At 38.7% G+C, this 72,089-nt stretch overlaps 1 protein-coding gene across 1 annotated transcript; it reads left to right on the forward strand.

Moving 5' to 3' along the window:
• Positions 1-26,858: 26,858 nt before the first annotated feature.
• Etaa1 (ETAA1 activator of ATR kinase) lies at positions 26,859-43,168 on the forward strand. The gene is given in 7 exon segments (XM_028884547.2): positions 26,859-27,189; positions 28,189-28,317; positions 28,557-28,633; positions 32,728-32,840; positions 33,069-34,155; positions 34,158-35,019; positions 42,903-43,168. Coding segments are annotated over 7 exon segments (2,631 nt in total). The 5' UTR covers positions 26,859-26,957; the 3' UTR covers positions 43,034-43,168.
• Positions 43,169-72,089: the final 28,921 nt, after the last annotated feature.

Consider the following 72,089-nt stretch of genomic DNA (forward strand, 5'->3'; position numbering starts at 1 on the left):
AAGCCCAGAGCAGGCATCTCCATGATGGGTAAGGTGACCTGCTGACGTACCACGCAACCCAAGTCAGAAGCTCATTTTTTAGTAAAAGGGGGACCTGCAGGCCCTGGCCCCCGTTTTGGGTAACTGTTGCCTTGCTTGCGGACCTTGACCTTGATATCCTCCTTATGCTAATTCCCTGTCAGGTTCCGCCCTCCTGAATGCTTAAGGGAAGTTCCTTGTCTGTGTATCCTGAATAATGGGCGTTAACAGCTTAGATGCAAGATTGTAAAACATCAGTAGCGAACTTCTGCCCTCCGGGGTCCTCCCATTGTGCTGTAAGCCTGTATTTAAGACCTCCTACCCCCTTCAAGAAATGACATTTGACATTTAAATTAAAATATATATATATATATATATATATATATATATATATATATATATAATTGAATGAAAAAAAAAAAGAAAAGCCCAGAGGCAAAAGGTAGATGGGATAATTTAAAGTTAAGAAAAGATGGCAAGAAACAAGCCGAGCTAAGGCCGGGCATTTATAATTAAGAATAAGCATCTGTGTGTGCTTTATTTGGAAGCTGGGTGGTAGCCTCCCCTAAAAACACCAAAAAAATAAGATCATAAGACCATATTGATGAGCTCTATTGATAACTCCCTTGTATTGTAAGACATTGAGAAATTATGGGCCAGGCGGTGGTGGCGCACGCCTTTAATCCCAGCACTCGGGAGGCAGAGCCAGTCGGATCTCTGTGAGTTCGAGGCCAGCCTGGGCTACCAAGTGAGTTCCAGGAAAGGCGCAAAGCTACACAGAGAAACCCTGTCTCGAAAAACCAAAAAAAAAAAAAAAAAAGAGAGAGAGAGAAATTAAGCTGTATCTGAGTGGAAGTTTCCTCCATGTTGTCAACCTTTGATAGTTCTGGAAGGTACTATACAAGCTGTTGGGAGAGAAAAACCATCAGTGATCCTGTCCATCTGTAGGCCCCACAGGCTACAATAATGACCAGCAAGGCAAAATATGTCCACTGATGCAATAGTTGCATGGTTATTATGGAAATAACAAAATGTTTTATTGGATTTGAGACCTATTTCATAGGAGTGAATTAATACTGGCATTGTAATTTTAGTCATGAACCCATGGCTGGGAAGCTACAGGCTCCAGAGGAAAACTCACTAATGTTGCCTTATTGAATGGAAACAGTTTAAAACAGCTTTCTGAATGTTTATTTTTATACTCAAAGATCAGTGCTTTCAGCAGTCATTAGAGAAGCTTCTTTTTGCACTAGGCAGTGGTCAGTGCCGACACTCATGACTAATCACAGTGCAAAGACTAGTGCTCAACCCTAATGGGACATCTGTATCTCCTCTCCTGAGCTCAGTTACCAGAAGAGTGAGTAGAAATTTCAGAGCCATGGGTTGGGAAGAGTGCTACAAAACAGTGTCTTCTGAATGTGACATGGCCATTGTACTCATGAACCCACTGCACTATGGCCACCTATACAGGACCTGTACATTCTTGTATCCGTTTCATCATGTGTGGATGAAGAGCTCATGAGGCCCTCCACTGAGGGACTATGGGCAACGAATATGTGCAGAATATGGTGTGATTTTTTTTTTCTCGTTGAGTAGCTACTGATAAATTGCCCACATTTCAGTAAATAATTCATTACTTATGCTCATGAAATCAGCCATAATTAAAGTCAGTGGATCCACCAAAACTGTTTTAAAAGACATCAGACAAGGAGGCTTGTTGTGAGGACAAAGGAGAGAAGTTAACAGCCGGAAGAGAGAGGGAATGAAAGAGAATAGGGGTTATAAGCTCAGTATCTACACGTATAAAATTGTCAATGAATAATAATAAAACAAAAAATAATTTTAAACATTACGTTGGAGGTCACCTCTAAGGATATGTTAACGGTTTCTAATTCATTTTTAAGACTAGCCTAAGACATTCAAACATACATATAATATTTATCACAATGTGTGTTACTTTTTCACTGCTTTAACATTTTAAATACCTGACATGAGGCAATTTAAGGAAATATATTTATTTAGGATCATGGTTAGACAGGAGATGCCCATCATGGTGGGAAAATTATGGTGATTGGAACACTTCACTGAAAGACCTTACATCTCAACAAGAAGCAGAAAGCATACAAGATCTGTGACTAGAATATGAAACCTCAAAGGATCTGGAGCCTTAAAACTTGCCCCCAATGACCCATGTCCTTCAGCAAGGTTGTATGTTCCACAACCTCCCCAAATAGTGCCACCAGCTAGGAACCAAATGTTCAAACATCTGAACCTGTGGAAAATACTTTTTTCTCCAAGTCACCACTACTGAAAGAACTTAGAGGAAGAATTATTAAACAGATTTAAATACTTGGTTCCTAGTTGGTGGAACTGTTTGGGAAGAATTAAAAGGTGGATTTATTGGAGGAGGTGTGTTACTGGGGTGGACTTCAAACTTTCAAAACTTCTGCTGTTCACAGTGTCTCTCCCTCTGCCTCATGGTTGTATCTCAAGATGTGAGCTCTCAGCTACTGTTCCAATGTTATATATATATACCTGTCTGCTGCCATGCTCCCAACCATGATGGTCAAGAACTCCAATCCTCTAAAACCATGAGCACCAAATTAAAACACGTCTTTTGCAAGTGGTCTTGATCATGATGTTTTATCACAGTGGCAGAAAAGTAGCTAAGACAGAAGTTGGCACCAGGGAGTGTGTTATTGTTGTAACAGGCTTAACCATGTGAGTTTTTCTTTTCTTTTTTATTTAACAAAGGTTTTATCCATTTTACATACCAACCACAGATCCCTCTCTCATCCATCCTCCTGCTCCCCCCATCCTCTCCCCCAAAAGTGTAAGGGCTACCATGGGGAGTCAGCAAAGCTTTTTGGTACATTCATTTGAGGCAGGACCAAGCCCCTCCCTCCACATCAAGGCTGAGAAAGGTGTTCCATCATAGGTAATGGGCTCCAGAAAGCCAGCTCGTGCACCAGAAATAGATACTGATCCCACTGCCAGAGGTCCCTCAAACAGACTAAGCTACACAATTGTCTCCCACGTGCAGAGGGCCTAGTCTGGTCCCATGCAGGCTCCACAGCTGTCAGTCTAAAGTTCATGAGTTCGTACGAGCTTGGTTCAGTTGTCTCTGTAGATTTTTCCCATCATGATCTTGACTCCCCTTCTTCATGTAATCGCTATTCCCTCTCTTCGACTGGAATCCCGGAGCTTGGCCTGGTGCTTGGCTATGGATCTCTGCATCTGCTTCCATCAGTTACTGAATGAAGGCTCTATGATGACAGTTAGGGTATTCACCAATCTGTTTACCAGGGTAGGCCAGTTCAGGCACACTCTCCACTATTGCTAGTAGTCTAAGCTTGGATCATCCTTGTGGATTCCTGAAGATTTTCCTAGCACCACATTTCTCCCTTACCCCATAATGTCTCCCTCTATCAAGATATCTCTTTCATTGCTCTCCCACTCTATCCCTCCCCCAGCTTGAACATCCCATTACCTAATGTTCTCATCCCCCATGCCCTCCGCTCTATTGCCACTCCCATCCCCAGTTTACTCATGGAGATCTGATCTGTTTCCCCTTCCCAAGATGATCCATGTGTCCCTCTTAGGGCCCTCCTTGTTTCTAGCTTCTCTGGCGCTGTGGTTTGCAGTCTGGTTATCCTTTGCTTTATATCTAGTATCCACTTATGAGTGAGTACATATCATGTTTGTCTTTCTGAGTCTGGGTTATCTCACTCACGATGATATTTTCTAGTTTCATCCATTTGACCACAAATTTCATGATGTCATTGTTTTTTTTACTGCTGAGTAATACTCATTGTGTATATGTACCACATTTTCATTATCCATTCTTTGGTTGAGGGGCAACTAGGTTGTTTCTAGGTTCTGATTATTACAAATAATGCTGCTATGAACATAGTTGAGTAAGTGTCCTTGTGGTATGTCCCATGGGTATATGCCTGGTATCGTTAGGTCTTGAGGCAGATTGATTCCCAATTTTCTGAGAAGTCGCCACACTGATTTCCAAAGTGGCTGTACAAGTTTGCATACCCACCAACAGTGGAGGAGTGTTCCTCTTGCTCCATGTCCTCTCCAACAAAAGCTGTCTGTAATACAAATCTTAAAAGATCTTATTAAAAGAAAAAACAGGAGCAAGATTTTGGGGTGAAAGCTGAAAGATCAGAGAAGCAGAACAAGCCACAGCCAACCTCACTTCAACAACTCCTCAGCCGATCCTGTTTGCACAAATCCTCAGACTGAAAGCCTCTGAGTCCTCACCTCTGAGGGTCTCAGTTGGACTGCTTAAAAGCCTCTAGTTCCTGGTCCTCACACCCTATATACCTTTCTGTGTCCTGCCATATTACTTCCTGGAATTAAAGGCATGTATCCTCCCCAAGAAAAGACATGAGATCTCAAGTGCTGGGATTAAGATGTGTTGCCACCATGACTGGCTCTGTTCCCAGTGTGGCCTTGAACTCACAGAGATCCAGACAGATCTCTGCCTCCCAAATGCGAGGATTAAGGGCATGTGCTACCACTTCCTAACCTCTATGTTTAATGTAGTGGCTGTTCTGTTCTCTGACCCCTATAAGGATTATATCCTTAATTATGTCACTAGCGTCCCAGCCTAAAAAGCGGGCATGCCCTCTGTGCCCTTCTTTTCCACATTCTCTCCTTCCGTACTCCCCCCCTTCTGCTCGGTCCCTCTCCCTCTCCCTCTCCCTCTCCCTCTCCCTCTCCCTCTCCCTCTCCCTCTCCCTCTCCCTCTCCCTCTCCCTCTCCCTCTCCCTCTCTCCTCTCCCTCTCCCTCTCTCCTCTCCCTCTCCCTCTCTCTCCCAATAAAGCTCTAGAAAGGTAACCATGGCTCGTGACTCTTCCAGTCACCAATACATCCAGCACTCTCCTCCGTCAGCATGGCCGCCATGGGTGCTGGCCAGCCACGAGCAACGCTGCTTAACCAACAAGCCCCAGATAAGTTTATTGGGGTGCACGATATGTCAACCACAGTTGTCATCAGTCTTTTTTATCTTAGCTGTACTGACAGATGTAAGATGGTATCTCAGTGTCGCTTTAATTTGCATTTCCCTGATGACTAAGGATGTTGAGCAATTCCTTAGATATCTTTCAGCCATTTGAGATTCTTCTGTTGAGAATTCTCTGTTTAGATCTGTACCCCATTTTTTAATTGGATTGTTTGGCATTTTGATGTCTAGTTTCTTGAATTTTTTATATATTTTTGAGACGAGCCCTCTATCAAGTGTGGGGTTTGACTTTTTCCCTTCCAATTTGTATCCCCTTGATCTCCTTTTGTTGTCTTATTGCTCTAGCTAGAACTTTGAATAATATAATGAATGAATATAGGGAGAGTGAACAGCCTTGATTTGTTCCTATTTTTAGTGGAATCACCTTGAATTTCTCTCCATTTAATTTGATGTTGGCTGTTGACTTGCTGTAAATTGCCTTTATTATGTTTAAGTATGTTCCTTGTAGTTCTGATCTCTCCAAGACCTTTATCATGAAAGGGTGTTAGATTTTGTTGAAGGCTTTTTCAGCATCTGAACATTTATGCCCCAAATACAAGGGTACCCACAAATGTAAAAGAAACTTTACTAAAGCTTGAATCACACATCAAACACCACACATTAAGAGTGGGAGACTTCAACACCCACTCACACCAATGGACAGGTCTGCCAGACAGAAACTTAACAGAGAAATAAGGGAACTAACAGATGTTATGACTCAAATGGACTTACTAGACATCTACAGAACATTCCACCCAAATACACAAGAATATACCTTTTTCTCAACACCTTATGGAATTCTCTCTAAAATTGGCCACATACTCAGTCACAAAGCAAATCTCAAAAGACACACAAAATTAGAATAACCTCCTGTACTATATTGGATCATTGTGGCTTAAAGTTAGAATTCAACAACACAAATTACAGAAATTCTACAAACTCATAGGAACTGAATAATGCTCAACTAAATCACCACTGGGTTAAGGAAGAAATAAAGAAATTAAAGACTTCCTAGGATTCAATGAAAATGAATGTACAACATGCCCCCACTTATGGGACACTATGAAAGCAGTACTAAGAAGAAAGTTCATAGCACTAAATGCCTACATAAAGAAGTTGGAGAAATCTCACACTAATGACTTAATAGCACACCTGAAAGTAATAGAACAAAAAGAAGCAAATTCACCCAGGAGGAATAGACACTAGGAAATAATCAAATTGAGAGCTGAAATCAATATAATAGAAACAAAGAGAACAACACAAAGAATCAATGAAACCAAGAGTTGGTCCTTAGAGAAAACCAACAAAATAGACAAACCTCTATCCAAACTAACCAAAAGGCAGAGAAAGAATATCCAAATTAACAAAATCTGAAATGAAAAGGGAGACAGAACAACAGACAATGAGGAAATCCAGAGAAACATCAGTTTATACTTCAAAAACGTGTACTCCACAAAATTTAAAAATCTAAAAGAAATGGACAATTTTCTGGATAAGTATCACATACCCAAATTAAGTCAAGACCATGTGAGTTTTCAAAGGGATGTGGAAGACTTTGGGAGTTTGGATGAGAAAAGTGGTTGAATTCTGTAAGTGGGCCATTCTAGTAGGAGCTTGGACAACAGTGCTAAGAGCAGTGTGGACTATGGAAGTCCAGTTCCAGATGTTTTAGAGGGGACAGCGCTAACCACTGAGCTAGAGGCCATTCTTATGATATTTTGGCAAAACATGTGGCTGCTTTTTGCCCTGGTCCTAAAGATTTTGTTTTCCCAGGGCTAAATTTAAAAACTGTAGAAATTTTTAAATTTCTTTGGCAGAAGAGATTTCAAGACAGACAGGGATCTGATGCCTTCTTCTGACCTCCACAGGCACCTACACATACACATGCAGTACAGAGACAGACATGCAGGTAGAACACTCAAACATATAAAATAAAATAAGACAAATGTATTAGCTACAATGTTCCTACCTCAAGAGGATAGAAGCTATGTATATGGCACAACATAATCCACATTATACTGAAGGTTAAAGAGTAAACTTTTTTAAATAAAAATAGGAATAAGACCAGAGTGTTCACTATTGACATTGTTAGGTCAATAAAATACTTGGAGTATAAGCCAGAGCCACAAACCAAGTCAAAGCAACAGAAGGCATACAAATAATAAAGAAGTCAAATTAAAACTATTAGTAAATTATATGATCCTATATCCTAAAGATCCTGAGGAGTCCACCAAAATCTCTCATTACTCATTAACCATTTTAGCAAAGTAACAAGATACAAACTCAAAATGGCATGCTAAATTGTCTGCTTTTCTATATCAACCACAAATTCATTGAAAAAAACAACAGGAAAACAATGTCATTCACAGGAGCCTCTCTCTCCAAACTCATCTTTCTTCAGAATTTTAAAGATTTAGTGTAGAGGTCTTTCTAACCCTTGGTTAGGTTTATTCCAAGGTATTTAATTGTTTAATGCTACCATGAATGGAATAGTTTACCTGACTTCTTTCCCAGAATGATTGTGTCTGTTTTATAAGGAAGCTACTGATTTTATATGCTAATTTTGTATCTTGACACTTTGTTAAAAGTGTTTACCCATTTGAGACTTTTTGGGTGGAGCATTTAGGATGTTAGGCAAGGACAAGGAAAAAAAGTGATATAGGTCAAGAACAGAGCAGAACTGAGTTGTCCTAATAAATTGACATTACATATTAAATAAAGTAGGATTAAATATAGAAGGGATATAAAAACAGATTTCTAGATCCATCTGAGGCATCTCAGAGTTCTCTCCTCAGTTTCTAGACACTTATTTCATTCCTGGGAGTCCCTCTGTGATGGAAGGTCCCATTCTTTGCTCTGAGTCTTTGTTTAAATGTTCACATTACAGGTGCTGGTCATACATCTGTAGCATCTTCTGGTTTCTAGTTGAAGATATTGATCCTACCCCCATGCTGCTTTTCCTGATGTCTGAATGCTCCTTGGAGTCTTTATGAAAGTTTCCCTGTAGACTTTGGTTCTTGTGTGGCTTTTAGCTTGCTGAATGCTACAAGGATCTGATGTAAACTTTCCATTCTGCAGTATTCTGTTGGTCAGGTTTCAGCAGACAGCCCTGCTACTCTTGGATTTCAACAAGGTTTGGTGCACAGAAGGTCTAGGACTGCCAAGCAGCTGACACAACATAAGTCTTTTTAAAATGAGTTACTAACAATAATTGTTTAAATTAAAGCCCTCTGCTTAGGAACATATAAAATAAAACTTCAGCTTAAAAATGTAAGAACTTAGAAGTAGGGCACGTGGCACTTCTATGAGTCTAATACTTGAGGACAGAGGAAGGAGAATCAAGAGTTCAATGTCATCCTTGTCCTCATCCAGTTCCTGGCCAGCCTGGGCTATGTGAGACTATCTCAATACAACAACTACAAAATTATATATCTGAGACTTTTTCTGGCTTTCTTTTATTGAATGCTTTAAGGGTCAATGAAGAACTGTGACAGATGATCATAATATACATTACATAAATGGTTAGCAATTCAGCTCTAAAGACTGGCCAACATATTTCTGTAGTTGATGAGAATGCCACTCAGATTATTATTTACAAACTGTATGGCCTATGGCAGGCCTCTTGCTGTCTGGCTCTTATATCTTAAATCAAGCCATTTCTAGTAATCTATGTTTTCCCACGGTCTGCTGGCATCTTGTTCTTTGGGCAGCAGGCTGGCATCCCATCCTTTTTCTTTCCTGTCTTTTCCAAGTCTACGCATATTTTTACACATAATATAAAATATTTAGATATTTGTTCCATATGAATCTATATTTGTGTATCTATAATCTTTTTCTGATAATTGAAAACTGCAGCTTGGCTAAGACTGAAGTGGCAGCCTTGGCTGCTGACTCCACCTAATTCAGCTTTCCAACATGGTGGAGGTACCCAGGAGAGTCACGCTTACTGACAACTTGGGGGTCCACACTCACCAGGTAGCTTGCAGCTGGCCCATAAACCTTTTTTTTTTTTTTGCATGAGTAAATGCTAAATCCACCATGCAGCACACTATGCAGCTTGGAGACACCTCTGTGTACAGAGGCAGGAATCCGCCATGTTGAGCTCAAGTCCAAATGTTGCAGCATCTTGTGGCCTGCATGAGACATGAAGCAAGAACCTGTGTTTGGCTCCCTTTTAGAATCTCTTATTAAGTTCTGTCAGGTTCCAGGTGAAAACTTGAGCCAACACGTTGGGCAGCCAAATGTAGCTGAAAATTTCTCTGGTCCCACCCAGCCCCACAGTCCCTCAGCCACTTATAAAATGATCATTCAGAGGCTTAATATTGTTTACAAATTGTATGGCCTATGGCAGGCTTCTTGCTAGCTAGCTCTTATAACTTAATTCAACCCATGACTATTAATCTATGTATCACCAAGTGTTCTGTAGCTTTACCTGTGTCCCATTACATGTTGCTCCTTTGGAGGCCAGCTTGTGTCTCCCCAGACTCTGCCTTTCTCTTTCCTGTCTCTCTCCTTAGATTTCCCACCTGCCTGTAAGCTGCCTTGCCATAGGCCAAAGCAGCTTGTTTATTAACCAATGGGAACAACATATATTCACGGCATTCAGAGGGACATCCTCCAGCAACCACATGATCCAGCTTAGGCATACATTGAATGAGTCTACATCCTATTCTAGAGATACCCAATCATCCATGTTCATTGCTGCTCTACTTAAAATAGCCAGGATAAACATTAAGAGCATAGTCATAAAAAAAATCCTTATTTTTTTTCATTAAGGTCATAGTGTAAAGAAATACTGACATTGATAAAAGCCCAATTTGAGTACTACATAGCAAAGTGATCAAAAGTAATATTTTCTAATAGTAGTTTATTGTACAATAGTAGTTTAAAACATTTGACAATGTTTTGTAATTGTAGTTTTGGTGTTATTGTTTTGTTGTTTTTGTTTTTGAGAAAGGGTTTTTCTGTTTAGCCTTGGCTGTCTTGGAACTCACTCTGTAGAGCAAGCTGGCCTCCAACTCACAGAGACCAGTCAGCTTGCCTCTGCCTTTCAAGTGCTGAGGTTAAAGGCCTGCACCTTTGTAGCTAGAGTTTTCCTGCCTTGCCCACAGTCAGGACAAATCTCTATCACCCGCCAGTCCCACAGCCGCTCAGACCCAACCAAGTAAACACAGAGACTTATATTGCTTACAAACCATATGGCCATGGCAGGCTTCTTGCTAACTGTTCTTATATCTTAAGTTAATCCATTTCCATAAATCTATACCTTGCCACGTGGCTCATGGCTTATCGGCATCTTCACATGCTGCTTGTCATGGCGGCGGCTGGCATTGTTTCCCTTTCCCTTCCTGTTCCCTTAATTCTCCTCTCTGTTAGTGCCGCCTATACTTCCTACCTGGCCATTGGCCAATCAGTGTTTTTATTTATTGACCAATCAGAGCAACAGATTTGACATACAGACCATCAGACAGCACTTCCCCTTTTCTTTTTTTAAAAAGGAAGGTTTTAACTTTTACACATCTCCAAAGCCAGCTTGGTATATTTGGGTTTGGGCATAGTTTCTCTTACTACTTCCTGCTGGAGGGGGGGCGCTGTATCTTATGGGGACACAAAGAAAATTTTAGGATCATGGACTAGTCCGTGAGACAGTATCGTCTGAGCCAGTTGCCTTGAAATGGTTCTGGATGTTAGATCATCTGGGCCATGGTGTCATCGGAGACCTTTCAGGGGGTCTTGCCTGGTCAAACCTGATGTATCTTAATCTGGAACAAATCCATAGCCTCTGGCTCTCTGCGGAAACAAAAGCAGAGCCTCTTTTTCAAAGCAACATATCCTTACATCCAAATTTTGAAGTCAAGGTACCTTTAAAATATACATTTTGGCATAACTCAACAGCTTTTACAATCAAATGTTTTTCTTCAGTTACAAATATCAAAGACAACATAATCCAGATTCTCTATGTGGTAGCCATCTTTACGTGCCTTATTTTTTATATTACCTTGAGCCTATTGCTTTAAACTGAAGCCTTCTGAGCCTGAAACAGTGCTGTGGCTGCTGGCTCCACCCACTTCAGCTTCCCAACATGGCCGTGGTACATTTTCCACCAGCTCTGGGAGCCATCAATTCTCAGAAATAGTGGGTCTATGCTTCTTATTAAAGCAGAGTGTAGCCCAGAAACCTCTTTTTTTGTTTTGTACTAGCAAAGGCTAAATCTACCACACAACTTAATGTGCCATTGCAGAGGCCTCATTCCCGCCATACTGCAGATCAAGCATGCACGTCAGGAACCCGCCATAGTAGCTCAAACACGCAGGCTGCCGCTAGCTTGAAAGAGACAACTAGGAACTGTTTTTAGCTCCATTTTAGAATCTTTTTTTCTCAGGTTTTAGGTGGAAACTCTTGCCAACACTTTGGGCACCACACCACCACTGTCTGGCTATAGTATTAATCTTTAATCTCTACATTCTGGTAGCATCACAGTCTAATATCATCATGAGATAGCCCTTTTGTTTATAACATCAATGGACCAGAATTTGTTCTTAGGTTGCATTAATACTTAAAGCATTAAAACACATTAGCAAAAGAGGAATGAAAATTCTAATTAAAAAAGAACAATATGACAAAAAAAAACTGTTTAGAAACACATACACATGCATGTTTTCACCTGTCTTATTGCCCCAGTGACCTTAACAATAAAAATGAGCTTTCTGTTTAAGCCAATGTTTTGTGGATTTGTTTATCTTCCTTCCTTTTTTTGTCTAATTTAACCACCACCCCCATGGGTTCTTTTGTAGTCCAGGCTGGCCTAAAATGAGAATGACCTTGAATTGCTGATCCCCCTGAGTTCTGTGATTACAGGAACCAGGCCTGGTTTTAGGCAGTACTGCTGATTATACCCAGGGCCTGTGCATGCTAGGCAAGCTCCCTACTAACTGAACTACACCTCCAACCCAAGGTTCTGCATTTCTGACAAGCTCTCAGGTGGTGTCCATGTTGCTACACTGAATATTTGAGATTTTAGAGGACAGGAAAGGGTGGAGATGGTGAAGAGTAACAGGTAGAGTAGTCTGCCTGGTGATACCCTTAGAAATCACAAGTCTTAGAAAAACTGTCCAACAGTAAAATAAATAAACCTCTATTTTCCATGTGTGGTTTTGGTTTTCATCAACGAGATAACTACTCCCAGGCCTACCTTTCCACAGTGCTACCATCTTGATTTATTTTGAAGATTATTTTGAGAACATGGAAGGATGCCGTAGTGATTGAGTCCTCTTGCAGAGGACCCAACTTTGATTGCCAGTACCCATATCAGGCAGCTCGTAACGGCCTTGAACTCCAGCTCCAGGGGTATCTGATGGCTCTGGCTTCCATGGACACTCACGTGCATACATCCCCATACAGACACATACACTAATCAAAAACAATTTTTAAAAAAATAAAGACTCCTTTGTATTTAGGTGTTTAGATGTGTCACATGTGTATGTACCTGAAGAGGCCAGAAGAGAGTGTTGGTGTTGGATTCCCTGGAGCTAAAGTTACAGGCGGTTGTGACATGGGTGCTGAGAACTGAACCATGGTCCTCTGGAAAAGCAGAAGGGTTCTTAACTGCTGAGCCACGTCTCCAGCCCTTGTACTCTAGATTATTTATACTAGAATAAAGCCAAAAGAAGCCTTCACAGTTTGTGTGAAGTGAAACACTCGTTTTCCCCAGAAGTTTTAAAGATAGGAAAAACACTGATAAAAGGAACCTTTTATTAAGACTGGAAGGCAATTGAAATAAGTAGGGTCAGTTTTCATATAAATATATGCTTTGCAATTTAACTGACTTCTTTTCTATGCAGTATTTTACACTCAAATCACTCTAAGGTGTTATTTAAATCTTTAATGCATTTTAATGCTGTGATTTTATTTCTAAACAATCAAAATCCATTTTCATCACTTGCCAGACATTCAGTGGAAATAACTGCTCACCAAAAGAACTGTTCACATATAGAACATTTCAGTTGTTTCTCTGTGTGCCTTTTGATTGGCTAACAAAAATACTGCTAAAGAGTTGAAAGAAATTTAAATTTTGTTTTTTATTAAGAAATAAAGAAATTTGTGATAGTCTTGGGGATAGTTTAGGACTGTTTTAAGTTAAAGTTATGGTGACCAAATGAATGATCGAATTCTGCTGTTTGAAGTATCAGGGACAAACTTCAAAATCAGGCCATATTTCTGGTATCCATAAGGACAAAAAAACTCTCAAATGATAACTAAATTTTATTGTTTATTTACCTACAGTAAGATATTTGGGGCTGGTAAATTTTAACACTTTTTCTCTACAATTCCCAGTTGCTTCCACAGCACCCCAGCTACTACTCATAGGTGCGTGTAGGCCAGGTAGTTTGGTATCAGAAATGACCAGTGAGTTTAAATGTTACTGTTGAGTAATATCTGCAGAAAGTACCATCTTCAAAATACCCCTTCACACTTTAGAACTGGGTACCCTGTTCTCCCTCTGTCCTCCTCTTGACAGTCACAACCTGAACTCCAAAGGGTGACAACAGGCAAGCCCCTCACCACTGGTATCTAGGCTCTTGCCTACTGCCCCCAGACTTTCTTTTCCTTCAACCCCACTGCTCGGCTTCACTTGTACAGGTACCCCACAGCATAGGCTTCTCTCAGTTCAAATATAAGTTCATCCGCAGAATTGGGAGGCTTAGAACAAATGGAAGGCTTGCAAATCAGCTAAGAGGAGGAAATGTCCAAGAAACTGAAGTTACTTAAACTGGAGAGAGGAGAATGAGCACTAACAGACAGTAGCTCCCTGGGTGTCCACTCACTGCTAGCTCCTGAGAGATAGCCACTGCAGTTTTATGAAGTTTGAGAGCTGCTGCTAAGCATGGCCATTAATAAGAAGTCGGTTTTATGAACGTCCATATTGCAAACAAAACTAATACCAGAGCATGAGAAAATTTGAAGGGGAGGGTGGATGAGTGAAACCTTCAGAGAATACAATCGTTATTGTAGACTGATTGCTAACACACCATAAGTCTTTTTCATTCATATATGAAATTTCATGTAAAACTTCTTATACACCCATTTTAGTATTAGAATTCTTTATTTCTCACAGTGGAGTATTATTCTGATGATTTGCAAATGTACTACATAATACTTTGGATGTATTCTTTCTAGTATTAAGGGCAATGCATCTTCATTGTAGATAACTTATTAGCAACATTTAAAAAATAAGCATTAGTACACTTTCATAACTCAAAGAAAAATATAGCTAATTTTGGATTATTTCCTTTAAAATGTGTATGAATGAAGCATGTGCAAAGTATATAACTGCTAACTTGCTTTCTCCTCTATCAAGATACATTTTTAACAGTTCACTTTGTTACACAAAAGTATTTTACATTCTAGCTGTTCACATATAAGAATAAGAATGTCACATGTTTTAAAGGTTAGCCCAGTGTCTCAGCAAGACATCTGCATAAAAACACATTTGAAAAATTTGTACATGGCTTTTAGGAAACCTGAGAAGATCATGTTTTAGATACTACAGAATCATAAAAATTAGCTGGAGGCTTATCAAAGCACAAATATCTAGCTCTACACTGAGTCTCTCCCTAGTGACTATAGAAAGGTATCAGAATGAGGATTTCCTATCAGTTAATACTGATACTGATGCTGCTAGTCTTGGGAACCACAATCAGAAATATTGCCCATCAAAGAACAATGGATGGATAGTCCTGAGGCAGGGTACCCAGGCTGGGTCCCATGCTATTCGACATTTTTGGAATCTAGGTTCCTTGAATTTTCCTGTTTACTGTCTCAGAAACTGGCTTTAGGATTCCATGATGGGGTCTGTGCCTTCATCTGTCCCTCAGGAAGAAGCACCAAATGAGCAATCCGTTACCTTCTAAAGGTTTTCTCCCTAAGCTGCACCTATGGATTGCTAATTTGACTTAAGGCTAGGACTTTGTCACATTAGACCCCATAAACCGTTAGAAAGGTGAGAAAAGTATTTGTTTTGTGGTTGCATGATTTCAGACAGAGGACTTAAAAGACAGATTATACATATGCGCTTACATTTGTATATTTCTTTCATGGCACCCTACTGGCTACAAGTGAATGGCTTCACAGATTCAAACTGTTAAGTTGACCTAAATTCTTTTCAGTTTATAGCTGGAACTATAGGACAGAAGTCTTGGTCCTGCCAGCCTCCATAGGTTAAGCTTGCCCATCAGAATATGCCAGTGAAGGAGACGGTAATGGTGAAGAACACAGATTTAATCAATGTGGCCATTTTAGAGGAAGCAAGTGGAGAGGTCTGATGAACTCAGGTCCATCTGAGGTACAGACATGTGTTTTACACTTAAACAGAAAAAGGAAAAGGTATACATAATCAGCAGGCTCGGTCAGGGTGTTATCTAGGTGATTGATGTCTCAGTTCTGGTTCTGTAAGAAGTCCCAAATACTTGAGGGGATGGACTGGCTCTCAGGAGATCACTGTCCCAGCTCCAGAGTGTAGCCTTGCCCTCATCAGGAGGGTGGTGCCTCTCAGCTTGGCTATTCCTGGATTCCAAGAACTGAGACCATGACTTGTTTCTGTATATTAAGTTACTTACATATGGAAGTACACAGTTAAAACCAAGAAAATGAGACATGTACAAAATGAAGGCAGAGATGCCAGACTTCTTCTTTCCTGTTTTCAATTGTCTTATAGGCCAAAGTGAGAAAAGAGTACCTTTTTTTCTTTTAACAAAATCGTTTTCAGGGGTCTGTTACAATAGAACCTAGTCTGTGACAAATTGGTCATTTTGAATTTGTTGAAGAAAAAAAGCAAAAATTTCTCTGGGATTCTTAACATGTCTTGCCTGTATTTCAAATACAGTTTCATGGGTATTCACTAAAATATATCATTTTACTAAGAGGTAAATACTTGGGTTAAGACATTGCTCAACAGTTAAGAGCACTTTTTGTTCTTGCAGAGGACCCAGGGTTCAATTCCCAGCATCCACATGATAGCTCACAACCATCCAAAACTCCAGCTCCAGGGATTCAATGCCCTCTTCTGACCTTTGCAGGCACCAAGCATGAATGTGGTACATGTAGGCAAAACACCCACACTCAAAATAAAATGAGTAAGTCTAGTAATAAATTTTAAAATAAAAGAAACTCTGGTGGTTCATGTTGTAGAATATTATTTTAAGGTGTGTTACTTTTGTTTATATTGTATTTGTTTAACACTGAAGCTGTTACTTTGCCTGTCTAACACACCTGATGGTCTAATAAAGAGCTGAACTGAATGGCCAATAGTGAGACAGGAGAGACAAATAGGTCAGGCTGGTAGGCAGAGAGGATAAATAGAAGGAGAAATCTAGGAGAGAGAAGAAGTAGCCAGAGAAGGAGGAGGACCGCAAGGGCCAGCAATCTAGCCACACAGCAAGCCATGGAGCAAGAGTAAGATTTACAGAAGTAAGAGAAGGGGAAAAGCCCAGAGGCAAAGGCTGGGCATTCATAAGTAAGAATAAACAAGCTGGGCAGCAATAGCACATGCCTTTAATTCCAGCACTCAGGAGGCAGAGCCAGGTGAATCTCTGTGAGTTTGAGGCCAGCCAGGTCTACAGAGTGAGATCCAGGACAGGCACCAAAACTACACAGAGAAACCCTATCTCAAAAAACAAAACAACAACAACAAAAAAAAAAGAATAAATTTCTGTGTGTGATTTATTTGGGAGCTAGGTTGCAGCTCCCCCAAGGGAAAAGACCCAAACTAACAATAGGTTTGAATAAAAATGGCCCCATAGGCCCATAGAGAGTGGCACTATGAGGAGGTGTGGCCCTGTTTGAGTAGGTGTGGCTTTGTTGGAGGAAGTGTGTCACTGGGGGTGGGCTTTAAGGTTTCAGAAGCTCAAGCCAGCCCCAATGGCTCACTCACTTTTCTTCCTGCTGCCTGTAGATCCAGATGTAGAACTCCTGGCTCCTTCTCCAGCACCATGTCTGCTTGCATGCTGCTTTACTTCTCACCATGATGATAGTGAACTAAACTTCTGAACCTGTAAGCCAGCCCCAAGTAAATGCTTTCCTGTATAAAAGGTGCTTTGGTCACAAAATTACTTCACAGCAATAGGACGCTGATGAAGACAAAAACACTTTCTAAACAAGACAGAAAGGAACTGTCAAATAAAACAGACCTGTGACAAGTTATAGTTATAAAATACATTTTCATACACTTTTGGTTGAGATGGGATTTTAGATAGTAGTTTTGTTCAGAAATGAAGGTTTGCTTAAAAATGGAAATAGAGGTTCAAGGAAGACACAACATATTTTTGTGAAAGCTAATACTTGAAGATACTGTGGATGTGATTAAGTTTACTATAATTAAAGGTTGTTAACTTCTCTAAGGTTAGATGTTGTTCAGTGCTTGTTGCTTCTGTACAAAAAGAGGCACTGGACCCCAAACACTTCAAAGTTAACTTTAGGAATAAAATAGAGGCTGTCCAGAAGGCCCATAGAAGTTATTACAGGTGATGAACAAGACCAATACACCTTAGCCTCAGGATAATGTTTGTACAGATATATAATGTCCTGCCACCTCAAAGAAAACCCAGGCTAAAGAGGATTCTAAAGGGGCAATACTGCCTATGGGACACCCGACACCAGAAAGGAACTGCCCTCTGGTGAGTTATAAGAAATAGAGCTTTGTCTCCTATGTTAAGAGCAATACCGCTGTAAGGGACAAAGTCCCACTTCCTGAAGTAAGGATAGCCCTTTAACAACCTGATGGCTGCCCTTAAAGACTAAAGCTGCCCAAAGCCCTCCAATAAAGCCTTGACTCAAGCAACTGAAGACAAACACTGCAATACCTTAGGCAATGCTTGATGTAACAGGTTACATGTTACCCCTCCTTCTAATATTGGTACTTCATTCTCAGCCTTAATAATACAGGGTCACTTACTAAATAAAGTTGTGTAATGGCAAGTGTCAGTAAAAATTCCCCAAAGCTAAAGAAATTACTGTCATCCCCAGCCTCAGGGAATGCACCCAATAACAAGGTTGAGAGTTCTCACCTAAAAGCAAAGGAACTTTAGATGACTTCTCCAGTTACTTTGTAACATTTGAATACCTAGAACACTTATAAGTTACAGAAGTTACCACACTGCTCTAGATGAGCACTGTCAATGATATAAATGTCTTCTTATTTGCTGACACCACAGCACAGGTAAAGACCCCTCAGCCATCCTGACAAACTTAAGAGATTATTCTCTATACTAAAATTTCTTTCATCTGAGTCTCTACCACCTCAAAATTATCTTAAAGAAGGGCTACTTACGCTTGCGAACTGTCAAAGTTTCTGTGTTCTGTTTCAAACACAGAAACAAAGCAGATGCCTTACCTTCTTAGACAGTGATATGGACTACTATCAAGTCTGTAATTTGTTGAAACCTTTGTTTATATTTTTGGTTTTCTTCAGACACTGTTGCTATAATATTTATTCATCATTTACAACCTCATACTATTTTCCTTTCAAAGCATCAGATTCCTTCTTGGAACTGCTTTGGCACCTTCTTAATGTATAAGCACACACATAAACACACACACATACACACACACACACACACACACACATATATATATATATATATATATATATATACATATGTATATATGTATGTTTTTTTCAGATCAAAGGATGATACCTAGAAGCAAGGTATACCAATCTACCATGCTTTCTTGGGGCAGTCGCGGTCATGTCTTTCCTGTGTCTTGCACTGTTTGAAACCATGGGTTGTTGTAATCATGTTACTCTTATTTGGACCCTATTTTTTTTGAGACAGGGTTTCTTTGTATAACAGCCCTGGCTGTCCTGGAACTCACTTTGTAGACCATGCTGGCCTCAAACTCAGTGAGACCCACCTGCCTCTGCCTCCCAAGTGCTGGGATTAAAGATGTAGACTACCACTACCCAGCTGGACCCTATATTTTTAACTTTCATATAAAATTTGTATCTTCTAGGATACATAAGTTTCATATTAAACTCCTTTTATAGCTGGAATTCCTGACAATTCCTAATCATAGGAAATCCAGCTCATCCTTCCCAATTGATAGATGTCTAGGGAGAGTTTTGTAGATCCTCATAAGCAAGGGTCATGCTCCTCAGCAACAGGAAGTAGTTACAAGAAAACAAACCATCATCCTTCTGCTCCTCCACAAAATGTCAGGGGATGTTTCTCTGTGTCCCAGTAGCAGCTCCCAAATAACCACACAGTAGTTTAATATTAATTATAAATGCTCAGCCAATAGCTCGGGCTTGTTACCAGTTAACTCTTAGATTTTAAATTAACCCATATCTTTTCCTTTACTTGCTGCCACATCGTTTGTGGCTTGTTACGTCATTTTGTACAAGTCCTGCTTCCTCTCTGTTTGGCTCTCAACTCCCCAGATTCTGCCCTTCTTTTTTCCAGCATTCTCTCTGCCCCAAAAATCCTGCCTAACTACCGGCCAACCAGCTTTTTATTAACACATTTAATAAACATTTTCACAGTATATGGAAGGATTGTTCCACAGCACTGAGTCAGATGAGACAGGAGAACAGGGTAGAGAATGGGGTCCAGAAGACCTTACACAAAGACTATAACATTGGTATATGAGAAAAACCTGTCAGCAAAGAGGAAAACTGGAAACCCACTAGCCAATGTCAACTGTGGAGAATGCATGAAAAGTTAACTCTCTGTACAATACTGATGTTTGAGCTCCTAAACTTCCCCCACCTCTTTTGGCTCAATTCCACACTTGGAAATGTATCCATTCCTAGTAAAGTCTCATGATTTGCTTTGCTATTTTCCAAATGTCTCCATCTAATTTTTTGTTCTGGGCATAAGAGCCAGAAGCTCCTTTGGAGATGTCCAGTGAATCCTGATAGTCACTGATACAACTGAGGGGACCACTAAGCAGAGGTATGCCAGGACACAGATAGAATTTGAGTAGGAACATTCTAGCAAAGATGAAAGAAAAAAAATTGTATGTAATTATGATTTAATTATCGATCTTGCTGTTTTTTTTTCTTGAAACAAATGCTACTCATAGTAGCACGAGATAATAGGATTGTAATGAATATGGTGGCAATCTCTGACAGAAAAGATTCCCTAGGAACACAGATTAATAATTACCATCATGCTTATGAACCATTTCTCTATAGGAACTAAACAATAATTTTAGTTTGTTATTAAAAAGTTTCCCCAATTAAATATTACTTACATGTATAAATTATTCAAATGTAGAGAAATGTTGTGTTTTGCCATTTTGAATCATAGTTGCTAGCATTCAGACCTGGCCTGCTCAGATCCCTTAATGAATCATATGTAAAGTTCTCTTTAAGAGAAAACCCTCCCCCTTTCTCTCTTCCTTTCTCTCTCACCATGAGGTAGTGTGCACCTCCTCCCTTCCTTTTCTTTCTCTTCTTCTCCTTTCCTCAAACTCTGCCCAATTCCTTTTTCTTTCTCCTTCCTTTCCTCCATTAATAAAACTTTCCACATGGGTGCTGTGTCTGCATAGAGTGTCTCTCTCACCTGCTGCGGGACACCTTGGCTCCACCCACTGAGGCCTCTCTCCATGGCTTTACAAAAATAAAGTGCTAAAGTAGCTCCTAATCTTAGCTTACATTTCATATGAAACCACTGTATTGTTTAAGTAAGATGGCTCAGCAGGTAAAGGCGCTTGCTGTGGGAAGTGGATAACCTGAGTTCAAGCTCAGGACCCAGGTAAAGTGGGAGAAGCCAACTGCCTCCCCAATGCTGTCCTCTGACTCACATGTGCATAGTGACATGTACACAAACACATATACCATACAAATGGACACATTAATAATAGTACAAAATGTAGAAGACGCTTCATTTATATAGTAATTATATTTATTTTAGGAATTAAATTCAAGAAGTGTATTGAATTTGAAAAACCATTTACAACTCTAAGGGACTGGTTATGATAGGACAATTTCCTACTGCCCAGTGATCACAGAGTATGGCAATCTTAGGTATGTTATTTCATTTTGAATTACAAGAATAATATAAAATTTGGACAGTTGTGAGAAGTTAGTAAGCTTTAAAAGACTGCCTTATTTTTCCTACTCCTCTAGGTGTCATTAAATTATCTGGAATTTGGGGGTTGGGGATTTAGCTCAGTGGTGGAGCACTTGCCTAGCAAGCACAAGGCCCTGGGTTCGGTCCTCAGCTCTGGAAAATTTAAAAAAAAATTATCTGGAATTTGTCTTACCTATTTTTCTATTGTTTTGAAGAGATACTATGACCAAGGCAACTTATAAAGGAGTTTGTTGGGGCTTACAATTCCAGAGGTGACCATCAGACAGGGAGTACGGCAGCCGGCAGGCAGGCAGCGTGGTGCTGGAGCAGCAGCTGAGAGCTTGCATCTGATCCTTAGGCACAGACACAGACCTAACTCAGGATGCCAGGGCTTTTGAAAACTCAAAGCCCAACCCCAATGACATACTTCCTCCAAGAAAGGCACACTTCCTAATTCTTCTCATATAGGTCTACCGATAAGTTTATGGGGGCCATTCTCATTCAAACTGCCACATAACTTTTTAACTGCTTTCCAAATGTGAATTGGGTATTTGGGTCAGAGGGGTATAAATTAAGCCATTGTGAATGTGTGCTTCTAGAATCCTTGATCAATTGGGAGACAGGAGAAATCCCTAAGAGAAAGAAACATTGATCCTGCTAATTTAGACATGCAGATTCTCAAGTAATGATGTCAAATTCAAATATGTGATTTATACATATTATCACAGTAAGGGAAAATATTAGGAGGAGGACAAAGACCTAGGGGAAAAGAATGCTGTTCTCGCGGGGCAGTGGTGGCGCATGCCTTTAATCCCAGCACTTGGGAGGCAGAGCCAGGCAGATCTCTGTGAGTCTGAGGCCAGCCTGGGCTATCAAGTGAGTTCCAGGAAAGGCACAAAGCTACACAGGGAAACACTGTCTCGAAAAACAAAAACAAAAACAAAAAAACAAAAAAAAAATGCAGTTCTTCTGGGCTCAAATGTCTTACCTAAGCATGAGGACTGAGGTTCAAACCTACTTCTAGGACTTCCTTCAGCCAAACTGCCAGGGAAACAGTTACAAAGAAAAAAAAAATGGATGAGTTCCTCTGGAGAACTAAGATTTTTAGATTAAAAGTTACAATGTATGCCTGGGCGGTGGTGGTGCACGCCTTTAATCCCAGCACTCAGAGACAGAGCCAGGCGATCTCTGTGAGTTCAAGGCCAGCCTAGTCTACAGAGTGAGATCCAGGACAGGAACCAAAACTACACAGAGAAACTCTGTCTGGAAAAACAAAAACAAAACAAAACAAAAAAAATTACAATGTGTGAGGAGCCTGTGTGACTCCATTTTGAAGGCAGGAGCCATTATGCTGTATTTTTAGAAATAAGTTTCTATTTACTGTGAGAGTTGAGTTGCTCTCTGTTTCCTGAAACCTGACCTTTCCCAACCCACAACCTTGATTTGTTTTTGAGAATGCCCTGACCCTCCCTGACCCTCCCTGACCCTCCTTGACCCCTCCTAATTGCACGGTGGGTGACCACGTGTTTTCTTAAGGCTTTTAGTATTTCCTTATTGCCCCATCGGCTCCCTTCTATAAAACTACTTGTGATTTTATGCCTTAAAAGGGGCCCAAGAGATGGATTCGGGGCTGCTCTCTTTAACTGAGTTAGGAGGCAGCTGCTGGTCAGCTCTTAGGTGCACCCCTCCCCCAAAAAATCAAGCTTGCTTCAAATTTGGCTCAAATTGTGGTAGTGGTCTTATTCTCACTGTTGGGATTAACATGTGTTTATTGATAAATATAATGCATTCACGGACAGATATAAGATGCACAAGTGAATGAGCTACCACAAGACGCTCACTTTCATGACAGTAAAATGAAGGTAACAAACCCACGAGACTTGTCTTCCTCTTTCAATCACTTTCCCTTTCTCTCTTTCAAAAGTTAATGACTTTGCTCCTTCTTTTCGAAGAATATCTGAAAAGAAACGAGGAAGGAAGGGTTGATTTGGGCTCACAGTTGGAGAGTACCTGACAGGGAAAGCATGGCAGATGTGGCCCCTGTCTCTGGGAAGGGTGACATGTGGCTTGGGGTGTGTCACACAGGGCAAAGAAAGCAGAGGGACTGGCTGGCGAAGGGGCAGAGCTATGAGCTTCAAAGTCCATCCTCCTGCAGCCAGCTTCCTCCAGCTGGGCACCACCTCTTAACGGCTCCACGACCTCCCAACAGCACCAGTGGACTACCAGCTGTTCAAACCCACGAGCCTGTGGGCGACGTACTCCATTCAAACCTGAACAGTGGCCATTATTCTGACTTTCATGACCATCACTTCTTAGATCTTTCTTTAAAATTTCAACATTGAGGTTTACATTCATTGTATCATCCACGGTTCTGTTTGCTGTGACAGAATTCTTGACATATTGCAACTTAAGGAACTAAAAGGTTTATTTTGGTGCATTGGGTTCACCATAGTGGGGCTGGGATGGCATGTCAGCAGGAGCACATTGCATCTGCAGCCATGGAGCAGAGCAATGAATGCAGGTGCTCAGCTTGCTCTCTCCTTTATGTATGTCCACGACACCAAGGAACGGTGCCACCTTTACAGTGAGTCTTCCCTTCTCTGTTAACCCAATCTAGAAAAGCCTTAGCAGAAACCCAGAGGTTTGCTGCATAGTGACTCTAAATCCCATGAAATCAAAACTGACAATCAAACTCTCTATACTATACAAATGAATTTGGTTTGCTGGGATTTATATGGCACTTCTACTGAATGGAGGTGAAACTGAGGGTGAGTCCTATCTACTTTTGCTCAATTCACTTTGGGCATTTACCCACAAGATAATTTGGAGCTGTAGCTTCCTGATTCCGTTATTATATAGTATTTTGAGTAGATATATTCTGATACACAAGCCCGTGCATTTCCTCTCAGTGGGACTGCTTGACCAAAAATTGCTTTTATTCCCTGTGGTATATGATAGCTTCCATTAGTTTATTTTCCTGATGCCTGTATGGTCAGCCTTTTAAATTTTAGCTGTTTTCATGTGATCTTTATCTTCTGACTGAGTTGAGCACCTTTGTTTGTTTATATATTTCTGTTTCAAGAAGCCTGTTCTAATGACTGCCTCTTCTGTTTTCTTACCAAGCCAATATTTACACATTTTATGTATGGGCCTAAATTAGACTTTTTGTCACTCTGATAAAACACCAGAGAAGCAATTTGAGAGGGGAAGACTTTATTTTTGACTCATAGTTTCAAATCATAGTCAGCAGGCTCCATTGTTGTGGGAAGGAAGTCTGAACACCACGACAGAGCACGTGGTGGAGCAGAATAGTTTGTTACATGTGGATGAGAGGGAGAGGAGCACAATAGATACATCATTCAGAGACATGTCCCTGTTGATCTACTTCCTCCAAACAGGCTCCATCTCCTAGTTCAATCACCTCCCAACAATGTCTTCAAATTATCCATGTGTTGGTAGGTTAATCTACTCACTGAGTCAGAGGCCTCGTGATCCAAACATGTCCCCAGAGCCCTACCTCTGAACCCTGTTATTGCTTGACTGTTAAATGTGTGAATTATATTGACGCAAACTATATATATGGATGTATACATATAATACATATATATGTATACTTTTTTACTTATTATTTTTCATTTTTTGAGATAAAATCACTCAATATAACCCAGGTGGCCTCAGATTCTCAGTCCTCCTGCCTCAGCCTCCTGAGTGCTGGGAGAACTACATGTATTATTATCCATTCCATCTGGCTGTACTAGTTATTTCCCAAAGTCATTTTGGCATTGTTCAGATGCTTCAGATTTGGATTAAACACGTCTGGGTTTCTGTAGAAATCTGTGGAGGGCTATTTCTTCTGTTCCGTTCATTTATTTGTCCATCCCTTCACCACTAGAACACCGTGCTAACTCTTAACTAATCTAAGTCAGGACAGGAGACCAAGAGTTTCTTGGTTATTTTCCTCCTTTTTCATTTCCATACATGTCTTAGAGTAACGCTATCCCCCCCCCTTTAGACATGCATGGACCCTGTTCTGAGAGTCTAAGTGTATCAGCACTGACTATAGACACATTTGGGAAGAACTGACCCTGTATTAGCAGCCCACAAATACAGCATAACCTTTCTTTATTTTGGTCTTCCATTTATTTCAAAGGTGTTTTATATTTCTGTCTAGAGAGCTGGCACTCTTTAATTTCACTATTGTGAATCATATTTTCTTAAAACTTAGAATTTTGTTTATTACTAATCTATTAGGACACAACCGGCATTTGAATTTCGCTTTGTATTGGGAATGGAAGAAAAAGGCCATACTGATGATTCTACAAGTCTGACTGACTGACTGATTAGGGGCCTTATACCTGTGATCCTAACACTGGTGAGAATGAGGCAGGCAGACTAGGAGTTCAAGGCCAGACTGCATTACATAAGGGGGTGCACACACTGGGCTACATAAGACACGGTCTTAATAAAAGACACAGGCACACTTTGTGATAAAGAAAACTGGAATGTTGCAGATATAAAACCAAATAATCTTTATGTCTATCATTAGTGTCCTAACTAGCCACTAATTGTCCAGCTCTCTGTCAGGCTTAACATCCTGTTGATTATTAGCAGACCACCAACTTCCATCAAACAAAGGGGAAGGATATCATGAACTATCCTCACCTAAAGCCCATGGAAGAATTATTCCCTGCTTTGCTCTAACCCACCTATCTCCTGTTGTCCCCAACAAAGTGCCTGAGAAATGCTTCCTTTGTGTTTTGTGCTGTGACTGTTAAAGTTTGTTTAAATGCTTTTATGTTGAAACATGTTTTTCAGGTCAACCTGAATCAAGGCTCCCTGGCCATGATAATTATTTGATCCAAAATAAACACTGTCTTATTCCCACTGACTTATTATGACAGCTTTTGTTTTGTATGTACAGTTTTCAGCAATTGTTAGTTTATTAAATTAGTAAGTTTTCCTACATTTTGGACTTTTCTATGCACATAATACATCTATGAACTGTCATTTTTATTCCCTCCTAAACCATATCCTTTATTTTCTTAAATTATCAAGTAACACACCATCATTAGAATCTTGGAAATATGCAATTTAAGTTATGTCTTAGTTAGGGTTTCTATTGCTGCAACGAAACACCATGATCAAAAAGCAAGCTGGGGAGGAAAGGCTTCATTTGGCTTACACTTCAGCATTGCTGTTCATCACTGAGGGAAGTCAGGACAGGAATTCAAACCGCAGGATCCCGGAGGCAGGAGCTGATGCAGAGACCATGGAGATGAGCTGCTTACTGGCTTGCTTCCCCTGGCTTGCTCAGCCTGATTTCTTATAGAACCCAGGACCACCAGCCCGGAGATGAAACCACCCACCATGGGCCGAGCACTCTGCAATTGATCACTAAATAAGAAAATGCCTTGCAGCTGGATCTCAACTGAGGCTCCTTCCTCTGATGACTCTAGCTTGTTTCAAGTTGACACACAAAATCAGCGAGTACAAGTTGCAAATTCAGTAAGAACCTGCCATTGTATTACTGCCTCACATACTACCTACTCCCCTATAACTTGTCCAAGGGAGAGTTCTGCAATTCCTCCTATGCTGGATAAGGCTGAAGATACATCTCCAAAGAAACCTTCCAAGTTGGAACTGTCTTGGCCGCCAGCACTGCGGCAGCCTCCGTAACCCCGCCCCTCGACCTGACTCAGCCAATCAGCGTCAGGCTCGGCCACCCCGCCTCTAGTAGGACGCAGCCAATCAGCGCCAGCGCCTTTTGCGCGCCCTGCTTGCAAAGATGGCGATGGCTGTTGGCGCGCGGGATGTTTGCAGAGCCGTTGCACAGTCCCTGGGTAGCAAAATGTGAATGCGGCAGGAGGAGAGTGCCAGCGGAATGAGTCGGCGAAGGAAGCATGCGGACAGCCCTGCGCGGAGGAGCACGCCGCGCAGGGCGGCTGCCGAGGACTGCTGCTCGGCGGGGGAGCCGGGGTCCCGGTGGTCCCGGACGGCCCGCGACTCCCGGCTCTGCCGGGCGGGAGCGCGGCCTTTGCGGCGGGAGCAGCGCCGGGCGGCGGCTGACAGCGGCCGGAGCCCCGGGGGTGAGGAGAAGGCGGGCGGGGAGCGGACCCTGGGGTAGAGGGTGGTGAGGAGTGGGCGGGGAGCGGACCCTGGGGTAGAGGGTGGTGAGGAGTGGGCGGGGAGCCGAGCCCGGGGCTTGGAGGGGGCGGGAGTCCCCGGAACTGGGCGGCGGCTGCTTTCTGTCTGAGCCGGGTTCTGGGCGGAGCCTGTGCCTTGAGCTACCCCTGGGGGGATTGGGCACCTAAGCTGCTTTTTTTTTTTTTTTTTTGCTTAACAAAAAGGGTCACCTCAAAGCTGTCCTTTGCTCCCGGAACTTGCTAGAAGTAACATCCGGTTAGAACAGCAAATCAATGACTCGGTTCCTTTCTGATAACTTTTGGGTTAGATTTTAAAGATTTGGTCCTAACCAAATAAGGGCCAGACTCATAACCTTTCCTGAGGTGTGTTCTTAAAATGCAACTTCTGTTACCCAGCCTGCCTCTGCTGTGACAGAACAAACCCGAGAAAGAGTAATAAATTTGTAAAAATTCAAGTGCTTTCCAGGGCCTTTCGCTTACTAGGCAAGCGCTCTACCACTGAGCTAAATGCCCAAACCTCTAGTTTCTCTAGAAACAAATCACTAGTGTTTTTTTGGAGTGGTTAATTGGAATATAAAATTTGGGTAGAGTTGATGGGGGTGGGTGCTTAAAAGACTTTAACAGGGGTTTCTGTTTGGATACATTTTGAGGTTTTTGATGAATCTGCTAGCAACAAGGAACTTTAAGTATGGAAGCCGTGCGATAGTAACTCAATGACCAGGTGGTATCATTTCTGGACCTATGAAATTTTTTTCAAAAAAGACTATGAAGTATTAAGGCATTTATAAAGTATTAAGGCATTTTTATTTCTATTGTGATTAAAGTAATTGTCTTTAAGAGACAAGTTTTGTATTGGACATAAAAATTAATTTGTCTAATCTGCTGTTTGACTTCGGCTCTTGTGAGGTAATTTTAAAATGTGACAACTGTCATTTTATACAGAAAAGTATAAGACACCAACAAGAGTTGTGAAAACGGATTTATTATCCTGTGCCTTCAGCTCTCCTAACGATCCAGATGGACAGACTGATATCTTCTGGGATCAAAATTCTCCACTGACCAAACAGTTAGGTAATCTGTTAAGATTTTTATGTCATTACGTGCTTGTTGAAGGATTAGTGTTTGTAAAATTGTGGTCGGGTAACATGAGAACCTTCAGTACAGTTGAATCTCGTGTAATTTTCTCTCTAACTTGCTCGTGATGTTTGTGCGGAGTCATTTCAGTTGCACCGATTACAATCATTTTCTAAAAAGTAACAGCTGATTTTAAAATCTTGGTCTAAGGTTTATAGAAATGCCTGTTTCTTTAGGTAAAGGAAGAAGGAAGCAGATTTCCAGTACATACACTGATGAGATTTCACACATTGTCAGCCGTATTGCACCTCAGGTAACTACAGCAAGTTTCGTGATTTTTAAAACAGCAAACATCGTATACTGTATGCTCGTTTCCTCTTTCGTATTCAAAATAATGTATTTAGAGCAACAAAGGTTACACGTAGTTTTTCTATTTCTGAGTGCATGTCTTGAAAAAAGGAGCAAAGTATAGAATGGGTAATATTGTCATCCCTTATTCTCCCTGGGACTTGGCTTCATGACGCCTTTGAATACCCAGATCTGCAGATTCTGGAGTCCCTTACATAAAATGGTGTGGTTTTGCATGGTAACCTGTGCATATCCTGCCGTATACTGTATTTATTTATTTTGTTTATTTTTTTTGCAGTGCTGGAGCTCAAACCCAGGGACTCACTTCTGCTAGGCAAGTGCTCTTCCATGAGCTATGCCTCCAGCCCGCCCCATGTACTTTAAGTCATCTCTAGGTTACTTATTCCTTAAATAATACAGTTAATTGTTATGCTGTACTGTGGAGGGAATAATAACAAAGTGTCTGTATATATCCCGTATTTTTAGTCTGTTGTTGGTTAGATAGATGTGGAACCTGCAGATACAAGTAGACATTTTGTTTTAATTCTCTTGGAGTAGTAACTATTGACTAGAGTTTTGCTTTTGTTGTCTTTAACACCATGATGCATTTTCCACATTATATTTTGAGTAAGTTGTGTAATAGAACAAGCAATGTAAATTTCAGTCTTTGTTGTTAGGGCTTGTTCGCTGTCTATGGTACAGATTCTCCCTATTGCAGGCGCTCTTACTCAGTAAGATCCATTGGCTTATTTTACCACCATGAAACACTTAAAACTGGAGAGATTACTGGGTTTAGATAGAGGCCTCATGCAGCCTCTTCTCTGTGTGACACCCCCATCAGTCAGTTAAATGCTCATGACCTCAGTTCACTCAACCATGAAGTAGAATTATTATGCACCTTGCTGTCTTCCATAGATTTTATTAAGATTAAGTTATATAAAATTTGCAATAAATTATAGCGTGCCACAAATAAATTAATTATGGTTTATTTATTGTAATAGACCCATCTTGAAAGATGTCTTTTCTTCACTTGTAATTTTTGTGGTGCTTGCGTGAAACAGAAGTAGTTTTAGGGAATCTTTTAGCACAAGGACTCCAGTAACTGTCATTCCTTGTGTTACTCCTGTTGCTGTTAGTAAGAAGCATGGATCCAGAACGTCAACTGTTTTGAGTTTCTTTTCTTTACTTAAATTCTTTCTTTTTACATTTTTAAAAGTGTGTGTGTGTGTGTGTGTGTGTGTGTGTGTGTGTGTGTGTGTGTATGTTGTATGTATGTGCGCGCGTGAGTGCTCTCATACATATGTACATGCATGTGCATGCATACCCACAGCATGTGTGGAGGTCAGGACAACTTGGAGTTAGTTCTCTCCTTCTACTACCTTGGTTTGACTCATTGTATCAACACTTCATTTCTTGAGTACATTTATGCCGTAATATTATTACTTTGTGTGTTAACAGTAAATCTTCATTAACTAAGTCAAATAACAGAATAAGATGTCTTCGGGCTGGCCAGTTGAGTGTCCTGTTGGTTCTTTTATTAAATGAGCTGGAAATAGCAACTGGTGAAGAAATGGCAACAATACATAGTGGTAGCTTGAGTCCTGGAAAACTACATTGGGATTAGTTTATTCAGTCTCCTAGCTAGTTAGGAGTCTCCTAATTAGTTTATTTTGTCTATTAACGAGCATTCATAAACATGTTCAAGCCAGGCAGCAGTGGCGCACGCCTTTAATCCCAGCACTCGGGAGGCAGAGCCAGGTGGATCTCTGTGAGTTTGAGGCCAGCTTGGTCTACAGAGCAAGATCCAGGACGCACCAAAACTACACAGAAAAACCCTGTCTTGAAAAAACAAAAACAAAAGCAGGTTCATTGTTGGCAGCATTAAGATCTTTTGAAAAGTGTCATACTATCATAATTGCAGATATTTGAGATTTTCTTAGTTATCTTCAGATGATTCAATTTCCTCATAATGGTTTCAGATTTCATTTTTAAGATATGTGTTTGCGTATTAGTCATTCCATTTTTCTGATACGTGGTGTTTAAGGTGCTATGTTTATTTTCATCATTTATGTAACTATACAGTGTGCTCATTAAGATCAATTGAAGGTTTAGACAACTTGTATGGCACCTAGAATTTACTTAGTAAGTTATATAATTATAATTTTTTATTATTATTTATTTATTAATTTTTCTATTATCAGCTTGATACAGTATAAATTCTTATCCTAATAGTGAAACAATTATAAATTTAAAATAAGCTCTTATAAGGAGTACATAAACATGCAGAGGACTCGTGTTATATACATGGTGAGTGGGTACATAATACATAGACTTGAGTGGGTACATAATTTTGTCATGACTTTTTCAGACTCTATGAATTTCATTTACTAGTATGTGGACAGATTCTATAATTAAATCATGAAGAATGTTATGTAAGTGTTGTTCAAACAAATCAGGAAATACCTAGCCTACCAGGGAAATGAACTGATACTGTTATTTCGCAAAACTAAAGTAGATCAAGTGTGCTGTAAGAAAACTGCTTCTTGTTTCACCACCAAATTAGAGAAGTCTTTCACCAAAACCTTCAAATAAGTATAAAGTGGCACTTTTTCTTTCAGTTTTTCGAGACAGGGTTTCTCAATGTAGCTTTGTGCCTTTCCTAGAACTCACACTGTAGCCCAGGCTGGCCTCGAACTCAGAGACCCGCCTGCCTCTGCCTCCCGAGTGCTGGGATTAAAGGCGTGCGCCACCACCGCCCGGCTCAGCACTTACTTTTTAAAGAAGTTTTGTTTTCATGGATGCATGCACGTGGGCACACACTTTGTAAAGATCAGAGGACAACTTGTCTTTACCCATTGAGCCATCTCCCTGGCCCAGCATGATTTTAGAGTCACTATGGTGAATTCTAAGCTCTAATTGAAATAACCTGTAATCTAGTAATAAGGCCATTTTTTTTAACCTTATATGATCTTACAACAGTAGTTTTTAACCTTCCTAATGCTGCAACCCTTTAAAACAGTTCCTCATGTTGTGGTGACCTCCAACCATAAAATTATCTTTGTAGCTACTTCATAACTGTTATTTTGCTATTGTTATAAAGCGTAATATAATGTTTTTGGAGATAGAGGTTTGCCACAGGTTGCAACCCACAGGTTGAGAACTGCTGGTTTATAATATAATGCTCATTCTGTAACTACCTTTGTGACTAAGGGACTGAAAAAAATACAGCAAAAACATCCTAGTTTAAGATGACTTCCTACTTGAAGTTTTTCTGTTTTTGTCTTTTTGTCTGTCTCTCTATTCTTAGCTTTAGCCTTGACCTTGTTTTAAAGTTCTAGTCAGTTCTGACATTACTCTATCTGTGCTCAGTTTAAGTCAAGATGGACCTCCCAGTTCTTAGATAAAGAGTTAGTGAGAATAAGAGTAATTGGAATCAGTGCTACAGAAAGAATTTTGAACGTGTGTGTGTACACACACACACACACACACACACACACATTATTTATTTATTTATTTGGTTTTTCGAGACAGGGTTTCTATGTGTAGCTTTGTGCCTTTCCTGGAACTCACTCTATAGCCCAGGCTGGCCTTGAACTCACAGAGATCCACCTGCCTCTTCCTCCCAAGTGCTGGGATTAAAGGTATGCGCCACCACCGCCTGGCCTCTGAATATATTCTTATTTTCAGTTCTGATGTTTTTATATAGTTAGTTCAGATTTTTTGAGTATCTTACAACTGAAATGTTTCCCTTTTATAAAACGTTCTTTTATATGTATATAACACTAAAATGTACTTGATTGGTAATATATATCAAACCTTGGTTTTTATAAATATGGTTTGAATATTTATAAAAGTTTGAATATTTCTTTTTTACTTGGGAGCATAAATGGGTCACAGTTTACAGCCTTTCTCCAGTTTCCATTGTTTGAGTTTGTTAAATGACTATCACCAGAATTCTCCTTCTTCTCTAGTCTCACCTCTCCTTCCTTTTTCTTGGGGATGGGGTGGAGGTTGCTTTTATGGTGCTCTTATGTTCTTTTTTTCTTCCCTCTTTCAAAGGATGAGAAACCAGTGACAAACTCTATGCTGGGTGTGTGGATTGGCGACACTGCTATTCCTTGTACTCCTAGTGTAGCCAAAGAAAAGTCAAGAGTGAAAATCAGCTGCACAAAGTGAGTTAAGACTTTACCTTCTTGTACTTCCAGTGAGGCAGATATGCTTACTAATATTGTAGGTTTTGGAATAAACCAAAATAGTAAACGTCTCTGTTTTGATATAGAAAATTTTGGAATTAAAAACATATTCTGAGAGATAAAATTTTGGTGTTTTGTCACACCAAAATACACCAAATGATAATTTTTACACAGTTTTTTAATTAAAATGTTTCAATGTTTTTATAGGTTAAAAACACAAAATCGAGAAAAAGAACTTATGAAATTGGCTAAACAGTTTGATAAAAATATGGAAGAACTTGATGTGATTCAAGAACAAGATGTGAAGAATCATGATTTTATCCAGACAACTTCAGAAGTGGGACATTTGCACAACCTTCAAGATTCTGCACAGACAGAGACAGATGATACAGTTCCTGAAATCAGTTGTGCTCTATTAAAGAAGCAAATGGAAGAAAACACCAGGATATCTGTGGCAAAGGAGCAAGACAGAATTCAGAAACCCTTTGACCAAAATGTTGAAGCAGCCCTTAATGCTATTTTTGATGGTTCCACTCAGATGTGTAGTGGACAGCTAAGCCAAGATCTGCCAGATGCTTTTGTGAACAATAGTAAAACTACCTTTGTAAAGCAAAGAAGCTTAATAGAAGAGGAAGTTACTAATGAAACTCTGCTCACTGAAAACTTGCCAGATAAAACTCTGAAATCACCTTCCCCTCAGGTAGATACTGCCTTACTGCAGAAATCATGTGTGACTCCCTGTGCGAAGAAGCCAGAAGCTTCGAATAAACATCTTGATGGGTTGACTACTAGTGATTTTGAGGACGATTGGGAAAGCTTACTAGGCAATGAACCTTTCCTTATGGAAAATGCTGAAATGCTTGAACTCTTTCCTTCTACAACTGCCCAAGTTACTGGTCAGAAGGCAGTTTGTACTGTTATTGCTCAAAATGATACAATCACGTCAACAACAAATAAGAATCTAGATGGAAAGTTAAGAGATTCAAAAGTAACTCTGGATCTTCCATCAAAGACATGTAACAGAGAACTAAGAAATTCAGAAGGATATAGGTTTTTATCACATCCAAGTGATGAATCAAGCAAGTTACCATTAACTGGAAGTAAAGTGAGGTTTGAGAAATCTTTCAATAACATTAAAAATGAAGGTTGTGTTGATGTCTCTAATCTTATAAGAGTAAAAGAAGATAGTCGCAAGTGTACATTTAATGTGTGTGCTTCTGACAATTCTGGTTCATACTCAAGATACCCTAATGAAAAAAATGTTAACCTGCCTTTGAAAGCACCTATTATTGATACTGCCCCCTTGGTTCTGTATCCTTGGGTAAAGAAAACAGTGTTTGTATTGCAAATCAGACTAATGCATCAAAGTTCAGTTCTTCCCTTGATGACTGGAATGATCCTTTGGTGGCCAGTGAAATGATTAAAGCATGCCATGAGTTAGAGACTACCTGGGAAGCAGATGATGTCGATGATGATTTGCTATGTCAGGCATGTGATGACATTGAAAGACTAACTCAGCAAGAAAACAAGGGCAGCAAGGAAGCAGAAAGTATAAATAACACTCCCAAACACAGATCCAGAAATACTTGGACTGCATCTAAACGAAGCCAGGCAGTGCCTTCTACACATTGGAATCCTGTCGGTTCCTCAGTGCCTTCATCCTTACCAAAGAACTCACTGATACATCCATCAGTAAAGGTGGAAAAAAGAGACACGTGTGGAGATTATCCCAATATTTTGGATGCTACAACAAATTTGTCTGTGTGCCCTAAGAATTCAAATGATCATCAACATGTACCACTACAGGTGAATAGCTCAAAATTTATTCTTGCAGGAAGTTCAAGTTTGAATGTTAGTTTGGGTCCTAAGAGCACAGAAATGACTACTAATAAGTTGAGTACCCATCAACTATCCCACGGCACCTTAGCAGATAGAGCTCAGAATGACAGCAAAATACAGAAGTTTTCAAAATTTACATTTAAGACAAAAAATCCGCAGTTTCTTTCTCAGTTAAATCAAAGTTGTATAGCAGGAAGTATGCCTGTTAGCAAAATCTTGCAGGATTTTGGAAAAAAGGAAACTGTCAATTCATTGTTTGAGGCTAATCAACAGCAATCTTCAATAAAATATTCTGAGTCTTTGAAACCATCTTCTAAAGGTATGTATGAAATAATTTTCTTTGAAAAGTATTAATGCTAGTTACTTGTTTTGATTAACTGGTATAACTAGTATCTGATATACAATTCAATGCCATTTGTGACAAAATTAATGTTATTTGATACAACCTTTTTTAAATCTTTTCAATTCATCCTTTTTTGGGATTGTTTTTTATTCCTTCAATAAATTTCATTAATCACACCTCAAAAATTTTAATTTGAAACTGTTCACCTTATAATATTCTTACCACCCTAAATTCTCTGTGTCCCCTTTAGATTCTAATTCTCAGAAAAGCAAAATAGACTTTTTAACTCACATAAGGAAACATATGTGTAAACCTTCAATGAATGACTCATATTTCAAATAAAATCTAAAGCTTAAACTATAATCTGAAAAACTCTGAATTGTCTTTCCTTAACCTGTCCCACATACTAAAAAGTAAGAAAATAGTATATTATAATTTGGAGTAATTTTATCTGAGAAAACCACTGTTATCAGTTTGGTGTATGTCATGAAACTTTTTTAATCAGCTTATACAAAGTGATGTTTGATTATGACATTTTCTTTTTTTGGTGTTTCAAGACAAGGTTTCTCTGTCGTTTTGATGCCTGTCCTGGATCTTGCTCTGTAGACCAGGCTGCCTCAAACTCACAGAGATCCGCCTGGCTCTGCCTCCCGAGTGCTGGGATTAAAGGCATGCGCCACCTCCACCCAGCAGATTATGACATTTTCATACCCGTATATAATGTAACTTTGTCATAGTTACTGCTTCCCATTACTCCTTTTCCTACTGGCTTCCTCCTCTTTCCAAATAGTCACCCTTCATGTCGTTTTTTGTTGTTCATTACATCCTGTAGTAATTCTTTGATGGACAATAAGGTTTGTCATACAACTTGGCTATTTTGAATGTATATTTTTGTAATAAACATTGGTATTGAATATTTATTTTGATCCCTTCATTAATATACCAATAATAGTGTAACTAGCCTTAGCTTTTTGAGTACCCTCTATGTTGATTGCCCTAGTGATCACACTAATATGTATAGATAGGTGTGTGGTTTTTTTCCCCACTACCAGAGTATAAAGGTTCCTCCTGTCTCCCGACATTTGCCAGTATGTGTTGTCTTCCCCCCACCTTGATAACCATTCTAATTGAGGTGCACTCAAATGAAGAGTAGTTTTGATTTGCATGTCCTTCATGTTTAAAGAAGTTGAAGGTCTTGTTTTTGTTTTTTTAATGTATAAATTTGTTGGCTTACTTGTACTTGTTTGGGATTTTTACTTAATTTGCCATTTGTTCTGTGGGTTATCTGGGTTTTTCTTGCTGTTTAGTTGTTGAATCCATTATATTTTCTGAATATTAGCCCCTGTTTAAGTGTCTGTCATTATCTAAGTTGTGTCTTCACTGTGGTTACTATTTACTCTGTTATGCAGACACTTTATAATTTGATGCAATTCTGCTTGCCAGTTCTGGCTGTTTTTTCCCTGAGCTATTGAGGTTCTTTCCAGAAACTCCTGACCATCCCTGGATTTTGAAGTGTTTTTAACTGATTTCCAGTAGTTCAAAAGTTTAAAACTTACATTAATGTCTTTGATTCATATTGAATTGGTTTTTATAAAGGATGAGAGACACTACATGTGGATATCCTAAATTTTCCAGCACCATTTGTTTAAAAAAAAAAAAAAAAAAGCAAAACTGTCTTTAATGTAAGTTTTTAGATCCTTAGTAGAGAATAAGCTGTTTGGGTCCTAGTCTTCTATTTTATTGATCTGCATGTCTGCTTTTGTGACAGTACCACGCTGACTTAGTTACTGTGACTCTAACAGAATTTGAAATCAGGTTGTTATTGTGCCTCTGGCATTACTCATTTTGCTTAGGCTTGCTTTAGCTGTTAGGGAGGGAGGGAGAAGGGGGGCAGACAGAGAATGAGAGTCTGTGTGTGTCTGTGTCTGTGTGTCTGTCTGTCTTTGTGTGTCTGGGCCCACACATGAATCTATCTATATAAATTCTCTAGTCGTGTGAAGTATGTCATTGGAGTTTGGATGGGATTGCATTGAATCTGTAGACCCATTTTGGTAATAGGGCCATTTTTCATAGCGTTAATTCTAGTGCATGAACGTAGGAAATGTGTCCATCTTCTAGTGTTTTAAATTCTTCATTGTTCTGTGGTTGTCATGTGTAGATCTTTCACTACATTGGTAGTTTTACTTCTGGAGTTTTATTGTTTGGTTTTGTTGCTGATTTCTTAGTTTGAGACAGAAAATCTACTAGTTTTTATGTATTAGTTTTTTTATGCTGCTGTGTTACTGAAAATGTTTATCTGATCTAAGAGTTTTCTAGAGATGTCTTTGGAGCCCTTTATGTATGTGATTGTATGGTTAACAAATGAAAGTAATCTGGTGACTTCTATTGTTCCTATTCCTTCCCTCTTTGCTGTGACTGAGAGACCCAGCATTTTATTGCATAAGAGCAGAGAGAGAAGACAACTTTATTTCATATCTAATTTTAAAGGAAATGCTTCCAATTTTCCAGCACTATAATTGTTGACTGTAGGTTTGTCTCATATGTTCTTTAGTTCGTTGAGATATGATACTTCTATTCCTAGATTCATTAGGGTTATCATCGTGAAGGAGTGTTGAGTTTTGTCTAAAACTTTTCCCATATCTGTTGATGATCATGCGATTCTTATCCTTTTTTTTTTTAATGTGCTATGTTGTGTTTGTTGGTTTGTGTAGGCTGAGTCATGTATGTGTCCCTGGAATGAAGTCAGCTTGATTATGATCTTGTAATATGTTATTGAATTTGATTTGCCAATTATTTTATTAAGTGAATTTTGCTATATTCTTCCAGAAAATGTATTGTTACATCCTTATCTAGTTTTGATATCAAGGTTAATACTGACTTTGTAGAATGAACATGAATTACTTAAGATCTCTGATGTTTTCAATTATAGGCAACTCATAGCTATAAACTTCCTTTTTTTTTTTTAAACTTCTATCTTAGTAATGACTTAGCTATTCTAAATGTTCTATTAAGTTGTTTTCATTTTTACTTGATTCTAGAAATTTCTAAGTTCCTCATTTCTTGAGTGACCCACCTTTCCCATATGAATCTGATATCACCCTCCCATGGATCTGATAAGAGAAGAAATTATTCCTCCCCCCCTTCCTCGTGTGTGTGTGTGTGTGTGTGTGTGTGTGTGTGTGTGTGTGTGTGTGTGTGTGTATTTATTAAGACTTACGATGTAACATCTGTTTTGGAGAAAGTCTAATTGGTTGCTAGAAAAGTTCTGCAGTGGTTGAGTTAAATATTCTGTATTTGTCCTTTGAATCCATTTCGATTTGTGGAATAGTTAACACAGAGAGTTGGTTTTGTTATTTATTTTTCTGCTTGAAAGGTCTGTCTGTTGACAAAAATGAAATATTATGGTACTAAAATCCTTTGTGACTAGATCTCTCTGTCCTATTATTTCTTAAGATGACTTGTTAACAAAGATGGATGGGAATGCCACAGCACAAGTGGAGATCAGAGGGCAACTTCAGGGAGTCAGTTCTCTCTTCTGCCATGTTTAGTGATCAAACTCATGCCATCAGTCTTGTGGCGAGAACCTTCTCAGTTCTCTATTTGCCATGTTGGTCCAGTTTTTGAACTCAGATCATGAGATGTAGCCTTTTTACCCATTGAGTCATCATGTGGCTGCCAAATTTTTGTTTATTTGTTTTGTTTTACTTCAGATTTTGAGATAGAATTCTCTGGTTTAGGCTGTCCAGGAACTCATGCAGCCTCAGGCAGACTGAAAATTTTCAGTCCTTTGATTTTATTCCCCTTGAGTGTTGGGATTACTGCCACACTCAGCCTTCATCATATCTTCTGATGGATTGTCCCCTTTATTAACACAGTTAGCTGCTTTATACCCTCTCAGTTTGGCTTGAAGTCTGGCATTGTTGTCTGGGCTTTCAGATTCATTTTGACTTTGTAATTTCATTCTTTTTGTGTCAACAAATACTTAGATCCTGTTCTATATAATCCTTTCTGAACTTTGTGACTTCTAATTGGAGAGTCACAACTGTTTACATTTAGTGTGATTGTTCCACAGTATGAAATTTCTTTCATCTTAAAGATTCTGGTATACCCATTTACAACTGCTTGATTCCTTTCTAAACTCATTTGTTTCATTAGCTTATATTAAAAATTTGTTATTTCTAAAATTTATTATTTCTGGAGCTCTTGTACTTGTTAATCTTTCTTCATCTGTGCATAGTATTCCTTTAGTACAGTGGTTCTCAACATGTAGGTCGCAGCCCCTTTGGGGGTCGAAAGACCATTTCACAGGGGTCGCCTAAGAACATTGGAAAATATATTTACATCACAATTCATGACAGTAGCAAAATTACAGTTATAAAGTAGCAGTGAAAATAATTTTATGGTTGGGGTCACCACAACGTGAAGAACTGTATTAAAGGGTCACAGCATTAGAAAGGTTGAGAATCATGGCTTTACCATCATTTGCAGTGATGGCTTAGTGGTCATCAATTGTTCTAGTTGATTTTAATCATTGAAAATTTTTGTTTGCCCTTCAACTTCAAAGGATAACTTTGCTATGTGTGTATGTATGTGTAATAATATTGATTGATGGGTAATTTGTTTTAATGTTGAAATACATCAGACATGCTATCTCATAATTTTTTTTTTCTGAGAAGTTTGTTGTTCTGGTAGGTTTATCTTGCATGTAACTTGCTACTTCTGCCAACTTTCAGTATTTCGTTGCCTATATTTGGGATATTTAATGCCTGACTTTTATGGAATGTGCTTTCAATGCCTTTAGTCTATTCCCTCTCTTAGACTACAAATGCTTTGGTTTGGTCTATTTCTCTGAGGTATTATATGTTGCAATCATATTTTTAAATTGCTGTTGGAATACACTTTCTGAGAAGTTATTATTATTCCTCAACTTTATCTTCAAGTCTTTATGCTTTTTGTCTTGAAGGATTTTTTATGCATATAAAAAAGGTGTGTTTCTATATCCATTGATTTAATTAAATAGATGGAATTGGATGATACATGCTTGATTTTTGTATTTCCTTAAGAAATTATAACTCATTTCTTTTTAGTACCTGTAGGTTTCCTTATGTCCTTTTAGTATCTGTGTATTGTATATTAAATTATATGGTTGTTCAGGTTGGGTAAGAATTGTTTTTATATTGATGGAAGCTTGGGTTAGTTTTTTGCAATTGTAAACAGTACAGTAGGAATTCTTCTGTACAAATTTCTGAACCTTGTGTACTTGTATCTGTTAATTCCTAAAAATATGATGTAAGAGAATGTTGTGAAATTTGACAGATATCACCAGATTTCCTTATAAAAAGCTAAACAAATTTTGATACAGTATTTTTCCATGTGACATCCCAGTGTGTTTTGAAATGTTGAAAATTTTTGTCAATCTATTATAAATAGTTGTAAATATTCTAAGTTTATTTTCAAGTAAATATATTATAACTGATTGGTCAGAGTTTTTAAATGAATTTATGACATATACTTTTAGCTCCAGTAAAGACATATTCCTATCTGCATTGTTTTGTAAATGTACTACTTACCTTTCATCTTAGTAGTTTTTCTTTTAGATTTATTAATACTGTTTGATCTTGTTGCCTAATACTGCCCTCGCAAGTGTTTTGTATTGTTCTTATTCTCCTTCCCTTTGATATATCACAAACTGGTCTCCAAGGAATATCCTTGAGACAGAATCCATCTACCTGTGTGTGGCTTTAGGCCAGAGTTATTAGTAAATTTGCAGCCTCTTTTTATACATCTGGTGCATTAAAAATCATTTTTAAAAATTTAAGTCGTAAGTGTATTTGTATTTTGTATTTCTATTTTGTATTTGATTTAAGAAATCAAGGGGTTTTAAAAGTGGTTTTTAAAAAATTCATGAGAACAATACCAGATTTGAAAGTGTGACTCATGAACTCATAAAGCTCTGATCTGTTTACAATATTATGCATGACTTTATGTAAAATGAATAGGGTTGAACAGTTAGAATAAGCATTTTGGTATCAAAAGTTAACTTTTTTTTTTTTTTTGGTCCTACAGAGAGTAATAATTGCTGGCCCTTATGCCATAAAATAAAATAAAAATTTAAGAAACTTAGTTGCTTGGTACTGTGCAGCAGTTTGACTTTGTAAGTGGTTGATATATGTATAAAATGTGAGAGAGTGAGTGAGTTAGAGAAAGAGCTGATGGGGAAGCATTTGGCTCTCCTTAAATCAGAAGTTTATAGTGTGGTTTCATGTGTTTGAAATTACTTCCCATATTATCAAACCAATTGGAAGCCTTTTTAATGAGGCTGTATTCTTTTATACCATTGTGGATTAGTAACTTGTTTTTTATAAAATGTATTTTGGTATTTCTCTGGGATGGAAAATAGCTAAAGTCTAGCTTTGGAAATGATAGATATCAGAGTTCTGAGGAGTTGGTTTGAAATAAAAATTCTTTATCCTTTCTCATTTCTGGTTATACCAAGAGAGAAAGTAGGTACATGATATATTTAGAGTCTCCTTTCATCAACAAGATAAATTTGTGTAAAAAGTTTGTGATTTCACTACCTAAATATTTCTCCTCTAATGATAATACAGATTCTTTAAAAGGTTATGGTTTAATCAGTAAGTTTTCATAAATGTTTATTAGGGTTGTGCTCTTAGATAGTACATGGCATTTAAATGAGAATAGTTTCTAATCTAAAGCTTCAACTTACACATACACACATAATACACATATAGATTACTGTTTTAAATTTTCTGATACATTCTCCAATAAAAATAAAATTTTGAACAGTTATAAATGGCCAGTGTTGCAGGTATCTCTGCAATAATTAACTCAATCCCATGTGCACAATAATGGTGAAGATGTGACTTCATGGAAACTCTTTGTAAAGTACGTATGACATCTTCCATAAAAATGGGTTCTATAGATAGACTACATGTGACACTTTGCATAAAAATAGGTTCTGTAGATTGACAAGCTCATGCTCAGGGTCTGGGGGAAGATTTTTGTTTAACGCCCAAGTCTCCAGACTGTTACTGTGTCAGCTCCCACTCTTCTGGGTGAATAACAAGTTATGCATCCCTTCCTTTGAAGAAATAGCTCGGTCTGTTTAAGATTTTTGGTTCCCTTGGTGCTTATCTGTGAGTACATGGACCTCCATGTTTCCCACACAATTTGACGTGAGAGATTTCATTTCATCACTCAAATATATTTCTGATAACTGAAATGTAAACCTTGTGACTATTTTAATGAAAAAAGTACCTGTTAGTATTCAGCTTTCCCTCATAGCTATTTAGAGTCTCTTTCCTTTTCTTTGCCTTCCCTTCACTTTTTTCCCCCAAGACTGTCTTGTGTAGCACAAAATGACCTTGTTCAGTACATAGCTGCAGACAGTGCTCACTGATCTTCCTCCATCTCCAGGGTTGGCATTACAAACATGACCCACCACTCAGCTATATTTGAAGGATTGGTAGACGGTTTAAGCCATAATGTTTTTACTGTATCTACCAATATTTTTGTACCATTTAAAATCTGGTATTTAAAGAAATTTCTATAGTCATAGGTTAGATGTCATTGTTCACACGAATTATTTGCTGAGTCTTCAAAAATCAGTTTTTAAATACCTTAAACTTTTATCATACTTAAATTGCGGGTATTGGGTAGGGACTTGGCATCCTCTTGACCTGGAACATTCCATCTTATGTGTGTATATGTGATTATATACATAATGGTTCTGTGCTATTTAATAGTCAAACCAGTGCGATGAAAAAGCAAAAGTTCCACCATATTCAGGATGACCTATAGGTTATAAGATTAATCCCTATGCTTTGTTTAATTTTTAGGTGAAGAAGAGAGGAACAGGAAGTACTCCCCCGAAGAAATTCAACGGAAAAGGCAGGAAGCACTGGTTCGAAGAAAGGCCAAAGCACAGGCGAACCCTGCTGTGCATTCAGCTCCCATTGCACTGCTTTGATGGAATCTCAGTCAGACGGTTTCATAGCTGTTAATAACTATCTATGATAGGACTTCTGATCATGATTTCTCTGTGAGAAATTTAATGCTTCTACTTTATTATTTAATAAATCAGTGTTTACAATGGTAAATGAAACTTTCTTGGAGATGTATGTGGATTATGTATAAGTTTTTGAAAAATTACCAGATGTATACACATACACACACACACACACACACACACACACACACACGGAAGTACTTGTCTTCATTATGATAGCAGCTGAGCATCAAAAATAGACAGCTGTAAAGATTAAAATAACTAAGCAGTAACTTAGTTTTGTAGTGTCATTTTCAGTTAGTTAAGGTTTTTTATACACTGACAATTTTTAATTAATATTCCCATATTCTTAGTGGCCTTGCTGAAAAGTAGAGAACTTCTATTTATTTTTTAATAAATTATTTTTTTCAGTTGCTAGCCAGAAGTAGGTTTAAATCTTAATTGTTTCTAAATGTGATCCAATTTGAAAACATTTTGCTATTAGAAAAAACACAGATTGTCATTAAGTCTAGTTTAGCAAAAAAAAAAAAAAAAAAAGATTAAGCTAAGTAACAAAGCATCATTAACGTTTAGAATTGGCAGAACGTGTCATCTGATCCAGCTTCTTTATCATAGGTTAGATAGATCAGGCTTTTCATTTTCTTTATATGTATGTGTGTTTCAGTCAGGGTCTTGCCATATGGCCCAGGCTGGCCTTTGAGCTCTGTCACCCAGATGGCCACAAACTAACAGTGATTCTCCTGCCTCAGGCTCCCGGTGCTGTGAGTACAGATAATCTACTGCCATGCCCATTCATGGTGTTGCTTTCAAAGTCACAGACAAATTAAACCTGCATGTATGTTAAAATTTATTTTTCTGGACATCTAAACAGTTGCATAATGTGCTTCAATCTATTAGTACTTAAAATAATTTGGAGGAGCATTAACACTGAAATACAATCTAAAGTACATTAAGGAGTGCTTATTAACAGTGCTCATATACATTCTTTATTTTAAAGAATTAACTAATCTTTTCTAGGATTCAAAATTAGACTTTCTATTCTCAGTTTTCTTATTATTGTAATTTTCCTTCTAATTAATTATTTAGCATCACTGTTTTTTCCCTCTGTCATCCCTGCCCCCCTTTTGTCTTTTAAAAAATGAGTCAGTAATACAAGCCTTAATTAGAGGGGTAGGCATGTGGCAGTAAGGATGCTTGTATTCTAAATGGCTTTTAGGAGACATGAAGAAAAGTTCAGCTACGAAGCACCCGTCTTGATGAGGTGTTCACTATTGTTCAGGTATCTTTGAGCTGTGACAATCTGATAGTTATTATTAAGTGTGTATCATTTTTCAGATGGTTTTTATACATACAAATATATACATACACACACACACACAGTAAGGTAGATTTTAGTTGTTCTGTATTATTTACTGAAGAGTATATTATTAAGACCTAAATAAATACTGCAAGGTTTTATGTCAGAAAGTGAATGGCCTGCTTTTCTAGTGAGCCTTCAGTCTGTTCTAAGTCTCTCTGCTCCAGCTCTCTTGGCACTTGTTTTCTGTAGAATGCGTTTAAATCATTCTGCCATCCTTTTACACTGGCCTTATGTGGCTGTTTCCTTAGAACTCATAGTTGACCATCTTCACTAAAATTGATTTCTTCTAAGTGATCTCTTTATCTTTCATGGAAACTTTATGAAAGCACCTCTGGATGGTGGGCATGTGCTAGTCCTTCAGACTACTCCTGCTTTAATACCACTCTACTATCTTCATTCCCTAAATGTCTCTGGAAGCACTAGCATGTGAAGAGCTGCCTAGTTTGCATCTGTTGGCACATTTCCAGTCTCTAGGGACATTATCCGCAAAAGTCAAAGGGGCAGCTGGTAGGACTGGAAGCAGTATTCTATTGCAAGATCTCTTGCTGATTTTGCTTCACTGAAAGTTAGTTCAGCAAGACCATTATTAAAGGAAGAGCCTGTTGCAGCATTTAGACAACTGACTGCAAGAACACTTAGGTTAGTTATTGCAGAAACAGCTTTATGTAGTTATGAACCACATTTTTCTTTAGTAACACACTAGCACCTTTTAAGTTACAAAGAACGAGTATCTTCCTCTGCCTTTGCTTACTACTGTATGTGATGGCTACTAATTATATTTTGAATGATTTGAAGTCCGATTCTGCTTGTGGATTTTTTTTTTCTTGTTCTACTTAAATCATTTTAACTGATTCTTTGAGCATTAAAGTTGGACAATGTTTCTTGGAACAGTTTAAATTTTATTTAACACTTATTTGATCAAAGTGCTAAACTGAATTTAAATTGTTCACGTTTGATTTTCAGCTTTTGGCAATGTGATCGTAAGCACTTGTCGATTCACAAAGCAGCAAATGTGCCTTCTCTTAGGTGTCATAAGTGAACACATAGGTGTTGATTTTAGAGTTTTGTCTTTTTAAAGTCTGTTTGGCTAATAAATCATAATTGGTGAGTTTCATTTGACATTGCTAAATGTTTTACTTACAGAATAGCTTTAAGCTATTTAACTTCTCAATACAATCATATAATGGAACACTTCTATTCCTGTTTTATATGATAGGGAAATTTAGTAAGTAGATTAAATGACCTTCTTAAACCCATAAAGTTAATAGTCTAATACCAAATGTTATGATTAAAAAATTCCATAATCAAAACTTGGAAACCTGATGCCAAAATAGGAAGTCACTGTTGTATATCCTACAAGAGCAAACAAGAAAGCCTTGTGTTGGGAGAATGTCTGAACTTACAAGTAAGGCTTTGTGACAGAACACAAGTGCAGTAAGGAGTCATTAGTCACTGGTTTGACTTTAAGTGAACCACTTTTCCTCTTCTCAGGTGATGCCACTCTGTTGAACAACCTACACAGAACATGAGTAAAAACTATAGTCATCTTTAGCAGCATGGCAATTTTACATCCATAAAATATGAATTCAGACTTCGAGCTAGCCATTTTCTCTTTATTTTTTTTTCTTTCTTCTTAAGAACAGATGTAGTAAAACTAGCCAAAGGGAAGACCAGCTCATATGAGGGCTTTTTGGTTTGGTTTGTAGTAAAATTTATTAAGAAGGTAGAGCACAAATGAAAAATAAAAACATGTAAATAGTTGAATTTAACATTTTGGCAAAAATGTCTATTCTGAGCCCAATCACTTCTTCCCTTAGTAGCAGAGGAGCCTGTTACATAAAGGAACTGAGGGAAGAGTTCCTGCAAGGGGTTGGGGTTAATCTCTCCTTTCAAAGCCTTCCCTGTTTGTTTTGGTGAATACTTCACAGTGAATTCAGCGTGACCAGCCAGGTGATTGTGATGCCACACCCCTGGGCGATGGCCATTGTACCTCGTGATCCATGAGTGTTTCTAGTGTCTGGTAATAAAATGGTATCAGTAATGGCAACCTCCAAGCTCTTGCTACCATTTGTTTCTCATGGGCCTTTGGAAAAAACTTTCCTTGAAACCTAGATTGTTGTAGAACTGGGGCTAGCAGACCTATTTATAAGAGTTCCAGGTGTAGCAGCCACGTTGTAGTGAACAACTAAAACTGTTGAGTGAGTGGAGTTTGCAATAGAATTCATAATGTGGACTCCAAAGGTGGGAGCCTACACCTGCAGCACACAATGCCCTTGGGAAGGTTCCACTCCATGATTGCTGCTTTCTTCAGTGCACACCCCATAGTTCTGGTGTCTCCAGAATCCTAGGAACTCCATTTCGTATCCTAACACCTTGCCTTTGAAGGTCCTTATTGTAAGCTAGCCTCAGCAGCTCTGTAGACCCATGATGTAAGACCATGAATCCTCAACCCTTCATCTTTTATGCTTGTAAAACTAGCACAATGTGGATGTTGTAGTCAGTTTGTGCTGCCAACTCAGCATGGGGCCTCACCCCTGTGGATCAGTTGCACAGCTTTCCTGTTGTACCATAGTAGTGTCAAGTATGTCTTTAATGACACTAATAATTAGCAGCTCCTTTTTAACATTGCCTTGCCTATAAATTTAAATTTACACTCTTTCCTTCACCAAACTGCACACTTCTTGCTGTTTGTGGACCTAAATCAGAACAATAAGCAGTAGCCACATCACAATTTGAACACTATCCTGGAAATTTCTTCCACCAAAATAACTAGCTCATTACTGCTATATTCCTGTATATATCTTTGTTCAAGTTCTTGGGACCTTAGTAGAATGCAGCTTATTTTTTTGGTGAAGATAGCACACAAATACTCAAATGACCTTTAGCCCAATTTAAGATGGAGTGAGTCCTTGATCTCTGAACCTTGATGAGCTGGGTCTCCACTGTCAGCATTTCTGTAGGTTAGCATTTTGGTCTTCTAAACTCTCATCAGAGCGGGCTATTCAGTTCTCTTTACAGTATGTTAGGACATTTCTAGTCCAGAGTTCCGAACCTTAAATATTCGGTTTGTGGTCAATTTATCACAGTAGTGTCTCTACTATTGATGTCAGTATTCTCAGTTATTTTTCTCCTTATTATCAACAGCTGACCAGCAACTTAGGAAGGGTTTGTTTTGGCCTACATTACTAGGAGATACACTCTGTCATAACGGAAAATTCACTCAACAGGAGAGGTGGGCAGCTAGCACACAGTATCCACAGTCAAGATGAAGAATGAATAGGAAATGGGACCAGCCTGTAAAAAGTCAAGGACCAGCCCCAGTGACCCACTTCCTCCTGCAAAAATCTAAGCAGTGCCACCAGTTAAGAGAATGGGTGCTGAAACTTATAAGCCTAAGGGAACATTTTGCATTTAAACTGCAGCAGCTTAACTGAAAGTCTTCGAAAAGTCCTATACAGGTAGTAAAAATTAAGGTCACACATATTTAAGACTGGGACCTTTTTAAGCCTTGAAAAGGAAGTCTCAACTGCTTTGTGAGGGTTCTATCCGTGTTTGCCATGTTGAACTAATCTTTGTTGGTGCATTTAAAAGGAAATATATTGTAAAATTTAAATACTTGATGATAGCACAAGAGCTAGGATGGCTCTGTATCCATTTTTTATTCCTGGTGTATATGTGTCACCAATCACCAGACAGCATTTCAGATTTCTGTTTACAGTGTTCAAATTCTGTAGAAAACAATACAATATATATAGTTACAAAAAGGATTGGGTTTTATGATCAGAGGCTAGACAGTTTCATGATAGTAATCAAATGGGAAACCAGTAGTTTCTCTGCCACAGGATCTGATGCCTTAGAGAAACCAATGATACAACCCCAGCCTGAGGTTAAAGGCTTAGGAGCTCCTGGAGAGTTACTAGTGTGAAACCACATTCAAAGTCTGAGGAAAGTCTCAAGACTGATGTTTTGATGGCTAATCTTGGTTGCCATCTTAGCTGGCAATGAAATCAACTAAACCATAAGCTACTGGGGATTCCTGTGGAAGACTATTGTAAAACAAATTGCTAAATGGTCTTAGTAATAAAAGACCCAGAGCCAGATATTGGGGTGAAAGCTAAGAGATCAGAGGAATAGAACAAGCCACAGCCACAAGTTCTTACCCTAGGAAATCCTTAGCCCAAGAGAGGACTACTTCGTGTATACTCATGCCTATATCTTTTCTGTCCCTGCCATCTCACTTCCTCTCTGTCCAGCTCTTACCACTTCTTGTCTGTCTGTACAGAGCTCCAGATCTCTATGGTTAACTAGTACTGGGATTTAAGGCATGTGCCACCACGGCTGACTCTGTTGTGACCTTGAACTTACAGAGATCTGGATGAATTTCCATCTCCCTGAATGCTAGGATTAAAGGTGCGTCCTACCACTGCCTGACTTCTAAGTTTAATATAGTGGCTGACTTTTTCCTCTCCATGCAAGCTTTATTTATTAGAGCACAAATAAAATATCACCATAGACTTTATTAATCAGATACTTATGTGGGAAGACCCACCTCCTGTGCCAGATTGGTACTGTTGAGATCTTTAGCTCCATGGACTAAACAATTAGATTCTTGGCTTCACTGGTGTGAGACAGCCATTGTTAGATTTACCTGGACCTTATCATGTAAATCAATGTAATCCACTTTTAATATGTTCATTCTATCAGTTCTGTTTCTCTAGAAAACACGATTACATACGTGTATGGACAATACCAACAGCAAAATGTCCACATCCTCATGGAGTTCAAAGAAGTAGGTTGTTGTTGTTGTCTATTTTTTTTTTTTTATTATGTACAGTGGCTGCCCCTTAAGCAATGGCTATCCTAGTCAGAGATTGTAACTCTGCTGCTGTCCCTTCAGGCACCAACTCTTTTAAAGCTACTAAGGGAAACTATCTAAATCTAAAGAACTCACAATTTAGTGGCTTAGGTGGAATTCTGCTCCCTCAGAAAGGCTGAAAAGAAAGTAACCTCACATTGCTGGCATCTTCCAAAAAGCACTTGCTACACGTGGTTCCTCCTTACCATTTCCTGTCAGCTACTTGCTAACTCAGCCTCCTCCTCAGAGGAGGGGATGAGAAGGTGCCACATCAATGGAACAGACACCATGAGTCAGGATAAATGGAAAACAACAGACTCATTTATTGAGCAATGAAAAGAGCCTTATATACTCTCCTCCCAGCACCTAGGCTACTTCCTGATCTGGGACATTGTGTGGTTGCCCCTCATTGGCTAGGCAAGATCAGGTCTCTGATAGTGCCTGTTACTAGACCCTCAGGCAGATTCCACGTTCAGCCTCCTAGGCCTTCCTACATATGTTTGTTTGTTTGTTTGTTTGTTTGTTTTTATTACTTGGGTGCTCAGCAGGAGCCAGTTATTTGTTCAGGCCTTGTTTACCCCACCTCAGGAGGGTTCAGCAATTGGATTGTGCCTCTCTTAGGCGGGCTTGCCTAACAAACACTTACCTGTCATTGACTACCAACCCTTGAACATCCATTCCTGGAGAGCCGCCCAAGTGGAGATGATTCAGAGAATCAGGCATGCATAACCTCCTGTGGAGGGCTATGAGCAGGATATCTAAGAGCCATTAAAACCTGAAGAGTCACTTTAGTTGTTGCACACTGCTGCAGGTTACATATAAAGAAAATAAGGATTAACAGTATCACCCCATCAATCAAAGCATATGTGAGCATACAGGAAGGATCAAATCACCCTTTAAAGTTGTCCCAGACTTTAGTTTAAAAAAAAAAAAAAATCTATCTCCAATGATATCACCAGACCCTGGTCATATTGAGAAAAGGTGTTTGTTCCCATAGTAGAATGGAGTAATTAAGGGGGTGAGGCAAATTGCCTGGAAGCATGGATTGGAGGCCAGTAGGGAGATGTCTCTTACTAATTCTATTTCTTAGGCATTGGACAAGAGAAAGAAAAAAATGTGGGGTAAAGCAAAGGGCTTCCTCCACAGACCAGGTGTCCTCCATTTTGTGTGTGTGTGTGTGTGTGTGTGTGTGTGTGTGTGTGTGTGTGTGTGTGTGTGTGGTCAGCCCCAGATCCATAAAGGGCAGGCTGAGGCAAGAGTAGGTGGTAAATATCACAGGGAAAGCAGAGGAGTTAATTGCCACCGGCAACAGAATGGGAGGCAAGGGAACCAGAGCCCATAGATCCTCTGCTTTTAAGGGAATAAAGAGGCAGTGGTGGTGGGTATGTACATTACTCATCCATGGCCAATTCTTTGGTGGAGACCAGCTGGTCTGTGGTGGGACACACATTTCTTGTTAGGACCCATATTGGCATTGTTTCACTTTGAGGAAAAACACAAGCATACCCTCTCCTGTGGGTCAGCAGGGGGACTGGTGGCTGCCATTGGAGAGAGATAGGGTCTTTCTATCTTACTAGGGGTAGAGGTGTGCTCCGGGGGCAGGAAGCCCAATATTTATATGCTACACTGAGTCCCACCTCATCAGAGCTGAGAAAATTTATATGGAAAAGGACTTCAGCTAGGGTCTTTGTTTAGGTGAGATGGTCTTGGCCAACAGTTCTTTAAGAGTTCTATTGGCTCTTTCTACAATGGCTTGTCCCTGAGGATTATAGGGGATGCCAGTGGTATGAAAGATCTTCCAGGATCCCAGGAAGTCATTAAATTGTTGAGAGGTGTAGGCAAGGCCATTGTCAGTCTTTATAGCTCAAGGCATCCCCATGAACAATGTGGCTGATTTAAGGGCCTTAGTAGCATTAACAATCTTTTCCCCATCAAAGGCAAGGGCATACACAAAGGAGGAGTATGTATCCACTATCACATGAACATATCTAAGATTGCCAAAAGGAGCATAATTTTCAAATGGTGTTGGGCAATAAGCAATGGGGGTTGACGTGCCCCACATGTTGAAGTGGCCCCAAAGGGGCAAGAGGGATGCAGATGGCACATGACTGAGACAAATGCTTGCACTGGAAAGTTGGAAGCTTGAGGGGAAGCTTATGTAGGTTCTGTGGAGACAGGTGAAATTGCTGGTGAAGAGCCCTGACTTGTTCTAGGAGATCTATATTGGCTGTTAATATGATGGTATCTGTAACCTTGGGCCTGGCAATTTGGAGTGGGATCTAATATGTGATAGGTACTGAGGCTCAGTCCTCTGATTTAAGACATGCTGTATGAGCAACATAGTGCTGGCAATGGGGGTCAGTGAGTCTTTGACTCAAGAAAAGGCCAGCACATGAACTGCCTGTGCAGCATACTTGCTGTCTGAAAAAATATTAGCAGGCTCAGTCTGGCACTCCACTAGGACCTTAAGGAGGGCCAATAGCTCACCCAGTTGAATGAAACCAGGGTTAGGGATAACATGTGTAACATCTTTGGAACAAGGACACTAGATAAGAATACCATATTTGTTTTTATTGAAATATGAAAAGGCCAGAGTGGCCTGAGGGGTGGGAGAGGAGGAGGGCACTGCATGGGGCTGTATCTGTATTGGAAGTGTGGAGAGCTCTGCTAAGATCTTGTTTTTTGGCAAATGATTGTCAATAGTTCCCATGAATCCTGCAACCATTCCTGGAACAATATAGAATCCACCCAGAAAGACTGGGTATTCTTTAGAGAAAAGGAGAATACAAGCTTATCTGGCTCTCATCCATATGTTCTCTGTGCTAGCCTTCATGCCTTAAGGACAAGTTGGAAGGGCTGGTCAAACTTAGAGGTGACCTTGTGCAGGTCAGAATGTACTTGTTGTATCCATAGAAGGTGCCCAGATTGCCATAATATTCCCCCAAATCCCCTGGGTGTGCAGAGGACCATTGTCAATAAGGGCCTTTGTGGATCATGGCATTACAGACTGGAGGTAGCTAGAATGTACAAATCCTTTGCAGCAAATCTTTAGCTTCTTGGGTAAGCCTAACCTTAGTGAAAAGATAGGTGGGGCCCTCCAACAATGAAAAGAGGTGTCTCATCTCTTGGTCAGTGGTGAGCAGAAAGAGTTTAAGCCAATTAACTGTGCCACATAATTGTTTTAATTCTGAGAGTGAGTACAGAGTACAGTTCCTTCATTTCCAAATTAAAGGAAAGGGGGCAGACCTGCTTAGCAATGGAAAAGCCTAAAAAGGCAAAGGGGTGTACCAGTGAATCTTATCTGATGCTACCATCAGATGCAATGAGGAGAGATCTTTTAACACTCTTTCAGCAGACCTCTGCAGACAGACTGCATCTGGATGTACCAGAAAAAGATAATCCATGTAATGGATAAAGAAGACGTCCTTGGGAATATTTACCAAGGCCTGAGAAATATATAACAAGCTGAGTGTGGAGCTATTCTTCATTTCTTGGGGTAAAACAGTCCATTTGTATCTCTTGGCTGGCTTGTTCATATTAGGTTCCTGTACTGTAAAGGCAAAGCAGTCTGGATCCTGTGGCACCAAGGGAATTTGAAAAAAAAATCAGTCCTTAATATCTAAAACTAAAATATAATAAGATGGAGGAATAGTGCTAGGGTGGGGGAAGCCTGGTTGTATGGACCCCATTTTTTCCCATTTAATCATGAAGATTCTGCAGGAGGTTGTTGCAACTCTATCTCTTGGGAATAAGAAAAATGGGGGCATTATGTTTACTTGTGGTCAGTTCTACGTGGCCCATCATTAGCTGTTCTGCAACTAATTTCTTTAGTATTGACAGCTTGAGTTCAATTATAGGCCACTGTTCCACCCAGATATCTTGATTCAAGAGCCATGTCAATGGAATGGTGCTAGGAAGCTCGATCATGATGGATTTCTGAGGGACAGTGACCCTTAGAATTGGGGGTGTGACTCATGTGTAAGATTACGATTTTCCAAACCTGTCTTTTCATGGACCTGAAGGTCATCAAAGAAAGCTCTATCATCTGTAGTTAGAACAGCACCCATATCATCCAGAATGTCTCTGCCCCAGAGGTTTCTGTAGAAATGATAGGGTGAATGGCTCTCTTGTTGTCATCAAGGTCTTTCCAATGAACTGGATGCTTGGTAATTTTTTAATCTTGTTGGCCTCCTACTCCACTCATGGGAGGACCAGGTCTAAATTTCCAATGGGGGAAGTGGAGCACCTCTATTTCTGTTAATATGGTAAGGTCTGCAGCTGTGTCCACCAAGCCTTTAACAACTTGTCTATCAAACTAGATGGTCAGCATTGGGGAGTGAGGAAAAATGGGCAGTGTCCAATAGATTTTTGGATTATCAGAGTCTTCTCTTACTGGCAGGGCTGAGGAGTAACCCACCTGAAGTTTAAAGAGGCTAATGCTTCAGCAGGCTTTGATCTGCAATCCCTTGCCCAAAGAAATCTTTTATTTCATCTGGGGCATTGGGTCCTAGGCTTTGCCTGGGGGCAGTCACACCATAAATGGCCTGGTTTGCCACATCTTCAGCAGGATCTGTCTACTTGGAGGCCCTTGGATATGTCATTGGTGCACTGCCTGTCCACAAGAAGGGCATCCAGGGAAGCGGTGAGGGCAGTAATCAGACTGTTACTGGGGTCAAGACCTCTTATGGCCAGTACCCACTTGTGAATGGTCCTCATTGCAGACCACTGCAACTGCATTGCAAGTGGGGGCATTAAGCCCTTCCCAAACCAATTGTTTGATTAACATTTCCCTAGTGGGGCCTGGGTCTACTCCCCCCCCCACTGCCTCATTGACACATGCAAGAAAATCAGTAAAAAAGTTCCCCTGGCTGTTGAATAAGATTCCGGAAGTAAGTTGAATGGTCTGGCAGGGTGCATGCCTTAAGAGCCTTGAAGGCCAGGTCAGAAACATGCTGGTACTAGGCTTAATGGCCAATTTCTGTCTGATGTATGGGATGGACAATGTTACCTCATCCAGTGAGCATGTCAAGGGTCACTGGAACAATGTTAATTAAGAGGTTCATTCATGCTTGAGCTTCTGCTTGATCATCATAAGCCAATTTCTAATTAAGAAAGGTGGCCGGCTCCAGCACAGCTTTAAGTAGACTATACCAATCAAAATAAGTCTGTAGTTGCATTGCCCCTTGAGTGAGAACCTATTGAAGTAAGGTGAATCCAGGCCTGACTCATTAGCCACCTTCCAGATAAGGGAGAGTTCAGCTATGGGAGTGGGAATCCAGGGCTGGCTAGTGGCATTTTCTCCCAGGTTGACCGGAAAGGCTTCCACTAGCCTTTGAGGCCTTAGATGGGGGTGCTGTAGCAGTTGGGGGACATAAAGCAGCATGAGGGAATTTCTGCCTTTAGGGGCATGTGGACATTGAGGCACTTCTTCACTCCAAAAGTATCATGGCGCAGTTGAAGCCCCCTGTGATGGAAGTGGGGCTGACGGCAAAGTGGCACATACAGTCTTAACTGTGGCCATGCTCTTCTCAGCAGGTTTTGTAGTGAGGGGGGAGCTGAACTTTCTGCCTCCTCATCATTGGATGCCATAGAGAGATCAGACATAGAAGGGGTGGAATTGATGGAAAGGTTACCTATTTTGTAGAGGGAGACAGCAGGCGAGCAACAGAGAGAAGATGGCATTCAACAGGGGTGGAAAATTGTGTCAGGTCTTTATGGTTTTTGCTTTGTAGGGGATTTCTGTGATTTTATAGACCACAGCCATATGCCCATGTGGTGTCTCCAGACAAGGAACAGCGTGCAGGATCTGAGCCTTGATTCTGCTTCCTGGGTGGGGTCAGTCCTTATATGGAGATGCTGGGTGACATTGAGTGGTCACTCCTCATTGGCTAGGCACAATCAGGACCTCTGACAGCACCTGTTGCTAGGCCCTCAGTCAGACTCCAGGTTGGCTCATCTGTTGGCATTGTAGGCATTTTCTTCCTACACATCTTTGAATTGTTAACAAAAACAGTAGGAAAAAAATGCAACACACTTTAGAGTAATGTTCTCCAACCCCCCCCCCCACACTTTTCTAGGGAAAAATGAAAGATTTTAACCTTAACATAGTAAGACTGTATACAATAAGAACAAATATCAAGTAAAGATTAAATTCACAATGTACTGAATTCTAATTTATTTCTGTCTGGTAAATTTAAAGAAAATACTCCATATTCTATCTTAGTAAACCCAAAATTTTACAATTAATTTAATTTGTATCATATCTAAGGAAAACTGCAACTATAACTACCTAGTCTTCAACTCCATGAAAGGCCCCAGAAGGATATAATATTATTTAAATAAAAAGTGCATTGCAAACAACTTTCAAAAATTCTAGAAATGACAGATACCTGACTGCCTGGACAGTCACCCAAAGTTCCTCTGCAACATTGGGGCATCCATCTTCAACCTACAGACCCATAGAATCTGGAATACTTTTCAATTAAGCAGGAAATTTGAATGACTGCCCTGTCTATATTGACAAAGTTTATCAGTCATTTTCTTCTGTCTTGTAGAATGTCTGGCAGTTTCTTCTGTGAAGCAGGAAACCTGAAGGACCATTCTGCCTTGTTTTGGCTAAATTCACTGGCCACTTTCCTGTAGTTCCTGTATTCCAGTTTATACAGTATACTGTCAATCAGTCCAGGCAAGAGCAGCTTCTTGCCCAAATGGCTAGCCTTGCCACATTGAAAGCAAACACTGTAAGTAGTTTTTTTGCCCATCATCTCTGAAGTAAATTGGTGCTGCCAGGAGCAGATGTGTCTCATTGTCATGAAAAGCCCTATGTTAACAAAACATTTTAAAATACCATATTCTGTAGGTCTTTGAAAGGTTTGAAGACCATCTGTGTATCTAAAATATATCTATGTGATCCAGAAAGCACCCTAACATATCTACAATTTTGAATGTTATAAATGACTGACCACTAACCTATGTTTCCTGATTATCCTATATAGTTTATAATAATAGCTTCCAAAAACTAGAACCTCACCCTACATTTAGAAATGAATAGCATAAGGACAATACCTCAAACAAAAATAGAAGCATACATACAATATGTTGTAATAAAACAACCTTAAATTTTTATCAATATACAAAAATCCCCCAAACAAGAACAGAAACATAATACAGTGTGTTGCATCAAAAATTACCTTAAATTTATGTCAATATACAAAAGTCCTTACAAATACAAAATATTTGAGATCAATAGTTGTCCCCTAGTTCATAGTAAATTCAATAATCTACCTTAGTATTTAAAGTAGATTCAGTAATCAACCCTTCTATCTTATTATTTCTATATCCCCCTCTCCTTTTTTCCAAAGAGATCCCTGAATGTAATATCATTTATATAATTTCATTCTATGCCAATACCAGTAATAATTAATAAACAACCCCCATTAATGATGACAATTGTCCATAACACACCAAATGACCTAACGCCATTCTCTCTACCTCTTAAGAAAGTGAGCATCGTGAGCCCAAAATTACTTCCTTTTGTCTGGGGGCAATGATACCCTGAAAAAACTGAAATATTGGTCAAGCCCTAAGAAAACCAGCTGCAACATCCATTGTTCAGTCTCTGTAAAATGGGGAAGTGAAAAGCTTATCTGAAATCCTGGCTAAAGCATCCTATGAAAATGAACCCTCCTAGCAAGCAATTTTAGCATCCTCCTGAGCAGTTTGTACTCCAATACTGAACTTTGGGTAGTATTTTTCCACTTAAGGACATTACCACAATCCCTATTGAACCATCATTGTGGGGCCTCATCTTCTATTAGAAATGTCAAAGGTCATTGTTATGACTGGTTACAGTTCACTGCTGAAAACTTAAACATTTTAAATGTCATGTACAGAATAGTCTTATAAATTTAGAGCTAATATTTATGTCTATGAAAAGTTTTAAATAGTCACAACAAAATTAAATGATTATGAGTTTATTGGTAATAGAAAAGTCTCTAAATTTTGGTTTTCTTCTGACGTACATCATCATGTGGCTCTTCTGACACAAGACAGAGATTTTGGATTTTCCTTTAACAAACATGCTTGGGTTTAGAGGAGAGATTCATGCTCCAATTTAATTTAATTTTAATTAAATTGGGATTATGAAAAGACCATTTGCCTTTTATAGTTGTTAAGGACAACAAAAACAAATATTTAGGAAGATTTATCAAATTTTATCCTGTTGGAAATACATTATAACATTTGGCCAGTTTAACTCTTAGCTATCTCTTCATTAGGAAGGATCTCCTGTTCAAATCTATTCTTTATTAATCATGATGGTATCCATAGTTTTTCTTCTCCTGTGGAAACAAAAGCAAAACCTCTCCCCAACATGACACATATCCTGTTTTCCATTCTGATCTTATTACATCTTTAAAATATATAGATTGATGTAATTCATCAGTTGTTTCTATTATTCAATGTCAATTCACAGCTGTTCTTCCCTTTTCATTGGCATTTAAGAAATTTAAAGTTAATAAAGCATAGTGTAATCTATTTCTGGGTGTTTTTGTTCTGTACTCCTTTCTGTTTATTAATCATTTCTTTTAAAGTTCAAGTATAATTTTTTATAACTGCTTGTCTTGTGGGTTTGCGTGTTATACCTATAATATGTTTTATATTATAATATTCAAAAAACTGTTTCATTTTACTGCACACGTATACTGCAGCATTGTCAGTCTTAATTTGTACAGGTATCCCCATAATGGCTGTCACTTCTAATAGATGTATAATTACAGAACCAGCCTTTTCAGAACTCAAATCAGTTGCCCATTGAAATCCTGAATATGTATCTATGGTATGGTATAGGTATTTTAATTTTCCAAATTCTGCAAAATGAAACACATCCATTTGACAAATTTTATTTCTTTGAGTACTCCTTGGATTACTTCCTGCACATAGTGGAGCTTGGTTATACAAGGCACAAATAGGACATTTTCTGAGAATTTCCTTGGCTTGTTGCCAAGCAATGGAAAATTCCCTTTTTAAACCTTCTTATTGACATGATGCTTTTTATAAAACTCTGAGACCTCCAGCACATTTCCTATGTATAACTGATCAATTTCATCATTACATTATGCTAGAGGGCCTGGCAGACCCATATGGGATCTGATACATGTTATGTGTGTGGGATGTTTCCTATTCCTGACATTTTCCTGTAATTGTATAAACAATGAAGTTATTTCTGACTTATAAGGAATAAGTTCAGCAGTTTTAATATGTAAGACAACTGTTTCTGCATATTGAGAGTCAGTATTTATATTAAGAGTTCCTGAAAAAGCTAACAATACCATGAGAATAGCATATAATTCTGATTTCTGAACTGAATCATAAGGGTTTTTAGTCACTTTACTTATTTTTCTTGACTTATGACCTGCCTTTCCTGATCTATTTGCATCCATATAGAATGTAGAGGCTCCAGAAATTGGGGTACCTTTTACTATATAAGGTAAAATTCAATTAGGTTTTTTTTCAACCCACATATTTATTTTTGAACAGAACTACAGCTAGAACAAGGTTTGCCAAATTTCATCCCAACTCTTTCCAGTTGAAAACGATTTGTTAACTACTCTGCAATAGGGAGTTGACTATTTAAACAAATACATCCAATAGTGTCTCTACAGGCTGGCTTTGTAACTATACCAAAGCAGATGTGCAGGGTACAATAAGAGATACGCAGATGGCTAGTCATATTCCCCCAAACCATAGTGGCTCTGATGAGTAGGGGTAGATCTATGAGGACTATTGTTTTGGTTTTAAAGAATTATTCTAGGTTGGGCGGTGGTGCATGCCTTTAATTCCAATGCTCATGAAGCAGAGGCAGGTGGATCTCTGTGAGTTTGAGGCCAGCCTGGTCTACAGAGTAAGATCCAGGACAGGCACCAAAACTACACAGAGAACCTCTGTCTCCAAAAACAAAAACAAACAAACAAACAAACAAAAGAACCATTCCAGAAAGTCTAGAGCTAGGGCATTTCCCCAAGAAGGCCACTAGATCTTTGAAGTATGTAGCTTTAACTGTGGCTAAAGGGAGATGAGATAAGTGGTTTATGGGAAGTAAGAAAAAATTATAGAAGCCTTGAGAAAATGGTCCCTGTTTGGAATAACCTAGTGTCTTAATCTGTGAATTCATTTCTGCTTTTTATGCACATATGTGCCAGTGTCTGTCTGCATTTACTCATAGAAAGTGAGTATACCTACACACACAATTACCTGTGAGCGTATGTATAGAGGCACACAGTATAGAGTAGACCACAATCTTCAGTGTCATCCCCCAGGTGCCATATACCTTTTCTCTTTCTTCTTCTTCTTCTTCTTCTTCTTCTTCTTCTTCTTCTTCTTCTTCTTCTTTTTTTTTTTTCTTTTTTTTTTTTTTTTTCTTCTTTTCTTCTTCTTCCTCCTCCTCTTCCTCCTCCTCCTCCTCCTCCTCTTCTTCTATGCCAAATGCTGTTTATTGAAGGAGGGAAGAGGTCTTAAATACAGGCTTACAGCACAATGGGAGAACCCTGGAGGGCAGAAGTTCGCTACCGATGTTTTACAATCTTGCATCTAAGCTGTAAATGCCCACTATGCAGGATACACAGACAACAAACTTCCCTTAAGCATTCAGGATGGTGGAACCCGGCAGGGAATTAGCATAGGGAGGATATCAAGGTCAAGGTCAGCAAGCAAGGCAACAGTTACCCAAAACAGGGGCAAGGGACCTACAGGTCCCCCTTTTACTAAAAAATGAGCTTCTGACTTAGGTTGTATGGGACATCAGCAGGTCACCTTACCCATCATGGAGACGCCTGCCCAGGCCACACATGTGCTCTGTCTTAGGTTGGTGAATGCCCCCCAGGCATTACCCATCTCTGAATACTCATTGTCATACAGGCTCAGTCATGTGTGAGCTGCAGAGTTAACTGCTGCCAAAGATTTCAAAGTGGCACTGGGCTTGCAATCTGTGTGTTTAACACAGAAAAGACCAACAGAGGTTCTATCCCACCCATAGCCAGTAGGCTAAAGGCAACTGAACCATTCCCTTCCTTAACAAGCCTTACTGCTAATTGGAGTCATTGTAAGATGGTATCCCAAAAGCAAATGGAACTTGAGTTTATAAATTTATAATTTTCAAAGCCAATCAAAATGTATATAACTATTGAATTAAATTTATCATGCCCAATAGAATGAAAGATTAACTAAATGTGGTAGCTACTTTTGCTGCCAGGGTCTCCACTGTGCTAGCTGTAGTAAGCAATTATGAAATGGTAATCCCAGAAAGAGTAGCAGCAGTGGCCGCCATTGTTGTAACAGCAACAGCAGCAGCAGCAATGTCAAATTCTCTTCTGGAGCATGTGGACATCCATTGGCATGGATACAACTCCAGTAACATGAAAGGCCAAGGCCCATTTATCTTGATCCCGGCACGACTTAAGCTGACAACTCTTCTGGGGAATCCAACCTCATGGCTACAGTTCCTAGGCTTACATTAATGCTTGCCAAAGCTGGCCATATTGGGCTCTCAATCCCCATTGGCATCAGAAGGGTAGAGTTTTTCAGCAGCAGCCACAGGGTGAATTCAGTGCTCAGGAATCCAAAGAGGAACCTCATTGTCCTGAGGAAAGACAAACAGAACCCCAGGCCTACACCAACACTAGATCGGGTCTCCCCCAAGTGCTAGTAGAAAGATCCTTCCATCGCTCCAGAGGGTGATTTGCAACAGGAGCCCTCCAGTGCTTATCTGCATTGGATCCTCCAGCAGAATCCCTGATAAAAAATTTTTAAATATATAAAACAAGGGAAAGAATAGAATGTGGAGAAGAATGATGAGTCCCTAGTTCTCCCTTTTTTTTACTTTAGTAAAATATGTTTGTTTGTTTGTTTGTTTTTTTAATAGTTCAAATTTTTCTTTTTTTTAATTATTTTTTTATTTTTTAAAATTAAATAATTTATTTTTCTATTATCAGCTTGATATAGTATGTATTCCTATCTTAATAGTGAAATGTTTCATTGAGGCTTGCTCAGTAATTGAGTAAAACAGAAATTTATTATAAGCCCCAGTCATCCTAGGGTCCCCCATGCTATGTATATAGCCTCCATGGTTCTGTGGTTGTAATTTGATTGTTCTTTATTTTATATCTAGAATCCACTTATGAGTGAGTACATACCATAACTGTCTTTCTGGGTTTGGGTTACCTCACTCAGGATGATTTTTTCTAGTTCCCTCCATTTGCCTGCAAATTTTATGCTTTCATTGTTTTTCTCTGCTGAGTAATAATCCATTGTGTATATGTACTACATTTTCTTAATCCATTCTTCAGTTGAGGAGTATCTAGGTTGTTTCCAGGTTCTGGCTATTACAAATAGTGCTGCTATGAACATAGCTGAGCATGTATCTTTGTGATATGAATCAGCATTCCTAGGGTATATGCCCAAGAGTGGGATGGCTGGGTCTTCAGGTAGTTCGATTCCTAATTTTCTGAGAAACTGCCATACTGATTTCCACAGTGGTTGTACAAGTTTACATTCCCACCAACAGTGGAGGAGTCTTCCCTTTGCTCCACATCCTCTCCAACATTGGCTGTCATTGGTGTTTTTGATCGTAGCCATTCTAACAGGTGTAAGGTGGTATCTCAGAGTCATTTTGATTTGCATTTCTCTGATGATTAAGGATGTTGAGCATTTCTTTAAATGTCTTTCAGCCATTTGTAGTTCTTGTTTTGTGAATTCTCTGTTTAGCTCTTTAGCCCAATTTTTAATTGGATTGTTTAGTATTTTGATGTCTAGTTTCTTGAGTTCTTTATATACTGTGGAGATCAATCCTCTGTCAGATGTGGGGTTGATGAAGATCTTTTCCCATTCTGTTGACTGTCTTTTTGTCTTATTAACCATGTCTTTTGTCCTGCAAAAGCTTCTCAGTTTCAAGAGGTCCCATTTATTAATTGTTGTGTTCAGAGTCTGTGCTATTGGTGTTATATTTAGGAAGTGTTCTCCGGTGCCAATGTGTTCAAGAGTACTTTCTACTTTCTTTTCTATTAAGTTTAGTGTGACTGGATTTATGTTGAGGTCTTTGATCCACTTGGACTTGAGTTTTGTGCATGGTGACAGATATGGATTTTTTGTAATCTTTTACATATTGACATCCATTATGTCAGCACCACTTTGTTGAAGATACTTTCTTTTTTTCCACTGTACTGTTTTGACTTCTTTGTCAAAAACCAGGTGTTCATATGTGCATGGATTAATGTCAGGGTCTTCAATTCGATTCCATTGGTCTATATGTTGGTTTTTTATACCAGTACTAAGCTGTTTTTATTACTATAGCTCTATAGTAGAGCTTGAGGTCAGGGATGCTGATGCCTCCAAAGGTTGTTTTATCATATAGGATTCTTTTAGCTATCCTAGGTCTTTTGTTTTTCCGTATAAAGTTGAGTATTTTTCTTTCCAAGTCTGTGAAGAATTGTGTTGGGATTTTGATGGGGATTGCATTGAATCTGTAGATTGCTTTTGGTAAGACTGTCATTTTTACTATGTTAATCCTACCTATCCTTGAGCATGTGAGATCCTTCCATTTTCTAATATTTTCTTCAATTTCTTTCTTTAGAGATTTAAAGTTCTTATCAAAAAGGTCCTTCACTTGTTTAGTTAGTGTTATCCCAAGGTATTTTATATTATTTGTGGCTATTGTAAAGGGTGATGTTTCTCTGACTTCTTTCTCATCCCTTTTATCATTTGTGTATAGGAGGGCTACTGATTTTTTTGAGTTGATCTTGTATGCTGCCATTTTACTGAAGGAGTTTATCAGCTGTAGGAGTTTCCTGGTAGAATTTTTGAGTTCACTTATGTATACTATCATATCATCTGCAAATAGTGAAAGTTTGACTTCTTCCTTTCCAATTTGTATACCTTTGATCTCCTTTTGTTGTCTTATTGCTCTAGCTAGAACTTCTAGTACTATATTGAATAAACAATTAGTTTTTTATAAACTGAAATATCTTGCTTCTTGTATAATTGTTACTTATCTCTCCCAAGAAATTACTGTAAGTTCTTTGCCAATTTAAATTTTCTGCCCATAATGAAGCGATTTCAGCATTAGTAAAGGTAATACAATTTCTGCTGGATCCATTCCTGTCAATTGACAAAGTTTAAATTTTCCTTTTATAATTAACTAAGAAACCTTTTCCACATATGTCTTTAATTATTTACTCTGTTTCTGTGGTAAAAAATATCCACTCTAAGTCAGTATTTTCCCTTTGCATTAAAGTCCCTGTAGGGGAATGTGTAGAGGGCAAAAAACCAGATTGCAATCAAGTTCTGGATCCAAATGATCCACATGAGCATCCTGTAATTTCTTTTCAACCAAAGTCAATTCTCTCTCAGCTTCTGCTCATAATTCTCTGAGACTATTTAAGACACTATCACTTTTTAAAATTTGAAACAAATTACTCAGTTCTTAATTTGTTACTCCAATAATACCTCATAGATGGGCAATGTCTCCCAACAATTTTTTGAAAGTTCTTAAGAGTTCACAATTGTTCTCTCCTGACTTGTACCTTTTGGGGTTGAATTTTTTTGTAAACATATTTTATATCCTAAGTAATTAATAGAATCTCCTCTTTGTATTTTTTCAGAAGCAATTGTAATACTCAGCAAGATAAATTTTTCTTTACTTCTTGAAACATTTTCTCTGAAGTATCTATATTTGAATCAGCTAGTAAAATATTGTCCATATAATGGTAAATTTTAGATTGAGGAAATTGTACACAAATTATTTCCAATGGCCATCATATAAAATATTGGCACAGGGTGGGGCTGTTTAACATCCCCTGTGGAAGAATATTTCATTGATCTCTCTCTCTCACTCTCTCTCTCTCAATAGAGAGAGAATTATTCTAAGTAGGCACCGTGAAGGCAATTTTTTCTCTATCTTTTTCTTGTAAAGGTATAATGAAGAAAGAGTCTTTTAAGTCAATAATTTTAATAGGCCATTGATAGGGGGATGTCTTTCTGTATTCTGTGAATATATGTTGTTCCCATTGGTAAATAAACAAAGTGCATTGGCTTATGGCAAGGCAGCTTAGAGGCAGGCAGAAAAATCTAAGGAGAGAGGCAGGAAAGAGAAAGTCAGAGTCTAGAGAGACACCAGCACCACCAGTAGAAGCAACATGTGAAAGTACTGGTAAGCCATGGCCATGTGGCAACTTATAGATTAACAGAAATGAGTTTAGTTATAAGAGCTAGCTAGCAAGAAAATTGAGCCATAGGCCATGGCCATACAGTTTGTAAATGATATAAGCCTTTGTGTGTTTTCTTGGGTCTGATCAGCTGCTGGATCAAGCAGGACACAGGAAAAATTCTGACTACATTTGGTGCCCAATGAGGGGTACAAACTTATGACCTTGAGTCTTATACTCTACTGACTGAGCTAGCTGAGCTTTAGTTTTTAAATCCCAACATATGTTTGTTTATTTGTAACATCCATACAATTGTCAATGGACTAATGCAATATTTACATATTAACCTTGCAAATGTTTTAAAGATATAAGAATAAAATTAGTCTCACTAACATTGTTTTTGACAAGCAGCAAACATGCAACTTTAGAGAATACTGTGTGCCTATAGGGAGCTCTTTCCTTCTCCCTTCAGGGTTATTCTGCCTTATCTTCTGCCTGGTGTCATTTTTGCCCTGTGAATGGTATGAAATTCTGCCTATTTTCTTGTTCACATATGACATGTTCTGTCTGTCTTGGTTTTCCCAGTTTAGGTTAAGTGGCCACTTATGTGTTCTTGTGGCCTTTAGAAGCATCCCTGCCACATAGCATTCATGATTATAATTTGATGCATCCATGAGTTTTGGTTACTGTCTGCTTCTCATTCAATGCCAAGCAAGATCCATTTGGCCACCTAATGTTTCCTTAGTAAATAACATTTTGTTTATTGAATCAGCTCTCTTTATAATCACTGTTAACTGTCACAGCTTGTCACATACCCCTTTCATCCTTATCTCTATGTTCAGTATACTTTTCTTTCATGTAGTTAGCAAAGCTTCTGCAGTGAAGACCATTACACATGGGTCATTTGTGCAATGCCTTCTATTAAGAGTCTGAATGCTGTCCAAATACTCTTAAGATAATATCTGCTTTATGGCTGTTCTGAGTCCAGGATAGGTCAAAGCAATATATAAGAGGAGGGACTTGGGAGCTCATATTGTCTGTATCAAAATGGAATTTTCATGGGGGATGGATCAATAAATCAGCAGTGTATAGGATCTAGGTCCATTTTTCAGCACTTACATCACAGGGTACAGCTATCTGTAACCCTAGTTTCAGAAAATCTGGATCCTTTTCTGGTCTCCATGGGTTTAGACATGCACATGATACACCTACATGTAATAATATATATATATATATATATATATATATATATATATATATATATATATATATATAAAACACATATGCATGTAAGATAAAAATAAATAAAAGTAAATTTAAATTAATAATTCTTTTTTAAATTACACTTCCAATACTCACAAACTGTTTGACTTAAGACAAGTCACTTATTCTCTCTGTTCAGTTTCCTCCTTTCTGAAGTTAGTGTTAGTAGGGAATTATATGTTTTGGAAACATTAATGTGCTAAAACCTCAGAAGAGTTTAACAGTAGAAAGCACTCTGCTAACATCTGTAGATGTCTGGGAATTTGATTTAATTGTATATCAACAGTATCTTTTCTCAGCATATATACATAGAAAAATAAAATGATCAAGGCTATATAATGCACTTAAAATATAAAATTTTAAAAGTTGTATAGTATTTATACCTCAATTAGAAGATATTTGAGCTCAATGTGAATATAAGAAAATCTCTGGGCTCTGACATGGAGGCATTTTATTAAAAGTCACTCATTTCTCTTCATATTTCATGATCTTGTAATGATATGAGCCAACAAAGTATCTATTATCAATGTGTATGCAAAAGCACATAGTTAAGTATGGAAGATATATATTCTATTATTAAAGTCTTCCTTTCTTTTCTTGCTCATAATTGATTTACTCTTTCTGAAGAGGAGTTTTCAGTGGTCTGAACCAAGATCATGATATAAAAATAAGTGATGGTTTATGTCCCTTGGTGTCTTACTCATAAATCGTCTCTCTAGTGATGTTCTTTCCTATTCAGTGGTGTATTCAAATATTCCTTCCTGGGTATTATTCATGCAGGATAGTGTATCTAGGGAGCTTGTCTTTTATAGCTGTAATGCTAGTTTAATCCAGGCTACAAGTGATGGAGAAGAAATAAAAGTAGATGTCTTCCCTAATTTCTCTTCTCTTCTTCCTGACACTCATTCATTGCTTCTTTTCCACAAGAATTCATAAAAATTATCAATGAGTAGTGATTCCTTAAATAATATCTTGAAAGTGGGTATGTCTCTGACTCTTTTTCCTGCTCTTAGGACTCTTTTCCTTCTATTGGGTTGTGTTGTCCAGCCTTGGAATGAGGAATTTTGCATTGTCTTATTTTATCTTGTTTTTTTTCCTGTTTGGCTATTATCTCTCAGAAGTCTGTTCTTTTTGGTACTTTTATATCTTGCTTCTCCTGGCAGGGGCTAGCATCATCTGTCCCATTCTCCTTCCTTTTCTCATCATCTCCCTTTTACATTACGAGGATTCCTAATCTCATAGTCTCATGCCAGTAGCAATGTAGAGACTCATCTCCCAACATCTGTCTGTAAGATGGAGCTGGCTGCCAGCTGCCATAAGCTATGGAGCATGGTGGAGTCCTGCTGCAGTACACAGTGGTGTCTTTAAGCCATGCAGCATGCTGTGTGGTGGATTTAGCTTTTGCTAGTACAAAAAAGGTTTCTGAGCTACACACTGATGGATGGAGGCAAGGATCCACTGCCTCCCAGAGTCAGTGGACAGCATGGCTCCCAGAGCTGGAGGTGAATTACCTCTGCCATGTTGAAAAGCTGAAATAGATGGAGTCAGCAGCCAAGGATGCTGCTTCAGTCATAAACATGCAGTTTAGCAGTTTAAAATATGTCCTGGTCAAAGAAGTATTATATATTCAAAATAAGGCAGATTCAGATGGAATAAGCCTCTAAATGGTTTACAGTGTGTGTAAAAATGTATGTAGTCTTGGAAGAGAGAGAAAGAGGAAGATAGACAGTTATATAAAGAAATAGTTTTTTTTTAAAAAAGAAAGTATTTTAAAGAGACAGTAAAAGTAATATAAAAAATAAGCCATGTAATGTTGGAAATCACAGAGAGTCTGGATTATATTGTCTTTGCGTTTTTAACTGCAGAAAGACATTTGATTGTAAAGGCTGCTGAGATAAACCAATTAATACACACACACACACACACACACACACACACACACACACACACACACATTAAAGGTATCTTGACTTTAAAGTTTATGTCTAAGGATATGTTGCTTTGGAAAAGAGGTTCTACTTTTGTTTCCACAGAAGATGAGAACCTGCATATTGCTTCCAGGCTAATATGATTTGATCAGCCAAGATCCCCTGAAAGTTCTCCAGTTATACCATGGCCCAGATGACCCAAGATCCAGAACAGTTTCAAGGCAACTGGCACAGACAATGCAGCCTTGCAGACTATTCCAGTCAGGAATTGACCATAATTCTTACTTTTTCTCAGGATCACCATAAGATTACCAGTGCCCCCATCAGCAGGAAGTAGTATGAGAAGTTACATCCAAATTCCCCAAATATTGTTTAAATGTTTATTTTTAAGTGGGATTAATTATAAATGCAATCTCTTTCTAAAGAAGAAAAGGAGATATTATAGATATGATAGGATAAAGAGTAATAACTTGTTTAAAATGTTTTACACTGCTATGGATTTTAGTTTGATACAAATTTAAAGTTAATTTTATTATATTATATGTATATTTCTACTCTTGTTTAAGGTATTGTTTGTGTAGCTCATTTGAAATTGCAATGTATAATTAAGAAATACAGATTACTAATTAGTTATCTATGACAGTCAAACTTATAGTCATGTTAGTTAAGTTTTCAAGGTATACATAGATATATGTCAGTTAGGTAGGTAATCTTTAAACACTTCAAAGACCTACAGATTGTGGCATTTAAAATGTTTTAAAAACTTAGACTTTCTAGACAGTGAGACACATCTACTCCTGGCAGCACTGATTTACTTCAAAGAGAAAGATGGGCATCAAAGACACTCTATGTGGAGTTTATCTTCTTTTTGGCAAAAATAGCCATTTGGGCAAGGAACTGTTCTTGTCTGAACTGCTGATAATATGCAGGATCCATAGGAAAATGACCACTGAATTTGCCAAAACAAGGTGAAATGGTCCTTCAGGTTCCTCCTTCACAGATGAGACTGCCAGACATTCTACAAGACACAGAGAAAAATGATTGAGAGACTAGGCCTATAGCCTGAAGATAAATGCCTCAGCATTGCAGAAGAACTTTGGGTGACTGTCCAAGCAGCCACCTGTCTCTGTTATTCTAAATTTTTTTGAAGTTGCTTACAATGTTCTTCCTGTTTACTTAGATAATATTATAGCCTGGTGAGGTTTTTGATGTATTTGAAAACTAGATAGTTATAATTTTCCTTGGTTATAATAGAAGATAAATTAGATATGAAATTTTAGACTCACAAATATAGGATAGATGATAAAATATTTTCCTTAATTTTACCAAATGCAAATAGACTAGATAGTGTAACTGTAATTCTTGGTTGATAACTGCTCTATTATATGTAATTTTACTATGCTAATACTAAAAACCTCATTTTTGATTAGATAGAAAAGGGGAAGTGTTGGGTGATGTCTTTCTGTATTCTTTGAATATATGTTCTTCCCATTGCTTAATAAATAAAGCTGCATTGGCCTATGGCAAGGCAGCTTAGAGCCAGACAGGAAAATCCAAGGAGAGAGACAGGAAAGAGAAAGGCAGAGTCTAGAGAAATGCCAGCACTGCCAGGAGAAGCAAGATGTGATTGTACTGGTATGCCATGGCCACACGACAACTTGTAGATAAATAGAAATGAGTTTAGTTATAAGAGCTAGCTAGCAAGAAAATTGAGCCATAGGCCATGGCCATACAGTTTGTAAATGATATAAGACTTTGTGTGTTCATTTGGGTCTGAGTGGCTGCAGGAACAGGTGGGACACAGGAAAACTTCTAACTATAGGCCATCCTTTAGGAAATAGAGAAGGCAGGGGAATTCTAGGTTGTAAAGAGTCCACTAGCTGTATCAACTTATTATTAGCTCTTATGTATGTTACCATTTCCATCTTCCAGATTTCTTTTTAATAACAAATACAGAAGATTATAAGGACTGGTTGGTTCTTCAATATGTTGAGCATTTAACTTATCCTGTACCAGATGTTCTAAGGCCTGTAATTTCTCTAATGCCAAAGCCATTGTTCCACACAAACAGATTTATTAGTCAACCATTTTAAATGTAGGACTGTTGGTACTTTTGAAATACCAACAGCTGTGGTGCCCTGCTTATGTACAGTTTGAATGATCTGTGACTGTCTTTGGTAGCATCGTATTGATATTTCTGTCAGAAGCATTCCTTGTTTTATAGTTTGTTTCTGAGATTGGGGGAGATGTTAATCTGAGTATTCCCTTGCTGTAGTAAGTCATGTCCCCATAAATTCATTGCTTTATTTGCTACATATGGCTTTATTTTTCCCCTCTGACCTTCTGTCTCTATACATTCAACCCATCTTGCACTGTGTTTTACTTGAGACAAACTGCCAATTCCTAAATGCTGAACATTTACTTCCTGAAGAGGCTAAACTGGATGCTGTTACTTTGGTACAATTATTGTTATATCTGCACCTGTGTCTACCAAACCCTCAATTTCTATGCCATTTATTCATATTTTTAACTTGAATTTAGAAGTTTTTTTCTTCTAAAAGTTTCTCAACCAGATGCCACTGAATCTGAGAACTTTCTTGACATCACAGAACAACTTAATTTTATCATAGACATTATCATAGACATTAAGGTTGTATGATCTTGCCTGATCATTTCTGTGCTCCTCCATTACCATTCAAGATATGCACTACCAAACTTCTCACCGTCTGTATTTAGTTGTATATTATAACTTGAAGATAACCTGATGTTGCTATTAATTAGTTAATACTATTAACTCTAAAGCAACAACTAAGAAAAGTAGTTTTCCAACCCATAAAATAAGTTAACAACTGTAGAAGAAATAAAGTGGGAGGAACATGATTAAAAAAAAATAGAAAACCAATAGCAATGTGATCAAATCATATTAATAATTGTGTGGAATGTAAGTAGTCTAATAGTCCAGTTAAGATTCAGAGATTGAAAAAATAAATAAATAAATAAAAAAAAAAAAAAAAAAAAGATTCAGAGATTGTCAGACAGAATTTCAAAAATTACCTACACATATCCTTTAATGATACAGATACGTTTTGCCAAATGCATAGATCCCAGTGTGTCTTAGTTATTATTCTCTTGCTGTGAAGAGACACCATGACCAAGGCAACTTATAGAAGAAAGAAATTAATTGGGGGCTTGCTTACAGTTTCAGAGGGTTAGTATATGATCATCATGGCAGGGAGTGTGGTAGCAGGCAGGCTGGCAGGCATGGTGCTGGAAAAGTAGCTGAGAGGCTGCATCTTATCCATTAGAATGCAGCAGAAAGAGAAACTGGGCCTGGTGTGGGCTTTTGAAATCTCAAAGCCTACTCCCAGAGACACACCTCCTCTAAAAAGTCCATACCTAATCCTTGCTGAGCAACTGGAGAACAAATATTCAAATATATGAGCCTATAGGAGGCCATTCTCACTCAAACCACAACACTGAGCATTGAAGGAAGGCTGTGATGAAGACATCTTATTTAGGAATGAGTGCTCCAGAGTTTCTTACTCTGGACATTATCCAGTTGTGGGCCTCTGTGTTAATTCCTATGTACTGAAAGAAATGTTTCTAATGTAGGTTGAGAGAGAAACTGATATATGGCTATAGCAATATGTCATTAGGAATCATTTTATTGCTAATTTCCTTTAGCAGAAAAATAGTAATAGGTTTTCCTGTAGGACCATGACTTTTCTAGTCAAAGGATCTTAGCCACTTTAGCAGTATCATCTATGGGTTCCATTTCATGGAATGGGCCTTAAATCCAATCAAATAATGGTTGGTTATTGTGGTGATATATTTGTAATCTAAGAAATAAAGCTTGCCTGAGGATCAGAGGACAGAATTAGCCACAGAGGTCAGGCAGTGGTGTCACCCACCTTTAATCCTAGTACTCATGAGGCAGAAGCAGAGAGTCCTCTGGATCTTTATAAGTTCAATGCCACCCTGGGCTACATGAGATGAATACATTCTAAAAAAAAAAAACATATCCAGGCAATGGTGGCACACACCTTTAATTCCAGCACTTGGGATCACACACCTTTAATCCCAGCACTAGGAAGGTTGAAACAGGAAGTGATATGACTGGGTAGAGAAAAGAATATAAGGTGGGAGGAGACAGGAATTCATGATCTTACAGACGCTCTGTCAGGCTGAGGAATAGGTAAGGTAAGAGGTGGTGGCTGTGGCTTGCTCTGCTTCTCTGATCTTTCAGCTTTCACCCTGATACCTCACTCCAGGTTTTTATTATAAGACCATTTTGGATTCATGCAACTGGTTAATCCCATATCTTTGCCACTACTGTACCATAATATCTAGCAGTCAGGTCATCTTTGTAAGCTGTGGGGTTTGTAGCTGGGTGATAATGATAATTATCTTTCTCCCC

Source organism: Peromyscus leucopus, chromosome 10 (genome assembly GCF_004664715.2).
Source record: "Peromyscus leucopus breed LL Stock chromosome 10, UCI_PerLeu_2.1, whole genome shotgun sequence".
Lineage (NCBI taxonomy): Eukaryota > Metazoa > Chordata > Mammalia > Rodentia > Cricetidae > Peromyscus > Peromyscus leucopus.